Here is a 72,089-nt window from a genome sequence, read left to right on the forward strand (position 1 = left end):
TAACACTTTAACCTACTTTCATGTACTTTCTTAGATATCTCTCCCATTTTTGTTGCACCACTGATTGTCTCATTTCTTATTCTGTCCTTTTTTGTCATTTCACACATTCATCTTAACATTCACATTTCTGCCATGATCCAGCTTCTTCTCCTGTGCCTTTATTTGATTTTATTTTTGTCTCAGTTCCATATGTTATTGCTGGTCTTACAACTGTCTTAAAATCGTTACCTTTAATCTTTGCCTTAATTCTTCAATCACACAAAGTAGACCACGATGGGGTGTACGAGCCACCCTACCTGACACAGACAGGCAGACACAATTACTTTACAGCACACGTTCATTTTCTTTTCTGCCTGGTCAACGCTTTCCCCATGCTCACAGCACAGTCACTACATTACCAATAGCAAAACAAAGTCCTTTCTTCTCTTCCTCTGCCACCTTCATTCCTCTCCCAGCAAGTTTTGTCCACCTCCTCCTGACTCCGGCTCCTCAAATGGTGCTCCCAGATCACCCAGAAGTGCTGCATCCCATAGTTCTAAAACTGCCAAGCCTTCCCATGGCAGTGGCCACATGCCCCAGCAGTGTTGATCTTCTAACCTCCAAAATTGAGGCCCCGCTGGGAGCAAGAGGTGTTGCACTCTCATTTTCTAAGGGAGGTATTGCCCTAAATATGCCCTCTCCCCCAATCTTTCCATCATTGGCGTCCTAGCTGGTAATGGTCCACTGGCCATCCTCCACACCTGATAACTTCTTCCAACTCTTCCATACACTCTGCACTATGTGGGTTACCTCTGCATGTAATTTTCTGTCTTGGTCTACCACTGATCCTACTTATCTACTCTTTTCAATAGCTTTCTCTTCAAGTTAACATCCTTCTCATATATTTATATATCTATAATAATAAATGGCAAAGCCCTCACTGACTGACTCACTGACTCATCACTAATTCTCCAACTTCCCATGTAGATAGAAGGCTGAAATTTGGCAGGCTCATTCCTTACAGCTTACTTACAAAAGTTGGGCAGGTTTCATTTCGAAATTCTACGCGTAACGGTCATAACTGAATCCTACTTACGTACATATATATGGCCATGGTCTGCAGCTCGGTCGCCATGTGAGGCGGAGTTGCATCACCCATCACCACTCCTCCCACGTAGTTGGCTGTCTGCCTATATTGCGTCCCCCTTACCCACGCCTCTCACGTAATTGAGTGCCTGCCCATATAAGGCTGTCCGTCACCAGCAATCCAATAGACACGCTGCCGCTATAAGGCCTTTTGTCATGCCTAAGACGAATACAATTTTCGTGAGATACAAGTTTAGTGAGAATGACGCAAGGTATAAATAAGACTTTTGATCTCTTTGTAACGGAGTTAAAATTGCTGGTGAAGGACTGTGCTTATGCAAACGAAGATGAGATGGTCAGGGATAGAATAGTGTTTGGCACAAACTCAGCAAAAGTGTGAGAGAAACTTTTAAGTGCTGGGTCTGAGCTAACATTAAATAAAGCCGTAGACATCGCACGAGATAGTAAACCTTCGATGCATGTACACAGACAACAAGCAAAAGCTCCAAAGAGCGCTGAACAAAAAACGCATTACACAAATGAGAAGGCAGCAAAAGAATATGAAGCGAGTGACGCATACAAGCATATTCATGAGTGCAGCTGCTGCGGAAACAAAGCACACGGTGGAAAAAGTCAATGTCCAGCTAAAGGAAGACAGTGCAAATGAAGATGAGATGGTCAGGGATAGAATAGTGTTTGGCACAAACTTAGTGAAAGTGTGAGAGAAACTTTTAAGTGCCGGGCCTGAGCTAACATTAAATAAAACAGTGGACATCGCTAGAACGCACGAGATAGCACAAGCACAGCTGAAAACCTTTGATGCATGTACTCCGAGCAGCTCACGTGAACTGACTGTGAACGCAGTACGCACACAAAAAGCAAGAGCTCCTGAGCGCTGAGCAAAAAATGCATTACACAATTGAGAAGGCAGCAAAAGATAATGAAGCGAGTGGCGCATACAAACATATTCAAAAGTGCAGGTATTGCAGAAACAAAGCACACGGTGGAAAAAGTCAATGTCCAGCTAAAGGAAGACAGTGTAAAAATGGTAAATTGAACCACTTTGCTAAAGTTTGCAGGACTGGGAAAGGTAAACCCGTACATGCAGTGTGTGATGTCTCAGATAAATGTGTTTATTGATGCAATAAGAAAGGAACAACCCTCTGAATCTGAACAAGCCTTTGTAGACATATCAATAGGAAAGCAAGGTGTAAATCTTAAGTTTAAATTAAGTTCATAGACACGCTGCCGCTAAATATTCGCAGGCAAATACCGGGAAATCCTTGTTAAACATCTTAGATTCACGAGTACCGATTTGGGTAGTGAACACTTCGATGGATGAATGAAACCTGTTATCTTTACAATGGTTGACAAACACGGAATATAACTTGAACACAACACATCGTCCAAATACGAACCTGATTGAAACAAATAATGATAATCAAATCCTTGATGACAGCAACACTCATAACAGTCACAAAACAATTACATTGACAATCATGTTATTTTTAAAATGTTTCCTTTTCTTTTTCATAACTTCTTTAACACACTAATTCTCCGCTGTGAAGCGAGGGTATTTTGCTAGTATATATATATGTGTGCAAAATGATATACAGGAATGTCTCATCCTGTTCGTCATCAAGTTCAACACACAAAAACCAATGAGCAACCGTACCATTTAAAGCCCCAACACACATTACGCAGGGAATAAATGATACCACAATCCGTATTCTACTTTTCAGGTCATTGATGTCACAAACTCTCCTGCTATACACACGATTCTTGGTCCACCATGACCTATCCATCAACCTGGAAAGGTGTGGTCGAGATAAAAATAATCCATTAGTGTTAACATAATTTTGACTCATCCTGTATATGCTGTTTAAAACTAATAGTAAGGACCCTCTCTGCCAGATCTTTTTAACTGTTCTTTTGCCTTTGTTTTTGGCATTATTTATTTCTCTTCCCTTACCATCATTGTCTTTTTTAGAAGAGGCTTTTTTGTCTATGACCCAATAAAGACTAGTCTATATAAACAAGAATTTGCTGAAATTTTACAGCAGCTAAGACAAGATATATATTTTAATAATATTTTTTCTCTTTTTTCTACCAGCTAATCTTACTTCAAAATAAGTTAGTAACATATTCTTAACACACTGTGCAGAATATTTTGTTTGAGTTTAAGCACATCTTCAAATTAATATAGAATAGTGACCAATATATTTGCAAATATAATGTTCAAAGCTGCACTTTCATATGCAACTGTTGTGATGCACCGGTTGCCCGCAGCTGGCACACTTTGTTGAACCAGAGACTTTGATAGTCAAAGACTCAGGAGAACTAGGGCGAATGAGGACACAAAACAACAAAGAATGGTGGAAATGTGCAAAGTGTTTGTATTAAAATCGAAAACAATCAATGTTCAAGGAAAAGTGCAAGTTAATAAATAACAACAACAACAACATTTATTTATATAGCACATTTTCATACAAACAGTAGCTCAAAGTGCTTTACATAATAAAGAATAGAAAAATAAAAGACACAATAAGAAAACAAAATAAATCAACATTAATTAACATCGAATAAGAGTAAGGATCAATGGCCAGGGGGGGCAGAAAAAACAAAAACACTCCAGACGGCTGGAGAAAAAATAAAATCTGTAGGGATCTCAGACCATGAGACCACCCAGTCCCCTCTGGGCATTCTACCTAACATAAATGAAACAGTCCTCTTTGGATTTAGGGTTCTCACGGAAGAGCTTGATGAAGATGGTCACGTAGAGTTCTGCCTTTTAATCCATCCATCATTGTTGGAGCATCATGAAGCTTTGAGTAGGTGGAGGTGGCACAGGCCACCACCACAAAGAAACTGGAAAAAGAAACAGAAAACAGAGTAGGGGTCAGTATGGATTTTAGAGCCATCATGAATAGTTATTATGATGAATTGAACATATAGAGTATCAGGATTAAGTTAAATTAAGTTAAATTGAAGGCTTTATAAACCATAAGCAGAATTTTAAAGTCAAATAAATAAATAGTCCATTAAAACAAGCGTTCGTGGGAGATAAAACTTAATCAATAAATACATGCAAATAAATAAGTTAATAAATAAGTTAAAATCCAAAATGGTGAGTAGATAAAACCATTTCTTTCTTTCCAGCTAGCTCTTCCTGTCCTTGTCAGTCGATCACATCCCATGGTCTACCATGCTGACCCAAACTGTGACTGCCTACAGCTCCCATTGCACCTTGCCCTTAAACTGATGACACTATACTATGCTCCTCTCATGACAAAGATCACTGCATTCTGATCTGAGTTTTATCACAATGACAGCAGCAATCCCCAGGGCATCCTGCCCATCTACTGGATATGGACACAACTCCCTACTTCAACCAGATCCACTGGCTTCTCTGTATCTCACCTGGTCCACAGCTCGAAGGGCAAGACTGCACGGCTTTCGGAATTTATGTGGCACTTGGTCAAGCTCGAATAAAAAAAACAATGTGCCTCTTCCAAAGTCTCTCACACCAGACCTTTTTGTACTCTTTGTGGGTGCAGGCACACTAAACAATCCATGGAGTGCCAATGAGGGATGGCTGAGCCTATCGGTCTTCCACATGTGAATGTTTAATTAGACTATTCGCTCATTAAGTCTCCAAACCATGCCCACAATGTCTGAGTTCAGCTGTGGTAATCTGCCACGGACCCCCATACACATTTCATGACAATTCTTAATTGGAAACAATATACTCCAAGTTCTTATTGGAGTCATCAGCGCCATATCATAAAAATAAAAGCATTTTTTTTTTATTTAAGCCCACATTTTAGAAATACAAAAATCTCTAAATATGCAGGTAAATAGGAAAAACAATTGGAAACGGATGACATTTTTCAAACAATCTGATTGGGTTTTTGTATGTGCTTCTTCAGGACCAGGATATTAAAGGAGAGTTGTTAATACATGATGAGGAGAGCATTCTTGTTCATATGTTACATGCCATTTCAGTTTATTTAATAACCATGAATGTATACAATAGGGCACATCAAGCTAATTCACTCTGCAGTTGCATCTTTTAATGCCCTCATTCTCATAACTTACACTCATGTTTTTCTGTCAACAATGCAATATCCATTTTCTCATTATGCCACAAAATAAGCATCCCCATGTAGTATACTACAGATAATAGAAAATGATCTAAATGTACAACTTAACATGCATTTATCTATGGAAATACATTTATTAGAGATAAAAACCCACTAACCTAACAAAAGATTTCTAAATTATGTATGAGATGGAATTCTACAATAAAACACATTACCACCGTTTTAGCAATAAATAAACCATATGTCTACAAAAACAGGCATCATGGCAAAACAAAGCATTTTATAAACACTTTAGTATAACAAAATAATGAAATTGTATTTTAACTTGTGCTAACATTGAGGTAAATCCATGAAGGGCAAACATAGAACTGATGATCAAAGTGCTACCCAGAATTGATTCAGCAGTGAGAAGAATGGAGGCAGTGGGTGTTGGTTCTGCCACAGAGGATGTGTAGCACTCACTTCCAGCTGGAGGTTCATGTGACTATAGATGAGACTGTGTAGGAGGTAGAGGCATAGCCAGTGTCATAGTGTATAGAGACCTCATAATGTGTTTAAAGCTGGGTTGAAGCAGCAATTGGGAGATACTGATAATTACTGGAGTTATGACAGAAGGAAATAGGGGAATTATGAGAAGATGCTAAGGGATACAGAACTTCATAAGACTCGTCCAGTGCAGTTTTGACAATATATCCCCCTATTCTTGGATTTACTTGCATGAAGCTGTCCTTGAACTTAATATCTAGGTCTATAGGTATTTATCATGCTTTCAGTGAAACTTCATATTCTGCAGAATTGCTAAACTTCAGTAAAGACAAATGGCTTAAAATTATGGCTAAGTCATTGTCCTTTGGGCTTAATCAAAGTGCTGTTTAATCAGTCCCTCTTTTGGGACAAGGTTATAGTGTTTGACTACTCCATTACATCGACCCTGATGGGAAGAAATAAAAAACATGTCCAATTAATAAAATGCTACTGAGGTCTATTGTATGGTCTGACCTTGATATGAGTATAGAGCTTTAGGGACTCTGAGTTGAATGATATACCAGGTACTACTGAATAGGAATTACCAAAAAAGCTTGAAAGTATAACCAGAAAGAAAAAGCTAAGACTGAAAATCAATCCAAGAGGCAAAGAGATGAATTGTAACAAGAATGTTGAAAAATAAGTGCTCTTGACTAAGATCATTTCAAGGACGGGGCATTGTAGTGAAATTTATAATGTAACTTTTACTTAGTGCCTCTTGGGAGATAAAAAATGCTAAGACTCAAAATCTCCATTGTGACACACTTAAAATAAAATGACAAAAATTTGAGTATCTTCCCGAAGCTTGAAAACAAATTTAAATAAATAAATAAAATTAAATTCCATAAAAATAAAAAAATTTAAATTTATTAAAGACAACAAAAAAATAATTTCAGTCAGAACTTTAGATAAGAATATCTGGAAAGCAGAGAAGGAGATGCAGCTTAGAACTTAGAAACTAAGGCAAGCTTACTGTCCTGATATAAGAAGAATGAAGGCCTAGAACACTGAAACAAGGGTGGTTTCACCTTTGTTAAAGGATGAACCATACTGTCATTTTAAAAGGACTGACATGATGGGATGGATGGCACTGATGGGTGGCATGGCATGGCCTTTTTAAGGCAATGCAAGGCTCTAGAGTGCAGGGACACCTGGTGCAAGAAGTACCACTGAAAATGGGTTTAGCTTGTCTCAAGACCAAAGATTTATGGAGTATAGACTCCTAAGTTGAGTCTGGCTAAGGGTTGTTATCAGCAGATTAGTAGCCTTTTTGGGGCATTTTAAAATTTCCAGTTAAAAAATGTTATTTATAAAATAATTAAAAATAATACTTGTAAATAATATATTTTCTGAACCTGCTTACCCAAATTCACAAGTATGGGAAGATTGGGCTGGTACCATCATATGTACAAATATTGATCCTTTCATTCATTTATCGAACCTATCTCTTTTATTTTATATAGCACTGTTCATTATGAATTCCATATTAAGGGTTTTAGACATAAGGGAGTATTTTAGAGGAAATACTGCTCTGTGTTAAAAGTAATATTCTGCACAGGTTTAGTGTCTTTAGTTGTGTGACTTGCTCAATTTTTACATAGTAATTTTTTGGATGAATGAACCCCGGAGTCATGTTGGTTTTCTAGTACCACACATTTGTAATTAGAGCTCATTGCCATCATAATGTAAATATCGAAATCATTTAAAATCATTCAGTTAATGAATATATGTGAGACATTTTACATTTAACTACAGTAAAAGCTTATTAATAATTTAAAGAAAACAAAGCATTAAGATTGCTTTTTTGCTTCCTGACCTCTAGAGACCAGTTGCAGCACATTGCTAAGATTCAACAATTTTAAGCTATGAGGAAGAAATCTTTGTATCTTTAATTTTAAACTTTGAGGAAGAAATTTTTGTATCTTTCCTTATTACAATGAATATCATCAAAGCAGTAATGAAGAGCACCATTTTAACACCTGTAATTAACCATAAAAGTATTTATTGATAAGCAACCCCAAAGCATCAACAGGTTTTGTGCTTTTTTTCTCATTTGTAGCTGGGATTTTAAATGTTCCCACACCCAGAGAAAGCAGCTTGTGCCTCATTATCTACCCACAGGAAATGAAGAGATAAAAGTAGATGTTTATTTCAAAAGTGTTTTTCAGTTCGCACACCAAGTCTTTCCAGCTTTAAGAACCCCCCTGCCAGCAGCAGCTGTCATAACTGTGATCTTGCATGTCAAGTGGCAAACTGTTATTCAAAACAACCAAAACCCTAAGAAATGGACGGTGCCTATAGCCTAGTGGTTCATGTTTTTCTCTACTGTTTGCAGTAGTAAACAAGTACTTCTCAGAACATTTGTTTTATTTATTTTGCACAAATGCACAAATTTATATAATTTTTTGTTAGGTCTATAAGGCAATAGTGATTGGAGAAACATTGAAATTCAAACTGCTGTAGCTGATAATTAAGTTTGTGACATTTTCTCTGGAGCACCCAGACATTACACTGAAATAAACACGGGGTGATACATGTCATATAAAAGGCATTGCCGTTTGCTAAAAAACAGATATTGAAAATATTATAATTTTCTTTTAATTAAATGGAAAAGGTTTAAGAAACAAGAAGAAAAGTAATAGAAAATACATTTTTATAATAAGAAAGAAAAAACATTGGGAAGAATATAAGTAAATGAATAATGACCAAAAAATAATGTTAACCTTTGGCAGCTTCAAAAATGAAAAGCATAATTTCATAAAGATATTGGAACCCTTATGCCTTTAATACCTTAACCCCAGAAAACCAACTCCCATTAAAACAACAGAAAAAGTAATAAAATGGCATTTAAATAAAATAAAGTAATAGCTCCTCTTAAAGAACAAGGCAAGCGTGCCTTGCTAGTCACAAAAAGATGTCAAGATGGAAACAACTAGTTCCATTAGAAACATGGAGTAAAGAGAAGATGTCTTTGTTGCATCTAAAAATCGTGAATGTCAGATTTGTTAAAACCAACTACTAGATTAATGAGCATTGTCTATTGACTGAGGTCAGCTCAGATTTGATTCTTCCACTTTGAACAGAAGTCCCAGTTGTTGACAAAAATGGAACATAGTGAGGGACTTCTAAATAAATGTTTTCCCTTAGCATTAAGAGTCAAGGTGGAAGTAAAGAATTAAGGTGTAATTATGGATTCCAACCCAATCTTTAAATCACATATTGCATATTACTAGGACAGCGTTTTTAATTTAAGAAACATCGCAAAAGTTAGACCTTTTATAATATTCCAAGTTGCTGAAAAATAAATTCACAGCTTTGTCTTTAGCTACCAAGATAACTTTAATCTGCTCCTAACTGGTCTAAATAAGAAATACATTAATTGATTGCAGTTAGTTCAGATTGTACCAGCAGCAAGAATCCTAAACAGAAAAAAGGGGGCTATCTCACTAGTTTTAGCCTTGTTACATTGGTTACCCGTGTTCTTTAGAAATTATTTTAAAATACTATTAATGGCATATGAAGCTGTAAATAATCTGGCTTCTTCCTATACTTTGGAGTGCCTGTCCTCTTATATTCCCGACTGTAACCTTAGGTCTTCTAATAGTGGTCTGCCTCATATTCCAAGAGCTAAGTATAATAGAAGTGGGGAAGTGTTCTTTTACTGTTATGTACCAAAAATCTGAAACACCAGCATAGATACATCAGGCTAATACACTGAAACATTTAAAAAAATTAAGAAACACCTTTTGTCATTTGCCTTTTTTATAGCTGCATTTTAGCACTACTTCTTATAGATTTATATATATAGAAATACTCTATATTTCTGTGATTTGCAATCAGAGTACGGTCCCAATTTGAGTGGTTCGTTGTGTGGTGGGTGCGGCAATGTGCTATAATCAGTGCATGCTCCCAAACTCTCCTCTTTCCTCTCCTCTCTGCTTTCTTTTCCATTTTTTCTGTATGCGCCACCACCACCACCTGATCAAATTACTGTGCAGCCGCCTGTTGATTTTGGAAGAAAAGTAAATACTCTAACTGTTGATGAGTGCCACTGGATTGAATCCTAAAGGATGAAGCTTAAAAAACAATAAGGAACTATTTCAGTACATTTATGTTATGTAGAATGACCAGTGGGTTTGGTGCTGGGTGGTCTTTTGCTTTGAAACCCCTCCAGCATTGTGCCCCTGGAAGTTTTTTTTTTTGAGTCTCTGTCCTCCCCAGTCATCTAATCTTATTAATCATTAAAAATTACATGTAAGGACTGTATATTTTTTATTACTTGTATATTTATGTTATATAAATGTTTATTGATTCATATTTTCATTTTTGGTATGCAATTAATTCATTCTTATTTTTACCTAATTATAATTTGTTATTAATTTTGGCATTTTGTAAAGCACTTTGAGCAACATTTTTTTGTATGAAAATGTGCAATACAATTACAGTAAATATTCTTCTTGTTATTTACAAATTTATGGATTTACAGTGGGTGGGGCCCATTCTTCTCATGTCACCTTCAGAGTTCTTACTAGTTTTAATTCTTCATCTCCAATCAAAGTGCACCACTTCACTGCATCACTCTTCTTGTTTTACTCCATACTATAAATCCCTTTTGTCTTCTTTACTTCACCACTAGACTCATTGCCATCACACCAATACATTTTTCTGAGCCTATATTTATCAAGCATCTCAGAGTAAGAAAATGGTTCTGATTGGTTGAAAATTCTGAATGGTGCAAACTTGGTCCTGTTCTGATTAGCAGGAGTAGAAATATTTCATCAGTTTTTCTAATTTAGGAAACTACTCCCAACTTCACCAGAGTTTAGGAGAGCTTGTGTGGTGTGCTAACCCACTAAGAGCTGCCAGATGATGATGTTCAGGCAGATACTGGCATGCATATCCTGTGGAAGGCTGAATGCTTTGAAACACTGGACAACAATGAACTTTTAAAAAGCTATTTATCTGAGAGAGATGGAATAATATTCATAAACAATCGTATTTGTTATATGGTCGATCAATCTACAAGGAGAAGACATGTGCTGTCAGTCAAAATGAAAGTGTTGGTAATGTTTTGGCCACAGGGAAAATTCAGGTTTGCAATAGCAATGATTTCTGTATGTGACAACCAACCATTTCTCAAACTTTTAATGTCCTTACAACATGTATGATAATATACAGATTATACGTTTCCCCATGATGCCAAATGAGTTAATATTAAAGCAAGCTGCATTTATTGAAATTGCATGCGCTTAAAGATCATTGTCCAAATTGTGGATGAGAATATCAATGCACAGGTGACTGAGGCAGTTGTGATGATGAGCTGACGCAAAGAGAACTTGTAACCCAAAAGAGTATAGTTTTGTGTTTTGAACAAAAGTCAAACAAAACTGATTCAAATTCCCAAGCTTCAAATTGTACAGTGCTTTAATAAATAAGTCAATATATACAAGTACTCATCCATGACATTAAGAGTCAATCATTAAATACATCCAAGGATAAAAACCAGGCTAAAATCATACAGATAACTGGTCCTTTTTTATTTCACTTCCAGTACTTCTTTCACTTTCTGTCTCCCTATCTCACCCCATCGGGTGTTCTCAGCTGGTGGAGAAGGCAGCAGTGGCAGTCCTACCTTCCAGCTCTCATTCCAAATGCCACTTTTGGCATCTGCTGTGATAAATACCCAGCTATCTGTCTTTCAACACATTCACCTGATGTCTAGGAGGAACTTCCCAATTGGCCCTGCTACTTCCAAACTGATCAATGAAGCACAATCCACCCCTGGAACGCCAATCACTTATCCCTCACTGGGTCACTAATCACTTTCCTGTGTACCATTGCACTCTTATTATGGTTTCTTTTTCCCTCTTTTCCTTTCATGGTTTTCTCTTGCCTCTCCTTACTCAGGTGCAAGTGAGATTTGCCCCAGTCTCCCTATTAAATGTCTCAGAGCCACATGAACACAAACGTTCCCACTGTACCTGAGCCACACCATTGTCATTTAAAACCACACATAGCCACAGACCTAACACATCTTATCACAGTGGTTATGGATGCTGACCCTATTGTAGCATCCAGCATATTACCCTGAAATGCAATGCTGGATAAGTGATGACAACAAAATGCCACACAGATTCTTGTTACAGTGTCATGAGGTGGCAATAATTACGCAGAGCTTAGTGTAATATCCTACATTATTATGTTCTTATTCTTATTCTTCTTCTCCTCTTACTGTTTATCTATCTATCTATCTATCTATCTATCTATCTATCTATCTATCTATCTATCTATCTATCTATCTATCTATCTATCTATCTATCTATCTATCTATCTATCTATCTATCTATCTATCTATCTATCTATCTATCTATCTATCTATCTATCTATCTATCTATCTATCTATCTATCTATTGAAAATACCACCCAAGTGTCAGAATCAAATCAGTCAGCCATAGATTGGAATCTGACATTTTTGGCTGTTAACTATGAGTTCAGCTTATACTGGGCCAGTCAGTGTGCTATTTATACAACATAGAATGTATTAAGATAAATCTGTCACTAGATGATCTTCCTTTAAATTTGAACCTGTCCAAGGGAATGGAAAAACTGTATCAATCATTCTTGTCACAGAATTTTAATCTTTTAGAACAACATCAGCCAGAAACATTGCTTAAAAAATAGAGATTACTGTCAGGAAATAGGTTGCCTTTTCAAAATTGGTTAACAGCTGACAAAGTTTTTGCCTTTCACTGCCTATTGCAAACTATTTTTTCTCATTGAAATGTTTTAATTTAACAAATTCAGTATTTAAAGTCAGAGGTCAATTATGGTTAGTCATTGAAATATAACCAGATGACCAACTGATTATTTATTCAATCATTCATTCATTTTCCAAAGGCCTTTTACTTTATTACATGGTTACTGAGGCTAGAATCTATCCTAAGAGGATCAGAGTACCTGGAGAAATCGCACATACATATGGGATGAATATGCAATGTGCGCATAGACAGTGCCTAACTAGGATTTGAAGAACATTCAAGAATTGTGTGTCTGTCTGTTCCAAGAACTGAATATGAGGCCTTGAACTAACGGGCTTATACGATCGATTGATCGATCGATATAGATAGATAGATAGATAGATAGATAGATAGATAGATAGATAGATAGATAGATACTTTATTAATCCCAAGGGGAAATTCACATAATCCAGCAGCAGCATACTGATACAAAAACAATATTAAATTAAAGAGTAATAAAAATGCATGTAAAAGCAAACAATAACTTTGAATAATGTTAGCATTTACTCCCCCGGGTGGAATTGAAGAGTCGTATAGTGTGGGGGAGGAACGATCTCCTCAGTCTGTCAGTGGAGCAAGATGGTTACAGCAGTCTGTCTTATTGCAGATGTTGAAGGACGCCAACCTTCTAAGGAAGTGTAGTCGGCTCTGACCTTTCTTACACAGAACATCAGTATTGGCAGTCCAGTCCAATTTGTCATCCAGCTGCACTCCCAGGTATTTATAGGTCTGCACATCTGCACACAGTCTCCTCTGATGATCACAGGGTCCATGAGGGGCCTGGGCCTCCTAAAATCCACCACAGCTCCTTGGTCTTGCTGGTGTTCAGGTGTAAGTGGTTTGAGTCACACCATTTAATAAAGTCTTTGATTAGCTTCCTGTACTCCTCCTCTTACCCACTCCTGATGCAGCCCACAATAGCAGTGTCGTCAGCGAATTTTTGCACGTGGCAGGACTCCGAATTGTATTGGAGTTTAGCCTTTTATTATAGTAACTATTATCTCAGTAGTCTTGTAGTCTTTGGAAAAGTTGCCCTGGATTTTGAAAATTACTGCCTTGTGAAGCACATTGTTATTATTCTTAAAGTGCTATATGCCATAAAGATGAATTCATGATCTGCTGTGGGCTGGCGCCCTGCCCAGGGTTTGTTTCCTGCTTTGCGCCCTGTGTTGGCTGGGATTGGCTCCAGCGGACCCCTGTTACCCTGTGGTTGGGATGTGGCGTGTTGGATAATGGATGGATGGATGAATTCATGATTGATTGCTGATTTACTGTTGTTATAATATTTTTAAGGAAAAAATATCCTTTTTCTTGACTATTTTTGAGCCAAATGTCTTTCAAATATGAATCTTGCAGTCTTTTTACTTGTAATATCCTTACATAATCCACACAGTTTCATTCAAACCTTCTTACACTCTTCTGTTAGCTTGAACATTATAAACCAACATTATTTTAACATGTCACATGCAATAAAAATTTGGGAAAATGTTATAGAAAGAAGGTTTAGGTAGGAGACCACCACAGAAAAGGAGCAGTGTGGTTTTATGCCAGAGAGAGGAACAACTGGTGCAGTTTTTGCTTTTAAACAGCCAATGGAGAAGCATTGAGAAACACAGAAAGCTTTGCATATAGTGTTTATTGATTTGGAGAAGGCTTATGATCAAGTGACACTTCAAGAGGTCTGGAGATACATGAGAGAGGCAGGAGTACCAGAGAAGTATGTGAGGATTGTCCAGGATATGTATGATGGAACAAGGTTTAAATCAGTGTTGGGGTAACAGACGGGATCCCAGTTAGAGTAGGACTTCACCAAGGATCTTTTTTAAATCCTTACCTCTTTTATCTGTTTATGGATGTGTTGAGTAATGGGCTAAAAGACCAATCCTCACCTGTATGCTTTTTGCTGATGATACTGTGTTGTATAGCACCAGAAACGTGGAAGTGGAGTGGATGTTGAAAGAATGTAGTGGGGCTTTGGAAGATAGAGGATTGAAGATATATGGGAAAAAGACAGAATAAGTTTAATGATGATCAGCAGTCAGATGTTAGTCTCATTGAAAACAACAGATAAATTTAAATATCTGGGATCAGTGGTAGCCTAAAATACAAAATTAGATACAGAGATAACCCAAAGAGTACAGCTTGGATGGAACAGCTAGAAGAAGGTATCAGGAATACGGTGTGATCAAACAATTAAGTTGAATGTTAAATGTAAGGTTTTTAAGACAGTGATAAGACCAGCTGAGCTGAGACATTGCACGTAAAGGGAGAAGAAGAAGTTAGATGTGACAGATATTAAATGGTAAGATGTATGTGTGGAGTTATAAAAAAGGACAGAACAAGAAATGAGACAATCAGAGGCACAATAGCTAAGAAAGTTCAGGAAAGTAGTCTGAATTGGTATGAACGTGTGATGAGGAGAGACAATAAGTATGTGGGCAAAAGAGTGATGGGAATGAAAGTACAGGTGAAGAGAAAGTGACGGAGGCCAGTTTGGTGGTGGATGGATATAGTGAAGGGCGGCATGGTGGCACAATGGTAACGCTGCTGTCTCACAGTAAGGAGACCTAGGTTCGCTTCCCGTTTCCTCCCTGCAGGGGCGGTCCTAGCCTGTTTGGTGTCCTGGGCGAGCACCCCCCCCAGCGCCCCCCAGCACTCTAATAAACAATGAAAAAAATACAGTGCAATAAAACAAACTATTGGAAATGTAATGTCTAACAGAGACAAAATCTAATTTTACATTTATAAAGCACCAAAATATTTCGTTACAGTGTAAAGAATTTTCACTTTAGTACCATCTCCAGTCATCAGTTCACCAGGTCACTAACAACTACATAAACCTTTTCTCTCAGAGCAGCAGTCAGTTTATTATTTCGGGTTAACTTTCCCCGCCTACCACTCTCCACTATGCGAGTCATTTGCATTAGTAAGTTAGCACGCAAACATGTATATCCATACAAAAAACTCTTACTAACTCAAATCATTTTATCAACATGTTCAAAATCTCATTGACAATATTTTACCGTTTTAAAGCCAGTAATGTGCACTCCAATTATGCTGAATTTACTAACCTGTGATAAAAAATAGAGAGAGCACAGGCATTGACCTGGCGTCAGCTTCAGACAGGAGGATTTATTCTTCCTGTTTGCTGCACTCTGCTGTATGCTACTCGCGCAAGGAGCGCCCATCTCACGATTTCTTCGATTTCGCACAACCCAGGAAAAAATAATTGTGACAAAATGGGCTTGGATTGACAATATTATGAATGAAATGTGCTTTATTTCGAAGCACCCCACCCCCCTCCCCTTTTGACAGGTTGTGTGTGAGCCTTCAGCACAGCAGTATCAGCAAGCAGGCGCACTGAGGGCCCTCGCGCTCAGTTCCCGCATATATGAGTGTGATAGAATTTAGAAAACACATCGGTGCCAATTATAAGTCTATATCATAATGTCTGGTGCTTTTGTGTTTGTTTGTTTTTATTTTGTTTAATTTTGCGAGCTGGTTATTAGATGCCAGCCAGAGAATTCTCCGCCGACCCGCCCCTCTCCTCCTTTTTCTGCAAGCAGCAAGCACACCTCGCAAATGGAGGGTGCCCTTACTCCTCGCAAATGGGCAATAGAAAACCGATCGGTGCCCATGCAATTCCAAAAATGCCCTGGCGTGATGTCAGGGTAGCATGGGCTCACGCAAAAATAAAAAGTAAAATTTTTTTTTTTTTTTGCAGATGCCCAAAATGCCGCCCCCAGCACAATGCCGCCCTGGTCAACGGCCCATGTCGCCCATATCAAAAACCGCCACTGCCTCCCTGCATGTTCTCCCCGTGTCTGTATCGGTTTCCTCCGGGTACTCCAGTTTCCTCCCACCTAACATGAAGGTTAGGTGTATTGGCGATCCTAAATTGTCCCCAGTGAGGGCTTGGTGTGTGGGTGTGTGTGCCCTGTGGTGGGCTGGCGTCCTGCCCGGGGTTTGTTCTTGCCTTGCGCCCTGTGCTGGCTGGTATTGGCTCCAGCAAACCCCAGTGACCCTGTGTTAGGATGTAGCGGGTTGGAAAATGACTTACTGACTGGATAAAGTGAAAGAAGATCTGAAGATAAAACGGATTGACTGAAGAGGAGGTGCAGGATCGAGCTGCATGGAGAAAGTTGATCAAGCACATTGACCCCACAAAGAGGAACAAGAAGATTAGTTTAAAATGATTCGAACTAATCTTTTTTCTATCCTGACAATTCTCATAAAACCTAGCAATAAACTGGTTACTCCTGACATCCAGAAAATGATAAAGTAATTGTATACCAACAAACTTTCATACAGTTTCTGATCCTAGGCCAATAAATAGTTAACTGCCATATAATCATATTTTGTACTGTGGCCAAGACTCCTTTATGTAAGCATCCACACTATTTACTGTTTTATTAAGACAAAATCTGTTTGATACATGTTGTATGTTCATACAGTATATGATATTATATGGAACTGTTAAATATTTTAATTATTTATTTTTATTGAATTTTGCTGTGTTTAGTAATTTGTGTCTGCTGTGCAAAGTACATGTGCGACAAGCAGCAAATGATTTTCATTGTGTTTTAAAAGAGTTAATTGAATGAAATTGAAATGAACATGTCATAATCATAAAAATAGCTGAGTTTTCTATTGTCTCTATTTTGATTTGTTAAAACAAAATGTGAAATTTTTTTCTGAATTTGCCATATTTACCTAGCAAATCGAATTGTTTGGTGTTTAGAATATTTTGTTCACAACAAGATGTCCGCGAGCAGCACAGCAAAATCTGTTACTTCAAATTATTAATGCTACCTGATATTTCCCACAAAGAAGACAGAATAGTCCTCAACATAAACCATCTCTTGAAGAGCATAGGAGCTCCTATCCTTTAGTGTTATTTTCACCAGTTTATAATTTGTTTTCCATTTGTGAGGATAAGCTGACAATTGACATTGTATAAGCCATCTCCTTTCATGTTATATGTGTGTTTTTTCAATAATGTGCAAATTGACACCTGCAACAGGAACATACTGTCAGTAATTAGGGGCCAATTATGTGCATTAGCATACTCAGCTGTGTTTTTGTTAATATACATCTTTGAATGGTATAGGAAGTAAAAAGAAGATATTGGGGGAAAAGGAGCATTGAAAATATAGATCACAGTATGATTATTGTTAGTTCTGCAAAAGGTAAGGTTTATAGCAGGGGTACTGAGGTTCAGGTGTGAAGTGCTGCAGTGGCTGCAGGATTTTGTTGAAATCCATTTTCTTACTCACAAGCCAATTTGTGATTCATCTTAGTTAATTTGCTTTAACTCTTTTTTAATGATTTTAATCATAAACTGCAACATTCATTGTTTTTAACTGCTTTTTGTTTTCTTGACTGGCTGTTAATTAGCTATGAAATGCAAATGATAAAGGAACTAACAGCACCTCATCAAACCTGCCCAGGAAGTACATTTGGAAAGAAATGGAAGAGAAAAGAGTGAGGGGCTGAGATTTACTGTGTGACCGTGTCATGTAACAGACTGATGCTCTGTCCAGGTTTGATTCCTACCTTGCAGCTAATGCTGTGGGGTTAGGCTCTGGCTCCCTGTGACAATGACTTTGATTATCAACATTGACAAATAAATAACTGGAAGAATTTACTTTTCGATTTTAAAAATTCTTTGTGATTTTTATTCTTCAGTAATTGAGACAGTGCTTTTCCTATAGGATATCTATAAGTTAAAACTGAAATTTTTTATGCTGGTAGCATTTGTCTGTTAAATTTTAATATGTATCTATTCTTCAGTTCTCTGTTATTAGTTCACTTTTTCTTCAAAGGCAGGGTTCCTCAATCCCAGTCCTGGAGGGCCGCAGTGGCTGCAGGTTTTTGTTCTAACCCGGTTTCTTAATTAGAAAGTAAATCTTGGCAATAATTTTAATTTCTTGGCTTGTTAGTGCTTTAACTCTGCTATGTCAGGTCATTCTCATAAACTAGATTTTGGCCCCCTTTCTAAGGATATCATCCAGATGATTTGAAGGCTAAAATGGAGGAGTAATATCTTTGTCCTTCACTCTTTTCTCGTCACTTTCCTTCCAAGTATTTAATTAAACTCAACAGTGCATGATAAATACACACAGGTGTAAATGGTAACAAGCTAAATGGAGAAATGCTGCTCTCTTTTGTCATTTGTTATTGCTAATTAGGAGCAATTAAACAACAAGACTACAGTTGTTTAAGACTAAAATAAGTGATAAAGGCTCAAAATCTTAACGAGCGAGGCAACTAAAATGAAGCAGAAGTATTGAGTGATAAGTGCTTCTTATTAAGCAATTGGGTTGGATTAAAAACCTGCAGCCACTCCGGCCTTCCAGGACCATGATTGAGGACCCCTGTTCAAAGGTAACCTACCTCTTCAAGCAGATGGTTGTTTTTTCCCAACACTATTTCATAAAATACATGTAATCTTAATTTGGGCATTTCTTCCAAGAAATTTCTGCTTTTATCTACAAGTAAAGTACAAAAAAGAATGATATTTCACCTTATTTAACAAATAACTGAAATGTGAAAGTCTCTTCCATAGCTAGAACAAGTGATTTTTCTACTTTTAGCGTCTGCTCATTTGAGTTTATTTTTAATTTGTGGTTTGTCTTTATTAATATTGACAGTGTTATGACCATTCTGATCCTTTATTAAAACACATAAATTAGAGAAGAAAATCAAAAAGTTGAGGTTCAAGGGAAAATCAAAGAGAGTAATAAGATGCAAAGGTAAAGAAATTAAAGACCAGTGTTTGCAAAGAAAAAGTTGAACATACTAGACAATGTTTTTTTTTATTTGATCACTTAAGAAAATGAATTTCTCTCATTATTTTTTTTTTTATTATTTGAAATTAAGATCAGATGTTCTGTATCATGGGTGGCGCGGTGGGTAGCGCTGCTGCCTCGCAGTTAGGAGACCCGGGTTCGCTTCCCAGGTCCTCCCTGCGTGGAGTTTGCATGTTCTCCCGTGTCTGCGTGGGTTTCCTCCGGCACTCGGTTTCCTCCCACAATCCAAAGACATGCAGGTTAGGTGGATTGGCGATTCTAAATTGGCCCTAGTGTGTGCTTGGTGTGTGGGTGTGTTTGTGTGTGTCCTGCGGTGGGTTGGCACCCTGCCCAGGATTGGTTCCTGCCTTGTGCCTTGTGTTGGCTGGGATTGGCTCCAGCAGACCCCCGTGACTCTGTATTCGGATTCAGCGGGTTAGAAAATGGATGGATGGAAAATCAAAGAGAGTAATAAGATGCAAAGGTAAAGAAATTAAAGACCAGCGTTTGCAAAGAAAAAGTTGAACATACTAGACAATGTTTTTTTTTATTTGATCACTTAAGAAAATGAATTTCTCTCATTATTTTTTTTTTCATTATTTGAAATTAAGATCAGATGTTCTGTATCATGGGTGGCGCGGTGGGTAGCGCTGCTGCCTCGCAGTTAGGAGACCCGGGTTCGCTTCCCAGGTCCTCCCTGCGTGGAGTTTGCAATTTCTCCCCGTGTCTGTGTGGGTTTCCTCCCACAGTCCAAAGTTAGGTGGATTGGCAATTCAAAATTGACCCTAGCGTGTGCTTGGTGTGTTTGTGTGTGTCCTGCAGTAGCTTGGCACCCTACCCGGGATTGGTTCCTGCCTTGTGCCCTGTGTTTGCTGGGATTGGCTCCAGCAGACCCCCGTGTAGTTAGGATTCAGCGGGTTGTAAAATGGATGGATGAATGTTCTGTATCATGTGGGTGACATTAAGTGAGAATGCCCTAGCAGCATGTCCAGGAATCATGCTGTCACAGATTATCTACTGAATATGAAACAATGAATAAAAATTAGCAATCTAGCTGTGCTCCTTCTTGATCACTCAGATCTGTTGATGCCACCTCTGTGGGTATCAAACCTCAGTCCAGATCCTTCATGTGTAGTCCCTGGATGATGGAAGGAGCTGCACACCTCCATTCAGAATTCTGACACCCTCAATGTGTTCAAGAACTGTTTGAAGGCTCTCGTGTTTGGGAAATTTCTGTCTAAGTGATAACTGTTACGTTGTGTAAATCTGGGAATTGTATCTAGCTTGCTTTGAGCTTTTCACTTGTGGAAATCAATTTTGTACCCTTGTTTTGTTAAACTTGTTCCCAGACAGTCCACAGACTTGATTATATTGACCTTTTTTGTAAATCACTTTTGATAAAAGCCTCTGCTAAGCAAATAAATATAAATGTAATACAGTACATATAAGAATAAGTAGCTTTTGTATTGCTTATACCATTATTATAAGTATAATTCATTGTACAAAATTTACAATCAGAATTAACTCAAATACTGTAAGGAAATTTCAACTTTACTGTGTTTCTGTGTCCCATTTGTTGAAAGTGGACACCATAATGTCATGCATGCACTTGAATGTACATAGTTTGCAACATGCAGACACAATGTCAATCACTATAATAATGTCAGAGTGGTGGTGTTATTATGAAATGTGTGAGATCAAAGAGGATAATTTTCCTAGAAAGAAAGAATTGAAATGTAAGAAAGTGCAATTAGGGACTGAAATTAGGGAAAAAGCAATAGTGTGACTGAAACCCCCAATGGTTTTTATACACAGAATCTGCCCTGTGATTTGTAAGAGAAATACACATGCTCACAAAAATGAATGCAAGACATTAGTCTGTTCATTAAAATTCCAGTACAGGTCAATCAATACCTTACTGAAATCTGTCATTTCATGACAGTTCAATAATAGCTATGCATTTCAGCTTTCTTTTCTTTTACAGTTTTCAAAAATCGTAATAAATTAGCACTGGAACAAGTATAAGTAAACATTGTAATTAACAAGAGCTATGGTTTGGAGTTATGTCAGTTTCTCATTAATGTATATACAAAACACCTTACAAAAAACACAACTGTTTCTTATTACTGATGATTATGAGGGTTTTTCTGGAGGCTATCATTCAGGATCTTAGGTATGTATTTGTGTTACATCTTGATGTACATAACACAGGGCTCTTGACAGTAGTGAGTATAAAGTTTTTTTGTGGGTCTTTAGTTTCTTTTGGAAAGCTTTCTGCTCTACTGAAATATTCATATACTTATATTTACAGTACATGCAACATGAAGCATAGACGGGCAGATGGAGAATAAGTGGGACATTATTCTTACCATAACAATCTTTTACAATCAAAACACATATACTGTAGGGACTGCTCAAGGACTTCAGAGACTCCGTAACATACATTAAATTTAGTTAATCTACTTCATTATCCAAACCTGTCCAAAAAGGTCTAAGAGGTGTTTAACCAAATTAATTCACTGTGATATGATTGTTAGAGCCAGAAGTGGTGGTGAGCAGGGGTATAGCTAAAATAATGTTGATTTATTTTGTTTTATAATTGTGTCTTTCATTTTTCTATTCTTTAATATGTAAAGCACTTTGAGCTACTGTTTGTATGAAAATGTGCTATATAAATACAGTAAATGTTGTTGTTGTTATAGCGGGGTGCACATCATGATAGACTTTGAAGCAGATGAGCTAAAGCATCAGAACATTATTATTATGATTTAATGTAATTTGTTTTTATAATTGTTCTCTACTTTGTTCATGACTTTTTTATAGGGTTGTTAGGTTGCTGATTTCTTTTCTAATATTAACATTTTTGTTTTGGAGCTGTTTTAATATATCTGCAAAGTACTCAAATCTTTTCCGACACCATTTTGTTCTTTTTATAGGCACCAGCATTTGCTAGGTTCTTTGTAAAATGTTGCCACTGAAGGATGACCATAGCATACAATGTGTGATGTCACCAGATTAACAGTATAACAGTCTGTGCCATGCACTTTCTGATTATCCGAGATTGAGGACTGCAATATAGACTTTTTTTTTGTATGTTTCCTTAAGAATTCTTGATTTAGATCCTTTAGCTTTGTCTCCTCTACTACGTTTCAGGCTTCCCAGGTAAAAATAAAATATACTTACTTGTACTAAAAATATACGTTAATATTAGAAAGTACGTTTCTAACACATTATTGTTTTTGTGTGCTAAAAATAAGTGCAAAGAAAATATAATGCAAATGTATTAATTAAAATACATTGAGTACTTCAGTATATGTAATCTAAATATGCTAATTTGCACTAATACTTAAATTGATATTAAGTGTACTCAGACAAAGTGTGCTACTCCTAAAATATATAAAAATGTGTTATTAGTGCATTACTTAATACTGTGCTATGAATGCTTTAAATATAAGTTCAATTTTGGTGTACTTTTAAACACGATTATTAAGTTCATCTTAAGTGTATTTTACTGCAATTTTTGGATATAGTATACAAAAACTATTCTATATTTGAGTTGTAAATACATTTGAAAAATACTGTATCACAAATATGTTTTCAATGTATTATCCTTGCATTTTGATTGAAATATAATTATATTTCCTATATATTCTATATATATGTGAATTCACAAGTCTCTAAAATGTGGATTCAAATATACTTCAATTAGAAACAAAGTTAATTTATGAAAGTAAGGAAATAATAAAAAAAGTGTACTTCAGCATATTTAAGTACATCTTAATGGTGTCTCAAAATAGCACATTCAAGTACACCTAGTTGTATTTAAGTATTTATTTAGTTACACTAATGATATTACATTAGCACACTTAGTACAAAATCAGTGCTTGAAAATAGCACACTTTTAACACAATAAGTGCACTTAAATTAAGTGTATTTTAGTGTACTTTTTTACCTGGGTTTTGACTTTGGCTTGTTTATCGTCTGAACCCAAATCAAATCCTAACTGCCACCTGGTCTCCCTAGGCAGGACAAATATGCCAATTTCCACTCCTGTTTGCTACAAACAGAAAGACAAGGCCATAGTGAACATTCAGTCACCACAGTCTGACCATTGAACAGGGGTGGAAAAATAACACCCAGTGTGACAAAGCTCTTTTTGTGATGTGACATTCACATGTCAAGGTTAGAATCTGGAGTAAAGAAACTCAATATGTGTTAGAGATGGTGATAGTGTTGTTGTCTGGAGATAGTTTCATAGTGTTCTGTCTTCAGGGAACAGAACTAGGTGAAAAAATGCAGTATAAACAAATTTGAAGTTTGTAACTCAAAAGTCAAAATGATCTTTCAAACAAATCCTAAACGCAAACCAAAAATTGTAATCCTAAAACAAAGGCCAAATTTCTTACCAAAAGAAGAAACAAACTAAAAACTCCCATCATCCAAATCTCTGATAAAGGATTTGTGCACCAAACTTTATCACTAGAATTACCAAAGCCTATGAAAAAGCTCATAGTATCAACCCACCTTAACTCTCTTTGCACCTCTCCGTCAGCGTCTTTTGTCTTGTAAATGTGTCGATCAACACAAGCAGCCTGCTATCCCATCCCCTCACCCACCACCGCAGCTCAATTTGCAAAGAAGGTTCTCAGTGTTTACCTTGGAGTGAAGTACTGGAGTTGTAGGGGGTAAATAATATATTGTTATTTGAAATACATACATTTCATGTGTGTTCCGTTCTACAACAATCTATGTAAACACATGTTTTTCATGTTTAAGTAATAAATGACAAAATGTAAACATGAAATGTATAATTTGTGAAGCCTGAAGTCCAAATATCAAATATACATGTTCAAAAAAGGTGCAAGCGTACTACGACAGCTTCCGTGGTGCAGCGATAAAAACTGCTGACTTGTAATAAAGAGGTCGCCAGATCAATCCTGGCTACCTACCAAATTTACCATTTTGAGTAATGAGCTGCTCTTATTTTTAATACTATACAATAAACACATACCGTTGATTTGCGTCTGTAATAGTCGGTGTAAATTTATAGTACTTGTAAAAGTTAGCGTTTTTTATTCTCTCAGTCACAATCACGATACAATCCCCCACCACCACCACTACAGATCTGATACCGTTAATTTTTATTTGAAACTGGGAATAACTGTAGATGTAAGTGGTGTTTTGAGACATTGGAACTGGAAATTCTCTGATCTGGAAGGATAAAAGCTGACACACAAACACTGGTGAATCTGCCTTCTTCATATCTCACCATCACTTGAATTTTTTTATTTAGTTTTATTGAGTGTTCCTGCTCACGCTGAATTAGTATGCACCTTATGGTCCATGAGGTCAAAGCCGCACTGACACTGACTTGCCCAATCTCCACATTTTGATGCATGGAACTATTTCTTTTGTACTCCAGGACATTCAGAGGAAAGAATAGTGCAGATAGGTCAGTTATATACAATCGTCAAATTCAAATGTTAACAGGTCCCACACACCCAAGGACCATCCTTCCTACTTTTACGACATGTGTACCTGTTGCAATGTACACACTTCTCTCTATGCTGTGGTTCCTCTTACACTGAAGGAGCGCATGACACTGACTGAGTTTGCTTTCCAAGGGGAAGTGGTGGTCTTGAAACAGAAGCTTGTTGATGTTGTATCCTCTTTTACTTTTTCCATTGCTTTTTCTTGTAAGAAGCGATGACAAAGTTCCTCTGCAAGGTGAGCCACAACAGTGCCAGCATAAATTTACACATGATCTAATGCTGTTCATTTTTAAATAATATTGCATTAATGTGATGATGTTTTCTGATTGCACATATTAAAATCACTAAGTATAAAGTATAATGAACTCTCATATCACCTTTTCTTCATGCTGTTAGATAACACCTACATTTGGAAATCAGCAACATAGCACAGAGCTCCACAGAACAAACACTTCAGAGCTTTTCTACACACTTCTCTACCAGTGCCATTCAATGTGATAAATGATATCATATTTACAATAAGAAACATTAGACTGAAAAAAACAAGTACATAAAGGTGGCAACAGACCACCAGGCCAACAATGTACATGGCCAAATATGTACAATAATGTGAACACAAAGCTACCACTGCTGCAATACACATAACAGATAGTTCCTTCAGAATGTGCATATACACTATTGCCAATGTAATATTGTCCAAGCAGAACATCAGAAGGTGTAATAATGCAGTCTGTTCCAACTCTGCTTTAAGAGAGACAAAAGTTTTTTTAAGTAATCAACAGAAGTTGAAACATCTGTGCAAATTGTTTGCTTCAATTTGAAAAGCTTAATTTACCTTGATTGCTGCAGAACATCTTTAGGTGGTAACCTATTAGTTGATCCCTGAAGAAGGCCTATTTGTAATAGTCTGATATTTTCATTTTTCAGTGTTTGTGAAGCTAAATTTAAAATGTAAACCTCTGGTAGCTTACAGCTTCTCTTTTCAGCATTTTAGGTCATTGATTTCATTTCAGCTCATTAAATGTGAAGAAAAACTGAGATGCTGTAAAACTTTTGAGTGGTAGTATATATATATATATATATATATATATATATATATATATATATATATATATATATGCATATGCATATGCATATGCATATTTTGACCTAAAATTGGGTTTGGCTGGTAATATATTAGTCTAAATTACTTTGTCCTCAAATTGGGTTTGGCCTGTAACATATATATAGGGTAAAGCCACACAATGAAGGAATTTGACAAAGCTGTCAGGCAGTGTTCAACTAATGAGTTTCCACATTATTATTGAGCCTGAGCAGTGAACTGAATACAAAAACAAGTGATGAAGCTTCTGCGCCTACTTGCTACCCAACGGAGCACCATGGAGGCAACTGAGGAAGTAGAGGAGAAGGCAGAGACACAGAGCAAGAGGAAGATCTTGTTGAAGGAGACAAAGGGTCTCAAATGAGATGCAGGCAACACTAGTTGACCATGTCATCAACCATGGCTTGAACATGAGAGAAGCAGGCCAACATGTGTGGGCCAATGTGTCGCATTTTACCGTGGCTGGCATAATGTAACTATGGCCTCTGCAATACAATACTTATAGTACCTGTAGATTTAGATATGGTACATGTGACAATGTCAGTCCCCTACAGACTCCCTTTTCCCATATGGGAGTCTGTTGAACCAACACCGTCGATAGTTATGACCGAAGTGAGCTGACAAATGAGGACAAATCTCATTGACACCAGGGGATGGTGTAAAATGCTCAGGTGCATTTATTAAAAAAAAAAACAATCCAAAACAAAAGTAAAACCAAAAATGTCCATTGTGCCATGTTTTAAAAAAAAACAAATCCATAAAATCCCTGAAACGTGGAGATAAAATCCATAATAAATAAATCTGTTAAAATAGAGGTTAAAATGCAGTCTCTCTTCACCCGATTGCAGCACACCACCTTCTGCCACCCCAGCTCACACATCACAGGCGTTGCCGGTGGAGCCTCTGCAGCACAAACTCCTTTCTGCCGACCCCACGTCTTGACTTGGTCTGAGGTCAGTGTTGGATAACATGATGTTTGTAATGGTAGCTGCAGGCACACATGCAAAGTGAGTGCATATGTGTTTGCACATTTGTGAGAAGAGTGTGCACTTTCAAGTGTTGTGATTTTGAGACTTATAAAAAATAAAGAGCATTCTAGCAAGTGAGAAATGGTGTACTTTGTAGACGCAACATTTGGCAACGAGAATGGCTGAACTTTCGCTGCCACCACCACCTCCTTTCTTACCTTTACCTAGTGATCCTTTTGTGCCTTGGACTCGCTAGTTTGAATCTTTTCAAACTTATCTGATCGTGCTTGGCTTGGACACCGTACCTGACTCACGCAAGCATGCAATCTTGCTCCTTCTGTCTGGTCACAGAAGGGCAGCATGTTTTTCATACATTGGGGGTAACCGACTTATATGATGCGGCAGTTCAGGCCCTCAAGAAGCACTTTTCTGGAACACAGAGAGTCCTTTTATGGTGGTTTTACTTTCGTCAGCGTAGCCAGTTGGCAGGTGAGTCAATCCAACAATATACAACCATGCTATGGGAGTTAGCAGGTCACTGCAATTTTGGTCAGCTTCAGTACAAGATGATAAGAGAACAGCTGACAGAGAAAACGTATAGTACACCTGTGAGGGAGAGATTATTGATGAAATCTGATGAACTCACACTAGAAAAAGCGATAGAAATTGCATGCCAGGTTGAATCAGCAGTGCAAAGCGTGGCACAGCTGACAGCAGCTCCTACTTTATCAGCGCAGACGTTACAGCCCACTTTCAGTGATACCCATGCGGATACAGCTGCCCCAGTCCTGCAAGCACGGAGAAACCCCAAATATTTCAGGACAATATTGTGGAAATTGTGGATCTAACCATCACCAGCACAGGGACTCAAATTGTCCAGCAAGAGGTCAGAGATGTAGAAAATGCAACAAATTGAACCATTTTGCAAGATGCTGTCATTCGTGCCAAGTGCCAGCATCTGGGCAGCCTTCATCTTCACATTCAGCACCAGCATCCATCCATGCAGTGCAGTCTCATTCTCCTAACTTCAAGGCGTTTCAGTGCAGTATATATATAGGATGTGTGCATACCTTTGCTTTTGGATACGGGCGCTAAAGTGTCTCTTCGTAATTATACTGCATACAAGCAATTTTAGTCCAATTACCTTTGCAGAGGCCATCTACAGCTCTGGCTGGTTATGGGCACACTAACATTGATATTCTGGGAACTTTGCTGTTACATGTTCGATATGGAACAAGATTTGTTTCTGAATTTTACTTTCATGTTACAAAGCAAGGAGCCAGTATTCTGGGTATTGACCTTTTCCTCAGACTCGGATTTACTGTTCTCGATCACAATGGTGCAGAAATCCTGCAAGTCACTTCTCCGTGGGTGGAGAAATGGCCTGCCCTGTTTAATGACCTAGGATGCCTATTGGAGTTTGTGCACAAGCCCAGACAGTCCGTCCATACCTCCTGTCATTCAGCCACTGCACCAAACCCCACTACCACTGAGGGATGATGTTGCTGCACAGTTGAAACAGCTTCTGGATGAAGGGATTATAGAACTAGTTAGTGCATCACCCTGGACTTTCAATCTAGTAATTGCCCACTACCAACACCTGAGGAGATTACATCTCAATTTCATGGTTCCATTGTTTTCACTAAACTGGACTTACAACAAGGCTACCTGCAGATACCACTACATCCTGATAGTAGGGATCTCACTGCATTTGTCACACACCTTGTGGAGTTCCGTTATACCTGTATGCCATTGGGGCTTTGCTCAGCACCCAGTTGTTTAGAGAAAATAATGTCATCACTCTTGGCTGGGATGTCAGGAGTATGTGTGTATCTGGATGACATCGTAGTGCATGGACCAACACTCTCTGTCCATAATGAAAGGCTACAACGTGTGTTACAGCAGCTTACAAAGCACAACCTCACCTTAAATGAGGAGAAGTGCATCTTTGCAGCATCAGAAATTGATTTTATTGGGTTCCATTTATCAGCTGAAGGTATTAAACCCTTGTAGTTCAATGTGAATGCTGTTTGCACTCAGTTCAGCTGCAGAAGTTGCTTCATTTTTAGGCATGACATCCTATTATTTATGTTTTTTGCCACAATATTCAGCTATCACAACCCCACTCCGTGAGCTCATAAAAAAGGATGCACCCTGGGAGTGGACCTCTACATGTACTGAAGCATTCCATCTCCTGAAACAACAACTCACAACTGCACCAATTCTCTCTCATTTTAACCCAGAGAGTATGGCAATTATTATTTGTGATGCCTTTGCCTTGGCCTTGGGAGGTGTTTTGTCACAGATGGAAGAAGGGGTGGAAAAGCCAGTTGCATTTGCCTCCAGAGCACTGAGCCTGACTGAACAAAAATACTCTGCAGGGGAACGTGAAGCTTTAGCATGCATTTGGGCTTGTGAGCGATGGCATATCTAGTTGAATGAAAGACCGTTCATTCTGAGGATAGACTATCAGGCTCTCACTTCTTTGCTGTCAACATCTGGAACAGGACACAAGCCCCTCCAGTTACATAGGTGGTCTGATCATTTACAATAATGTAATTTCCAACTGGAGTTTAAGCCAGGATGGGAAAGTGTAGTACCTGACCTACTGTCATGCTTTACACCAGCACAGGAGCCACTGGGGAATGTTGGATAACATGATGTTTGTAGTGGTGATTGCATGCGCGCATGGAAAGTGAGCGCATATGTGATTGCGCATGTGTGAGAATAGCGCGCTATTTCAATTGTGGTGATTTCGAGACTTAAAAAATAAAGAGCATTCTAGCAAGTGAGAAATGTTGTACTTTGTAGACAAAACAGTTGGCACACCTCCCGTCTTCCTCACGTAGTCGCTCCTCGGATCCACTGGGAGGTCTTACATCTCGCTCGCCCCACTCTACACGCTTAGTCAGTGGGGCGAACCAGCCCCCACAGCGCCTCAGCCTGCGCTCCCTTCCGGAGCCCCAGCTCAAGCTGCCTTCTCCAAATAGGTGGACTGATCATCTCTCTTTCTGACTGCCCTTCACCATCTATTAACCACCATCATCCGTCCCGTTCTTTCCCCTCTCTTTCTTTTACATCTTTTATCTCTCTCTCTCCCCTTGCGCCGGCCCGTATACACTCACCTAAAGGATTATTAGGAACACCTGTTCAATTTCTCATTAATGCAATTATCTAATCAACCAATCACATGACAGTTGCTTCAATGCATTTAGGGGTGTGGTCCTGGTCAAGACAATCTCCTGAACTCCAAACTGAATGTCAGAATGGGAAAGAAAGGTGATTTAAGCAATTTTGAGCGTGGCATGGTTGTTGGTGCCAGACGGGCCGGTCTGAGTATTTCACAATCTGCTCAGTTACTGGGATTTTCACGCACAACCATTTCTAGGTTTACAAATAATGGTGTGAAAATGGAAAAACATCCAGTATGCGGCAGTCCTGTGGGCGAAAATGCCTTATTGATGCTAGAGGTTAGAGGAGAATGGGCCGACTGATTCAAGCTGATAGAAGAGCAACTTTGACTGAAATAACCACTCGTTACAACCGAGGTATGCAGCAAAGCGTTTGTGAAGCCACAACACGCACAACCTTGAGGCGGATGGGCTACAACAGCAGAAGACCCCACCGGGTACCACTCATCTCCACTACAAATAGGAAAAAGAAGCTACAATTTGCACAAGCTCACCAAAATTGGACAGTTGAAGACTGGAAAAATGTTGCCTGGTCTGTTGAGTCTCGATTTCTGTTGAGACATTCAAATGGTACAGTCAGAATTTGGCGTAAACAGAATGAGAACATGGATCCATCATGCCTTGTTACCACTGTGCAGGCTGGTGGTGGTGGTGTAATGGTGTGGGGGATGTTTTCTTGGCACACTTTAGGCCCCTTAGTGCCAATTGGGCATCGTTTAAATGCCACAGGCTACCTGAGCATTGTTTCTGACCATGTCCATCCCTTCATGACCACCATGTACCCATTCTCTGATGGCTACTTCCAGCAGGATAATGCACCATGTCACAAAGCTCGAATCATTTCAAATTGGTTTCTTGAACATGACAATGAGTTCACTGTACTAAAATAACCCCCACAGTCACCATATCTCAACCCAATAGAGCATCTTTGGGATGTGGTGGAACGGGAACTTCGTGCCCTGGATGGGCATCCCACAAATCTCCATCAACTGCAAGATGCTATCCTATCAATATGGGCCAACATTTCTAAAGAATGCTTTCAGCACCTTGTTGAATCAATGCCACGTAGAATTAAGGCAGTTCTGAAGGCAAAAGGGGGTCAAATACCGTATTAGTATGGTGTTCCTAATAATCCTTTAGGTGAGTGTATGTACACCCGTCTCCACAGGCACAGCGGCTTAATCACATGCCCACAGAGACTGACACGGCTTATGGATTTAAAACTTGGCCATATTTTGTTGTAGCTGCGGACCCGCTATACCACAGTACATTTCACAAAAAATACACAAAGATGAGTAAACATGTGTTTTTTCAGAAGCGCAAAAAGACTCTGAAAGAGGGAGAGGCAGCTTGTATTTAATCCATAAGCAGCAGACCACAGAGTTAAACGTGGATACCAACAATTTCACTGGATACTGAAAAGCAAAATGGATTGCATTGTTTTGCATTTTCCTATTAGTCTGTAGTTGATGTTTAGAATTAGCTATTCATGTGATATTTTGATGGAGAGTTTTGATATAGAAATACTATTTTTAGAAGAGTTAGTATGGTTTGAATGAAGTGTGTAATTTACATGAGATATCTGACTTGTTTTGGATTGTGTGTTTACGATCTTCCGTTAGCACTGGCTTTCCTTCTCGCAGTCCAACTTTGATGTGCGAGAAGGCTTAACTCATCAAGTATGGTATTCATAAATGCAGCATTGTCACTGTCGGATAAACTACATTTTGATCATTTTGTATACGTATTTGAAGGGTTTGGCATGTGGGGACCCGGGGTAAGGCAGAGGGCCCACGCACTCCCAGTTGTCTGGGGCCCAAATATTTCTGCCGGCGGGCCTGGTCAGAGTTTGCATACATATATATGTGTGATGGATGAAATAGACGTGCCTTTCAATGTAACTTTTTATGGGGTGGCAGACATTGAGGTTTGGCTTCTGGAACACCCAACCTTCTCTGTTGTTGACATTTCACCATATTCTCCCTTTCTGAACCTCATTGAGAAGCTCTTTTTCCGATGTCAATCAAATACAGTAAGAGGCATTAGACTGAAATAAAAAAAGAACTAACCATCAAGTGTCAGAAGAGGGGATTGAACCAATGACTTCCAGTGTCACAATGTACATGGCCAATCATTTTTAAAATATTTTGACCACTAGGCTACAGGAACTGCTGCTACAGCCCTAACTATCACATTATAGTGTATCTTTGGAGTATACATATACAGTATAAGGGGGAAAGGTTCACAATGGATGAATTAGACATGCTTGTCAGATAGGGTTCAACCAGTAAGTTTCTACAATGTTACTCCACTTGAGCAGTCAACTGAATATAAAAGAAACTGAAGAGGCTTCTTTATATTTAGTTGACTGCTAGACAATGGAGCATGTGTCGGAGAGGAAGGGGAGAAGAGAGAGGCAGAGAGGAAAAGGAAAGGCTATTTTGGTAACAGTGGGATTTTGAAATCCATTCAGTGGTGAGATTCAAATACTTGTTGTGCCCTATATGGAGTTTGCATGTTTTCCTTGTGTCGGTTTTCTCCATTTTCTCTGGTTTCTTCTCGCAGTCCTTAGACATGCAGGTTTGTTGTACTGTTGATTCTAAATTGTTCTGTGATGTTCTTTGTTATCAGGTATTGCCTATTATTCTAGCGTGAGCATCTAAAAGGTGTTTGTTTGGAAAAAAATAGGAATGTAACAAAGACAAAGTAAAATATCGAGGTATATATTAACATTTGGAATGTAATCAAGTTTGGGTGTGATCTTGGGTTATAAAAAAATGGAAATGTGTGAAAAGGAATTTGTCCATTGATGTACAGTGCACTTGTACTGAAATTTACAGTAAGTACAGTAGATTGAGTGATCTGTAGAAATCCTAAAAAATCATTTGGGTTTGCAACACCAACTCAGATGGTGTAGAGGTAAGTGCAACTCTCAGTAAATCAAATAATCTCATTGTACAGGTTCAAATCCAGGAGGAGGACATTCCTGAAATGGTCTATCCTGTGCGTAAAAAACATGGATTACACCCTGGTTCCTTTAGTAATGTCCATCCTATTTCTAACTTATTATTCCTCTTTAAAGTTCTTGATAAGGTTTTTTTTTTTATCAGCTTTTATCTTTCCATGGTCATAATGATGTTCTGGAATCAGAATTTTTCATAACATTGAGTCTGTTTTTTTGAAAGTTACAAACTTACTTGTTACTGTTGATTCTGGCAATTGTGCCATTTTGACTTTACTGGACTTGACTACTGCCTTTGACATGTTCGCCCTAAAAATTAGGTTGTCATCTAGGGAACAGCACTGGACTGGTTTTTCTCCTACCTTAATCACAGAACCTTTTTTCGCCAATACTGGAAATCAGTTCTCCTTACCTATTGTTGTTTAATACGGAGTACCTCAGTGCTTTATTTTAAAGCCTGCTTTCTTTTCAATTTATATGCTACCTTTAGGGTAGACCATTAAGACAGACAATGTTTCCTTTAATTTCTATGCTTATGATATTCAACTTTAGTTTTATGTGACACCTAACAATTCCTGCTGTCTGACTGCTTGGAGGATATTAAATGGTGGTTGGCAAAAAATTTTCTCTAGTTGAATGAAATCAAATCAGATGCAATCTTGTTTTGTCCCTCTAAATGTATTGCAAGACTCTGTAAAAGCCCAGAGTACTTGCCAGTAGAGGTCAAACTGCATGTTACAAATCTGGGAGCGATTTTTGATTTTGGCATCAAATTAATTGTTTTTAATCTTGGTCATCAAGGATAGCTTTTTTCATCTTAGAATGTCATTTACTGATTTACAGAAAGTGATCCTTGTATTTATATCTTCCCATTTAGTTTATTGTAATTCTTTGAATATAGGAATTAGTGTGTCCTCCTTGTTACATCTTTTTCTAGTACTGAATGAAATCTTATTGACTGGAACGAAGAAAAGAATTCACATTACTTTGGTTTTAGCTTCCCTTCACTGGCTCCCAGTTCATTTTGTAGCAGACTAAAACTCAGCTAAGATTTGTCGATAAGACAGATACGACAATAATTTTATAAATAAAATGTATTTATTTTTAAGTGGGGATCCCAGGAACGCACCCAGCTTTGGCCCCTCATACACACTCCTTCACAGAGGGAAAAAAAAACAAATAGTAGTAAAACAGAAATAAAAGACTGTATTAAACAATAATAAACTAAATATAACTATACAAACTACAATGATCCCAGCTCCAGTTCCCTTTAGATTATACAACACAAATTAAGCAACCACAAATTACTGACAAAAATCACACACTATGAAATGCATGAAAACGGCAAATGACGAAATGAAGTGATGGAAGTAGATAGTCCGGAGATCAGCACACTGTATATGAATGGAGAGGTCAGTCCTACCGGTATTTCCTAATGAGATGGTGTTGTGTGAATGGGATCAGGAGCTTTTCTTTCTTTGCAGGGTGACAACAAATCCTCAAACAGTCCTCATGCAGCAGGAAGACACCAGACAGTGCATGCACCCAAAACAGGAGACGATCTAGGACAAAAGAAGAATCCACAGGAAGCAAAATGGTAAGGCAAGCAAACAGGCAACTCCAGACATGAAACACAAAAGACTTCTCTCCCTCTATAGAACTGGCCTCCTTGTCCCCAGCAAGCTGGGAGTTGATGTTTCATTCCCCAGTAGCACCGCTACAATTTTAGGATTATTTTTTTTTTTTAATTTTATTGATTTTATTGAAATCACACAACATTCCATACAAATAGATCAATTTTACAAGAATAGAATTGAAAACAAATCAACCCCCACCCCTGAGAAAGAGAGCATGGGCAGCAAAATAAAACTTAAACCTAGTAAAAATAAGTAAATAGATAAATTAATAATGAATATAGATGAATGGAGAAGAAAAAGAAAGAATAGGGAGAGAATCTGCTTACTCAGTGCTTTAAAAGCTTATTCTAAAATGTTATTGATTAGATCTTGTCAGGTTTTGAAAAAGTTCTGCACAGATCCTCTAAGTAAGAATTTGATTTTTTCCAATTTCAAATAGTATTTAACATTAGTTACCCACTGACTTAAAAGGGGAGATTTAGGATTCTTCCAGTTGAGCAAGATAAGTCTGTGTGCCAATAGTGAAGTAAAGGCAATCACGGTTTGTTTGTCCTTCTCCACTTTAAGCCCATCTGAAAGAACACTAAACACAACTGTTAATGGGTTGGGAGGGATTGTGACACCAAGGATGTCTGAAAGGCATTTAGAAATGTTGGTCCAGAATTATGTTAATTTGGTGCAGGCCCAAAACATGTGACCCAGTAAGGCTGGAACTTGATTGCAGTGTTCGCAGGTTGGATCTTGCCCTGGAAACATTTTGGACAATTTTATGCGAGACAGATGTGCTCGATATATAATTTTGAGTTAAATAATTGTATGCTTTGTGTATATGGAGTTTGAGTGAATTCTCTGCATTGCTACCTTCCACTCCTTTTCTGAGATGTTGAGTGAGAGATCCTTTTCCCATTGACCTCTTGGATCTTTGAAAGGGAGGGACTGTAAAATGGTTTTATAAATTGCAAAGATGCTGCCTAAGTCCTTGAAGTTGATCAATATATTTTCCAGCATAGAGGGAGGTGGGAGGTGAGAAAAATTGGGCAGGTTCTGTTTAACAAAGTTTCTAATTTGAAGATAGTGAAAGAAATGTGTTGCTGGAAAGTGAAATTTAGAATGTAATTGTTCGTAGGATGAAAAGACGTTGTCTATGTACAGATCTCTAAGTGATCACTTAAATTATTTTAGGATTAATTTTATACTTTTACTTACTGTTTCTAGATATTTTAATGGCTTTGCCCCACCTTATATTGTGGCCCTGCTCTGCACTCACTCAACCATCAGCTGATCTTACCAACTCAATCCTGGTTTAAACATAATGGGGATTGTGCCAATCAAGTAGCAGCCTACCCCTCAATGTTAAAGCTGCACCTTCTGTTATAGTGTTTAAATATAGAATCAAAACACACTTTTTTATATAAGAACTTTGGATAAAAAAATGTTGCTTTTAAAGATACTTTATAAATAAAATTTGCTTGCTTGCAAACATCATGGAAATCATCAAGAGGCTAGTGCTGGACTATTGTCCTCTTGTAAAAGACCACTTTGTTTCCGCTGCAGTTTTCATATCACTCAAATATCGGAGGCTTATTTCTGTTGTCAGACTGTGACATAGACATGGCAAAAGGAGTGTACGGCCTCCAAAAACAGTGACAAAAACAGGCCAGGACCTTCACTGGCCATCCCAAAAAAGGCCGAGCCCAATCCAGCTAATCACTCAACTGCTATGTGTAGGCTTTGGCCTAAGTAGGCCCCGAAAAATGAGGAAGCTGGCTTAAATAGTTGAAAAATACAAACTTTCCTCAAAATATAAGTATATCAAAATGTCTCTTAAGGGAGAGAGAGTGTTGAAACTCTAGCTTGTAAAAATGAGAATCTTTGTAAATGAAGCTTTATTAACAAAAATAGGAAAATAAAGCAAAATGAACAAAAAGACCAAATAAAAATTACATGAAATGCAATCCAAAGTGACCAAGTTCCAATACACAGTCCAATATCAAAAATTCAAAGACAGAACACAAAATGTCAGAAAAAAAGCAGATATCAAAAATGAAACAATACTTTTTTACAATACAGAAATTACTCCTGATAAATTCAGTGCACCACTAATGACATTATCTTCTCTGATTCATTACATAGCCATAGTAAGGTCTCACTAGTGGTATTATTTCCTTAGGTACCATCAACAAAACACAAGAAATGGAATTACCATTTAATATAATAAAATATTTAAGGGATGTAATTTACCCTTATGTCAGCCCACGGTACAGGAGTCAGGTGGAGAATTTTGTTTCTTGGTACAAAGAGAATTGCCTTCAATTCAGAATCAGCAAAGACCAAGGAACTGGTTATTGATTATCACTGCATGAAAGGGTCTCTACTCCCCACCACTATTCAAGGAGTCAATTTTGCATTGCTATAAGAACTTTGGGGACAACATCAGTATCAGGCTGGGCTGGTCTAGTGACACTATATAAGTAAGGTCAGAGCAGGTCTTTTTTCTTGAGATTGGACTCCTTTTATTCGGATAGTGAGCTTTGTCATAGACGCCCAGGGACATGTCCGTGCCGGGATGCTGGAAGAAGCAGGGGACCGGAAATGGGACAATATTTTTCCTAGAGTGGAGGAGGGTGGCCTCTCTGGAATGCATGGGGGTCATGGAGCTGTGCAGCTCAACCCTGTACAAAGACGGAGTCATCATCAGGGGTCGCCCGGACGTGGTTGTAACTCTGGATGGCAGCACTTCCGCCACACCAGGAAGTGCTGCCGGAAGAAATCCCAGGGGCACCCGGAGTGCTTCTGGGTGCTCTCCTGACACTTCTGCATCACCAGGAAGTGACATCAGACGGAGCACCTGGAGCCCATCCAGGTCATTATAAAAGGGGCCGCCTCCCTTCAGAAGCTGAGCCGGAGTTGGGAGGAAGGAGACGAAGCTTGTGAGGAGGGGAGTGACGGTCATAGAGAAGTGAAAGAGACTGAGACTGCTGGCATTGTGGTATTGTGAAGTGAATAAAACGTGCATTTTGAACATTCTGATGTCTGTCTGTCTGTGTCCGGGGGCATGTTTTCACACCTTCTTTGCATGTTGTGTAGCCCTGTAATAAACAAAGCAATTTTCTATGCTGTAATGTACTGGCCAATAACATCACTCAAAAGTGGCCCACTGAATGAACAAGCTAAATAAAAATGTGTCGTGGCGAAAAATTGATCATCAGCAGGCTTTTTACCTAAAAATAAAGGCTATTAGGACGCGAGATAGACTGACAGAGTTTTAAGGCTTTATTGCAATAAATCAACAACACGGACTCAACCCAATTTGGCCGAATGAGATTGAGCCCTGAACATTACAGCAATTGAAGTTTTTATAACAATTTCTTATCATTTTGACCTCGTTTGATTAGCTCATTCTGCACCTGGTTTTACTGTCCATTATTCCTCTTGGTGTCTGTTCGGCTTATTTTGATTGGTCTAAGACTGGGTGGATGGCTTCCTCTTACCATCTTTGGGCTTTTCTTATGTCATTTCCTATCTTTTCTGACCTTGCTCGAATGAGCTCTTTTGCCCATCTTCTCTGACTCCCTTCTATCCTGTCCGGCCGAACCTTGAGTTCCGATGGGAACCCTTATTATCTCCTTACTTTCCTATCACTGGCCCCCTCATGGTATTTTTATTTTTCTATGCTGTTCCCATTTTCTCTAACTGGCCAAGGCTTCAATTCCATATATGGGTTTCCTCTCATCATTTCCTTTCTTAAACCTTCCAAACTTTTCTATAACAGTGACCTGAAGCTTAAGCTTTAATTAAAAATAAATATAGTATGTGCTTTCATTTAATCATTGCTTGGCATGCTTGATTTGTCTTAATTTCTACACTAAAGTTAATTTCTAATATATTCTTCTAATATTTTTGCTAATGCCTGAATTTACTAAGATTTTCTCTTCATGCATTATGTCAGTGTGACCTTGCTTACAGCAAAAGCCTTTTGTTCCTTTTCTGCTGATTCACCAATCCATCTGGTCTCTCTACGTGTCTTCCAGAGCCATCTTCTCTGTGTTATCGCTTCCTAGCTTCCTAGCCTTGAATCACAGGTGTTCTCAAACTCTTATCTTGTCCGAAGCTGGTTTCGATGTGTCAATTTCTATTCTTTCCCAGACTAGATATTTTGCTGTAAGCTTAAAAAATAATGCAATATAACTGATTTTTAGTTAACTATTTGCTTGACCTATCATATTTGCTTAACATTCTAATTTATGCTTAATCTTAATATTTTAGAAGCTTTTAGTTACTTTTTATGGCTCTTTATGTTAATTTGCTATTCTCTATGCTAATATAAACATTTTCCTTCTACAAATGCAGGTTCAGGTATAAAGACACACACTTGACCTAGAGGCAGAGAAGAGAATGAAGAGAAAACTGATAGCTATTATGACAGTGCTACACAACCTCTTTCTGACACACTATTTTGTACTTTTAGCCAATGAATTATTGTTGTTGTTGTCTGTTATACTATTTCTTGAGCTTCTGTAAAAGCTTAATTTTCCCCTGGGGAAAAAAAAGGTACCTTCTAATGTGTTATATGTACAATATAATACACCATTATTATTTCCTCTTTAATTGTTCACAGCATTTAATTAAATTGTAAAGCTGATGTGTATTTTTTAAATTTAATAATGAAATACATACATATTTTTAATAATTTGGGTGGAACTTTCTGATACATGGCCAAGGTTCACATGTGAAGCCATATGAGTAGGAATTCACCTTATAAAATGGTTATTTCTTGTCCTCATGTTAAAATTATTATAGGAAGAAAAAGTGACATTTCCTTTCTGAGAAAATTGCTGCCTTTCACAACTAGGGAAGTTTCAATACTTTACAGTCCATTAGTACATCCTTTAGGAACTCTATAAGACATTACTGGCAGTTTACTGGGTTCTATCTTACATTATAATTGCTGCATTATAGCAGTACTTTCAGTAACATTGTACATCCTGTAGAATGCTTTTCATGTATTGTACATTTGACGCAGTACAATACGCTCTATGAATACTAGCAAGTTCAAGCATTGTCATTCTCTTTGTAGTTCACCCAAAAATCTCTTTGTAGTTATTTTTAGATATTCCTGCTGATACATGACTTGAACAAATCCCAAAGCACTTTCCCTCTTCTAAGTTATGACTGTAATCCAATAATCAGACATGGTGTTTCTGATGCACAGTCGAGCAGGGTATAGAATGAAAAATATCCAGTTTGTTCCCTAGGTATAAGATGTGTCAGAGAATATTATTGTCAGGAAAATTAGCCTTGAATATAAGAATAACACAACAGGCAACTGTTTCTGTTTTTCAGCTATTGCTCCTTTCCCCCGTGACCCTAACCTGGATTAAGCAAGTCTCATAATACAATTATTTATGCGAGAGGTATATACAATACTGCGTAAAGGTGTCACTATCAGAATAATCATCAGAATGTGAAACAGATTTAAAGACACATATTGCTTTTCAGTACTTAAAATGTGCACACACAAATTTAGGCCTTAACTCGTGGTTTGTTATTCTTTATAATGCTGTTCTTATTTATTCATTTTGAATCATCATTAGAAATCAGTTTGTGCGCCATTTACAAAAAAAAATTACATACATAATCACTTTGCTTTTAGGACTGCTGCTGTTGTGAAACACCAACACAAAACAGTAAATATGCAGTAATATGCAAGAATGCCCCCAAAAGAGAAGAAACAATAAAAAAAGCCTGGCTTGACAGACAAGGCCATGAAGAATGCTATGCTTCAGCCAGGACTCCTCCTGTGGCTTGTGTTCAAATTCCTCTTATTTAACTTCTCATGTAGGAAGTATAGGGAAAACACTGTAATCGTCCAAAAATTCAATGTCAAGATTTTATTGAATCTCAATATTTTAGAACTTACCCGAAAATACCATTTTTGGAATTATGTCTATGTGTGTGAGTGTGTGTGTGTATGTAAACATGATGACTTGAGTACACTTTCACTTAGGTCAACCAAATTTTGCATACAAGTATTTGATTGTTGATGGTTCTTTAATGTACATAATATAAAAACATAATCATTGTCTCCTAATCATAATAATCATTACTCCTCAAATATCCATCCCCATATCTGAGTATATGAGAAAGTCTAGGGGAGACCACTGCCGATTTTTTCTTTCTTAGATAGATAGATAGATAGATAGATACTTTATTAAACCCAAAGGGAAATTCACATATCCAGCAGCAGCATACTGATAAAAAAACAATATTAAATTAAAGAGTGATAAAAATGCAGGTAAAACAGACAATAACTTTGTATAATGTTAATGTTTACCCCCCCGGGTGGAATTGAAGAATCGCATAGTGTGGGGGAGGAACGATCTCTTCAGTCTGTCAGTGGAGCAGACTTTTTCATTGTTTATTCGTTTGATTCATTTGCTTATGTTAATGTTGTTATTTATGTTTATTATTTGTAATATGTGATTTTGCTAGTTTGTGCATTATTTAGTTTTTATGTATCTTTTCTTGTTCTACCATGTTACTTGTATTTTATGGGTGGTTGCCCATGAGGCAGGGCCACCTATCCATCTCTGTATATGGTAGAGTGTTATGGATCCATGGCAGTACAGAGTTTTTAAAGTGAAAACTGTGCATCTAAATGCTCATTGAGTGCGTCAGCTGGTAGTTCAGTGGGGAAGTGAGCTGATTTCTTGTTAATGTTCAGACATGATCAGCTCAGCTGTTCCCCACTGATTTTCCATGGGTTATTAAGCAAAGTGTCTACATCCACTTGTATAAAAGAGCCTGAGCTAGACAGTAAGGGAGCAAAAAAAAAAAAACCAAGGGAGAAATTTCAATGAAATGAAAGACAGAGAACAGAATTGAGTTGGGGGCCAGACAGAAAAGAAGACAGTAAAGTAGACAGAAAAGCTCCAGGAAGGAGCTGAGTGACAGGGACTCCAGAAGTAGACTGGGTCTCTCCTGAAGAATAGCAGATAGCAGGAGCAATCAAATATTCCAGGGTCCTGTAGATACCAAGGGATTGTAGTAGGACAGGAGAGGCAGCGCATCCCATGGAAAGTGGCCTTGGTGGGAGTCATAACAGGATTGCATTTGTTTTGCCCTACTGAGCATATGAGTGAGGTGGGTGAGAAAGGTAAGAGAAGATGGAGAGAAAGAGTAACAATGGGGCTTGTGACAAAGGCAGATTCTGCTTCTAGTTTTATCCTTGGTTTTAACTCAGCATTTCTCAACCTTTAAGTATTTGCGACCTGAGTTTTCATAACAGTTTTAATCGCACCCCCCTAACATTTTTTTGAAATGTAGATGCATATTTTATTATACCTACTTAACTTTTATCGACATTTATCTAACTCTATATTTATTGTTCTAGTATCAGAATGTAGTTTGTTAATTTGTTTTGATTTCAACAGATGTTTTTTTCATATTTTTGATTCTTGTTTTCTTTTTTTCACATCTTTTTGTTACTTCGCACCCCACTAGTGGTCCCACCCCACAGGTTGAGAACCACTGTTTTAACTGATTATTTATTATATTTATTGGATTTTAACTTTCTCATGAATACTATTTTCATGGAATATTTATTTATTGAAGAATTTTGACTAATTCCATACTGTTGAAAGTCTGCCCTCAACCCTATAAAAGGCACAAATTGAGTTATCAGATTATTGATTTGCTTTTGCTCATCTAGTGTGTTTTGACCTCTTTTGCTGTTTTTGACCTCTCTTGGGATTTGTGAATTTGGAATTTTTGGCACTGGATTGCCTATTGTTGAAGGCAGCTCCTTTAGTGCCATTTTGTGCTCCTCACAGCCTCGAGGATTTGAGCCTTGAGTATTTTTGTGAAATAAATCTTTTATTAATTTTGAAGATTCTCTGTTTGCCGTTTTTATTATAGAAGCTGAAGGTTGATGGTGAGTCTTTATCTTGTGGGGCTTTTTGCAACAGTTTTTAAAACATTAAACTACATCTGCCAGTTACCCATTTTGAGGACTGGCTCATCAGCTGCTTTGGAGGCGTCATTTTAGAATTTTTTTGTAGAAACTCCTCAGATCACGACACTTTATAAATAAAGAATTTAATAAAAAAATTACTCAAAAATTTAAGAAAGACAAAGACAATGCAAAAATAAGAAAAACAGTAAAACTGAATAAATGGATGCAAAATTCATTAACCCAAAAACATCCTAAGTACACAATACTCACAAGAAGATCTCTGCTCCACAAACTCCAATGACACACTACTGAGACCATCACTTCAACATTAATATAATGGCTGAGGGTGGTCCCAGAGAAGTGTTCCAACTGCAGAACACAAGGACTAGAGTCGTACTTAAATATACAATACATAAATCTTCATGTATAATACGCTACCATGGCTGGTCATTTATCTGTCCAGGATTTTAAGTCACCTGTAGCTCGCAAACCGTTTGACCTATTGACCTGCAATTTGATACACATATACTATGTGACGTCTTCTATCTGCTTTTGGGATGATGATTGACCTTCAAGGTAATTCCTCTTTTTATTTTATTTTATTGTAGAATCAACTCTTAGTAGCAGCCAGCAGGGCGGCCATGCGGCACATCTGTACAGGCGCCATTCTCATCCCTACCACCTTCGCCATCACTTTCCCTACCTCTTCGTATCTTAAATCATTCTTGAGGCAGATTGAAGACTTAAGTGCCAGTTTAAGTGAAAAATTAAAGAAAACGTACTAAGTAATTACAACACAACCACTGACTTGATCAGTTTTAACGTGAAAAGATGCTGACAAAAGAAGAGAAGAAGAGGGCCGCCAGGTTGGAGAAAAGAACCTGCATAAACCTCTGAGCAAATGAATGCTAAACATACAGAGAAAGAGTATGAAAACTAGATATGATCAAGTCAAGTGTATTCACTTCACCTTATTGTGCAGTGCACCGTTACTGGTACTAAATAATAAACAAAACTTTTGCTTCATTTACTCTGAATTTTTGTTTTAATTCATCATTCACCTAAATCCAGAGCCAAATTCTTCTAATTTGTAAAGCATTGTATTAATTCACTATTTTTAATATATTCTACATTTTTTTAGTTTTTTTGCTTTACACTCCCACATGTCTAAACATCTGTACTAATCAATACCTTTTACTATTTTCATGATTCTAGATCTTCTTTATTTTTTTCTCTTTTTGTTTTGATTTTTCTATGTGCAGAAAAACAAGACAATTAAAAATGTAAGTTTCACATTGTAAATTGTTGAAAGTGAGTGTAAAGATTTGGTCCTCCTAGAGCTAAATTGATGAAAGCAAGGGTTATAAATCATCATTTAACTTCTCATGAAAAGTGTTGATTGCAATAAAAATCTACAGAAACTTCCACCTTTTCGAGGTATTCCAGGTGACAACCTATACCTGTATCTCGAGTTCCTTGTATGCATTTTGTAGTAAAGTCCACAAATCACTTTTACAATACATTAATTTATATTTATGGCATGAAGATTCGTGTATAACACTATTTTGTATGCTTTTTCTGACTGAAGCTAAAGTTATCAGAGGTTGGAGTCATGGTCTAAGATGAATTACAGCTGTATCATGTCCAATATGAATCTTAATATTTAGTTGTTTGGAAAACAATCAGGCCTGATGATGACAGCTATAGTTTAGATCTTAATTTTTGATACAAGTAAAGCACAAAAGACACCAGTCTGAAGTCAATTTTAAGTAGGAGTATTTTAGTAGGCTTACATAATATCCAAAAATTTTAAGGCTTACATGTCATGTACATCTCAAGAAAATAAGCTGATATAAATTGTAATGGATGTTGAACCTATCAACAAGCTAAAGTCCTCAAGATGCAATTTGTCAGGAGCTAACCAGATGGAACTGGGTCAAAGGACTTGAATTACTGTCACTTAAGGCATTTCCTACTGAAAGCTACTATTACAGGGCTGCCTGAATAAGCAAGGGCAAAAGTACCAATAAAAACAATATGCAGAAGAAAGCACTAAATATTATTATACACATTTATTTTTCACTCTTTATAGATTGTGTCTTGACATAACTTGTTCTTTGCAGGGTTGCGATTAATTAAAACTATTTATGAATGTCTGACCGTGTACTTTAGGAGCTAAGGCAGTGGACTGGAAACCACAAGATTCCTGACTGAATCCTTGTTTTGGACTTTCAGTGTAAATCTTTGCAAGTCATCTAACCTGCTTGGACATCAAATATATGTAAATAAATGTACTACACTTATAAAAAGTGGCTTAAGAGGATACTGTCTACAGAAAGATAATGTTTAAAAATAAATGTGGCAATATGAACACAACAATTATATTAAAAATAAATATTAAAATAATTTTTCACAATAGTTTCATAATTCATGAACTTGTTGCAGTCACTATTGAAATTTCTTTGTTAAACTGGTTAGAATGTTTATCTTGATGTGTTTTGCCATTGCTTGTTGATATAACTCAAATAAAATCTTTCTTTTAGACTGCAGTGGCTTGGCACATCCCAGGATATTAAACTCAATTAAACTAAAATGTCACCAACCATTTCATAAAAAGCCAAAGGTTGTTAGTTTTGCTGTGCTGTTTCTGTATATAAATTACAAACTTGAAACACCTACTGTATGTATAGCTACACCGACAATGGAATTTATGAAAACTTTATTGAAAGATATCAGGAATGTGTCATTTATAAAAAAAAAAATATGGAGTTACTTTTGTGCTCAGGGTCATTACAGAAAGCAAATGGACAAAAAACATTGCTGCTTCCAGTTAGCATCAGCTTACACCACCCTTCTGATCTGTAGATTTTTACACTATAGTTTTTTAATAATAATAAAAATAATACATTTTATTTAAATAGCATATTTCCCATGGATCTTCACAGAATCTAAGAAAGAACAGCAGGGTATATATAACTTGGAATACAAATAATATCTGAATAGAACAATAAGAACTAATAAATACAGGATATGTAAAGCATTAAATAGAATAAAAGACAATAAACCAGAGTAAAATACTAACTACAATAGTATAAGTAAAACCTGAACAAATAACATAGTTTGTTATATAACACATGCAAATTATCTTTAGCATCTGGATAGAGAGGTAAACTGAATAAACAGTCAGAAGGTTAAGGTCAATTAAAAGCCATCCTGAGCAGAAGAGTTTTAAGTTGTTTTTTTAAAAGAATGAATTCAGTTGCCTGATCTAATTAATTTAGGGGGGGGGGTCTTTCCAAAGTCTGGGCACTTTAAAGGTGAGGGCCCTGTCACCCATAGAGTGTGTGTTAGTGTAGGGTACAACAAGATTGCCAGAATCAGAAGACCTTAGTGGGTGAACAGCAGCATAGTGATGGGGGAGAGCAATAATGTAGTCCGATGCAAGGCAATTTAAGGCTGTATAGGTTAGTAACAGAATTTTGTACTTTATCCTATAAGGCACATAGAGCCAGTGAAGGTGAAAGCAAGATGGATGTTATGGGCTTGCTATTGTACGTCTGTGTAAGGACTCTTGCATCAGAGCTTTGAATCATCTGGAGCTGTGGTAGATGATTAGAAGGGGCACCTGCCCTCAGTGCAGGATATGACAAAAGCATTGACAAGTTTCTCAGGATTAGAAAAGGAGAGGAATGAGCGAACATGAAATATGTCATGGAGGTAGAAGTAAGAAAGCGTGTTAATGTGGTTTATGTGGGTGAAATAACAAAAGGAGGAATCAAAAATGACACCAAGATTCCTTGCAGTAGAATATCTGATGAGATCATTAGAAAGAGTGAATGAAAAGCAGCTCATTTGTTTAAGCTTAGCATAAGTGCCTCTTCGCAAAAGTTCAGTGTTGTTGCGATTTAATATTAATGAGTTTTGCTCCATTCCGATTTTAGTTTCACCGAAGTAAGTTGTGAGCTGATGAAGTTTCACTTTTAACACTGAAATACAATTGACTATCATCTGTAAAAAAAATGATAACCAAGTCCAAATCTACAAATAATATGGCTGAAGGAAACAATGAAGATAAAGAAGAGCAGAGGACCAAGGACAGAGCCCTAAGGAACTTCTTGTGTGACTATAGCAATGAAATGGACCTGCTGTTGCCAAGACTAACAAACTCTTGCCTATCAGTCAGATAAGATTAAAACCACTCAAGGGTACTGTGGACGAGAAGTAAAAAGAAGCTGCGTGTTTCTAACAGAATATACAAAATGTCTACGACATGTGAAAGTGGGTGGCAACAATTCAGACAAAGGTGTGGCAAGAAATTAAAATCTCCCAAAAATAAAAATCCATTCCAGAAATGACACCAAGCATAGCCTACTAAACAGCAAACATTTTTACACTAGTGTTATTAAGATACAAAGGTGCATTTTTGTTTTGTTTTAATGTAAAGTCTTTTATTTTTTATATTTCTGTACTTTGGACAATTGGTGGAAGATGCTTTTATAAAGAGAAGACACAGAATACCACCTGCTAGATGTTACATTGTCTCATTTTATTGCCACAGCCCGATCATTTGCATACAGAGTTGTGTATTTTTAAAGTGGTGTGCATGTTTAAATTAAATTGATGAAAATTTTCTAGACCATGGTCACTGCACTTGATGTCAATATAGTACTGAAACGATGAACTAGTAACTACTATACTTCTGGTCACGGCAAATTTTATGTCTATAATATTTCAGTTTTGTGCAAATCTGTGTAACATACGGAGGCTTTATTCATAGTAGTTTTAGGCCTGTGACAGAAATATAAATGGTGTGATTCCCAATGATTAATATTATATTATTACTCCATATTGCCTATTTATATGTGTTTAATATTTTAACAATTGATTTTAAGGTAGCCCATTTAAGAGTACCAGATTAAAAGTGTTCAGGTTTTTAAACAAAATTCATAGTACACTGTGCACTTTACATCAACTTTATATAATGTGACAGATTAGGGTTGTATCGCTCCCTTGAACCCCTGCCCAAGACTCCAGACACCAGATAAAAGTCCAAAATATGACTTTTTTAATTCGCCACAGTGCACAAAGCACCCTCTCCTCCACTATACTCATAAATAACCAAACACTAATCACAAATACAATCCTCCAACTCCCAGACGCGTTGCCCCCCTACCACCCAGCTCAGCTCACCATCTGGGAGCTCCCATAGTCCTTTTATTCTCACTGACCCAGAAGTGTTCCCAATCCCCAGTCCACATGACTTTTTATCACTTCCGGGTCAGGTACAAGTCCTTTTCTTTTCACGCCGGAAGCACGTCGCTCTTCCTCTGATGCACTTCCGGGTTATAGGGCACAAATTAGTCTTCGGTCCTCCCTGCAGCTCCCTCTTGCGGCCCCTGTGGTATCCAGCAGGGTCTTGTATAAAAACTACATAGTTCATGACTCCCTGCTGGTCTTCGGGGCACCTCCATACTGCAGGGAGAGCTTGATCTGGCGGCCTTGGGGTTTCGGCCGGGATGACAAGCCAGCCAAAGACCACGATAAACATGTGCACTACTTTAACAATATACATAACAACTGACTCCAATGATTGGGTAGTTGCAATAGAACTTGACGTTGTAACATTACTACTTGTGTCAGGTACGATCTTTCTTGTTAGGAAAAGTGTTAAATTACTAAAATCGACACTCTGAAAAACTGTGTTAAAATGTAACAAATACGAAGAACATTGAAAAAGGTTCTGCACTTTTTAAAACTCTGTTTAGTAAGAATTTCAAAAACAAATGACATCACTTTTCTACAAGATCACCTTCCTTTGTGATGCAATTTTCCCAGTCACATGACACTCTCAGACAACCAATTACTACTCTTCCTGCCATCAACATTTCCAAACAAAATCTAAATGTACAGAAACTTTTTGAACGTCCCTCTTACATCCTTGTTCCTTATTAACACTACAGTAGTGTAACAGCGTGTCTTCTTGCTGTAGAGTTAATTAGAGATACAGTTTTGTTTGCAATCTACAGTAAATGTTCAGGGAAATCAAAAGAAGAGAATGAAAATTTATTTACTACAATATATAATTATTTTAAAGTATAGTAATATCAAAGTTATAATGAACATATTTTTGTAAAAATGAAAAACCACATAATAATGAAAAAAAGTTTATTAAGATCTTTATTTATTTTTTTATTCCATCTTTTTGTCTTGCAGGTGGAATTTCACCAGAAAAAAAAATGCTGTATATATAGTGATCCACATAATGCAATATTTAATGGCTTTGATTAACATTCACAAATTTCTCAAGAAGCCATTCATAAGCTCACCCAGGCTCTGTCCGCTGTTTAATATTGTATGTGTGATGTAATTTCTAGCATGAATGTTTATTTCCAGTAGACATGTTCTGAAAAATGTTGTGCTGTCTTCTAAATGCTGCTCAGCTAATCCGCTCCATCCCCCTTTTTAAAAGATCTCACCCCTTTGAATTTTAAGCACACCCCTTGTCTTCTCTTAGTTTGCCACACCTCTGTCTTTGACTTGTTGCCACCCACTTCCATATGTTCTTAAGTAGCGTGAACGTTCTGTTCTAAGCACATAGCCTCTTTGGTAATTCTTGGCCACCGTAGGAAGAGCAGTGCCAGAGATACCCAGAATATTCTCCATTCGGTAGAATGTCATGTTTATTGACTGAGGTCTAACAGAATTAATATGCTTTTTTGCCCAGAGTCTGCTACCATAAGGAAATCATTGGTTTCCCAAAGCAGAGCAGTTTCACAGCTGTGCAGTGCTCTGAAAACAAGACTAAAAAGGTTCCATCAATTTATTAGAAGTTAAGTCATTTAAGTAAAGTAATTTTCATTTTTGATCACATATTTATTCCACTAACATTTGTGCCAGCATTCCAACTTCAGTTAGAAGGTATTTCCACAGAAATTAAGTTCATCAGTTACAAGAAGCCTTTGCTGTCATCCTATACATTAGTCACATATGTTTCGAAACAGCCACTGAGCTCTGCCTTTAAAATTGCAATATGAGGAAACTGCATTGATTATTGTGTACAAAAGGGAAAAGAAACTGTAAATGTATTTTCATGATTTTGAATGAAATACTTCTCCTAATTATAATATTTTTATTATGGGAAGCTGTGCAAAATGATCAAAAGCCAGACAGCAAAGCATAGGGAGAAAGTCTTTCTAAGTTGGCCCTGAAATGTATTACTGTGTAAATAAAACAAACTTTTTCATAAGAGTTCAACAATAAAACACATTATGATATCCAAACTCAGTAATGTTTAAAGTTCAAGTTTTTTCATTTATAAAGTGTTTCTTTGATATCCTTGAACTCTAACTGAAAACAGGGAGTGCATCTTCTTGTTTTAGTTTCTGAACTCCATCCTTCCTACAGTATTTCCAAACCTGCTTAAATTAAATAAAAATTGACCGTGTCATTTTTACTAAGTCTAAGTATTTTGACAAAAATCCAAAAACCTTTTTACAACACTCAAAAACATATATCATTGTTTTTTTCAAGATATTGCATAAAAACAGCTTTCCTTTTTGCACAGCCATGCAGATGGTAGCTTATTCATTTCTGGAAGGCCTGTTTGTTATGCACAGATTACTGGATTTTCAAATTTAATGCAAACAAGATTAGTATTAAAGTAACAGGTGAGAATCTTTCAAAAAGTATGTTGCTTTAATAAATTTTGCAGACTTTAGGAAAGAAACAGGAATATAAGAAATCAATTTAACCAAAGGGTGGATGGGTTACGAAACAAGAAAGGTTTTGCTTAAGTGTACACTGCAATTGAGAGGCCTTATGCAGAATATTGGAATATCTTCAAATAGAAGATTTGTGAGCTTGGCCATGAATAAGGGGTATGGTGCAAGAGATCTGCAAATTGTAATGATATTATTTCAAAAATTTGAGAAAATGCTGGAGAAATCTCAAAGTTTTTAAAGGGCTAATCAAAAAAATAAAGGCAGTCAAAGGTCATTATAAAAAGAGCTGGCTACAAAACTCATAAACTGCAATTCCATGTGAAAATCAGAAGTGTTCATTCTTTTCTGCTCTAATCCATATTACATTCTTTATTTTGGAAAGTGACTTAAATAAATACAAGTTTTGATAAATTAGGTTAAATTTGAGTAGCAGAGTAAATACACCTTTGGCAGTTTTAAAAGTGTTGGTGTGAGGGTATCACATATAGCAAATCGAGTGACTGTTGTTAAAAATGTGTTGGCCCTTAGAACTACACCAAAGAAAAATGCAGCACAGAGAAGCCTCAAATTTAACTTCAGAAGTAACAAATTTAACAAAAAACAATACTCATAATTCAAAAATATTATATAATCTGAAAACTACCTAAAGAGTCACTTGCACAAATTAGAAAAATATTAATTGTTCCTCTTATGTTAACTCCTCAAAAGATGTAAAACTACCTTTTGCAGATCATTAAAAAAAATAATTCATCATTAACGGTCACTTTAAGCCCCATTCATCAATCTGTTAATGGCTGTTATGTAATTTTGGCAAGAAATGTGTGGCAGGAGATTTAGTAAAATCTCAAAAACAATCAAACCTGTCCGGATCAGCAACATTTTGTTTACCAATTTCAGGAGACCTGCAATTTATGGTCAATAATTTTGATGAGTGTATCCTAAAAAAGTTCATTAAATTAATGAATATTAATCAAAGATTATCTCATACTTTGGAGCTGGTGGTAGTTTGTGTGATACAGAATATTGAAATGCTGGTAACGTTTACTTTGCTATCTATAAAGGAAGATGGCAGTAAACAAAAATTTAATCAGATGACTTTTAAGATTAAAAAAGCAATAATAGATTAAGCAGCATTGTATTTATTACTTATAAGTTAACGCCATTGCCAGCTGTGTTTTATTTTTGCCTAGTCTTTATTATGTGCAGCAAATTGTTTTGTTTTGCATATCTTGTGAAAATAATGATTTCCAGCATGCCGAAGTTTTGAAAGCAGATGTATTTACAGAGTGCACTGTTAATCACTGTATATACAAGAAACATCTGCTTTTGGGGCTGATTAAGGCTTTTCATACGTTTATAACAATAGCTGCTTAGTTATGATCTTGGGAAATCTTAATGTCCTTTGACCCCACGTGCCCCTCCAATTGCATAGTACTTAATTTGCATAAGAATGCCACACAACAGAACATATTATGCTTGTGTAAATTTGCCCTCAGTTTGTGTGAGAAAACTATATCTCATAGTATTTAAACTTTAAAGTGGAGGGCCACACAAGTTCTTGGTTAAAGTAACAGCAAGCAAATTATTAAATAAGACTAAATCATGACAAAGAAGTTTTAATGTCAGTAAATGAGTCTTTAATTGAGACATATGAACATTATAATGAGCCCCATCAAGTATACCTCATAATTAAAGAATGTTACAAAGATTGTGGCTTCCATTGTATTTAGAATTTAAAATTCAAAATTTTCATTATGGATTATTGATGTATTTACTGTTTCAAATTATTGTTATTTGATTCTTCAGTGCTGTGGTTATGTTCCCAGGATACATTTATTAAAACAATGCCTTTTTCAGCTACAACTGTGACTGAAAATCAAAGGTAAGTAAAATGTGGCTGGAAAAAATGTTTACCTGAATATGAGGTACCCGAAGGCTGCATTTTGTATTTTTATGCTTGACCTCTTTCCATGCACCAGAAAACCCTTCATCTTCACAGTTTGCAACATAATATTGCTAAAATAGATATATAGACAATCTGGCTTCAGGGCCAACAGTACAACCATTAAGCCTTCCCAAAATAACAGGCAACATCAAACATCATCATAATCAATTTTCTTAGACTATGTCTTTATTTTTGACAGAAGTCTCTGTGGAGACATTTGTAAAGACAACATATTTCTGTCTAACTTCAGAATACTGACTAATGAGATGTTATACCGTTAAACTTGACTGGCCTCACTGTGCACATCCAGGCTTTCTCTGACCACCAAAGAGCTTACAGAGAAGCACTAACTGCTGCTAAGAACACCCACTATGGCAGAATAATAGAAAGTGGCCACGATAACCCAAGGGTTTTGTTTTCTGTAGTTAATAAACTACTCGAACCTGCATCTGGCCCAACTACCTCTTCTACTGAAGTCTGTGAGGATTTCCTCCACTTTTTCCGTAACAAAATTAAAGATCTAAATAATTCAACTAACGTAAATACATCATCTGTTTATATCTCTCCCTGTTTTCCCACTCCATCCAGCTCCTTCTCTAAGTTCTCACCAGTCACATCTGCGTTTGTTAATGACCTGCTTTGTAAGATGAGGCCAACTACTTGTATACTGGACCCCATCCCAGCACACTACTTAAATCCTGCCTTCATGCCATAATCCCGACTGTTACAACAATAATAAACTCATCCCTTGACACTGGCTCTGTGCCGCTCACTTTTAAAATCGCTTCTGTAACCCCAATGTTAAAAAAGTCTGGTCTTGATGCTGACAATCTTAACAATTTCCGCCTATTTCCCACTTACCTTTCCTGTCAAAAGCTCTTGAGCGTGTTGTAGCTTCCCAGCTCACCAATTACTTAACGTCTAATAATTTGATGGAACCCTTTCAGTCTGGTTTCAGGGTGCAGCACAGCTGTGAAACTGCTCTGCTACGGGTAACCAATGATTTGCTTATGGCAGCAGACTCTGGACAAACCAGCATATTAATTCTGTTAGACCTCAGTGCAGCATTTGACACTGTCAGACATGACATTCTACTGTCCAGAATGGAGAACATGCTGGGTATCTCTGGCACTGCCCTCCAGTGGTTCAAGTCCTATCTGACTGATAGGCAAGAGTTTGTTAGTCTTGGCAACAGCAGATCCAGCTCGGCCAGTCACACAAGGAGTTCCTCAGGGCTCTGTCCTGGCCCTCTTCTCTTCTGTATTTATATGCTTCCCTTGGCCATATTATTCGTAGCTATGGACTGGGCTATCATTTTATGCAGATGATACTCAACTCTACTTCAATGTTAAAAGTGGAACTTCATCAGAGCTTTCTCAGCTCACAACCTGCCTTAGTGAAATTAAAACCTGGATGGAGCAGAACTCTTTAAAATTAAAGTGCAACAAAACTGAACTCCTGCAAATTGGGACTAAAATGCAACTTAATAAAATGAGCTCCTTCCCAGTCCATCTTGGTGGTGATCTCATCAGACCTGCCTCTACTGCAAAGAATCTTGGTGTCATTTTGATTCCTCCCTTTCTTACTCCACCACATAAATCACATTAAGAAACTTTCTTACTTTCACCTCCGTAACATATCCGTGTTCGCTCCTTCCTCTCCTTTTCTAATGCTGAGAAACTTGTCCATGCTTTTATCACATCCGCATAGATTATTGTAACTCGCTGCTGGCAGGTGCCCTTCTAATCTTATATCACAGCTCCAGCTTATTCAAAACTCAGCTGCAAGAGTCCTTACTCGAACCAGCAGCAGCGAGCACATCACACCCATCCTGCTCCGTCTTCACTGGCTCCCTGTGTCTTACAGAATCGAATATAAAATCCTACTAATAACCTACAAAGCCTTAAATAACCTCGCGCCAAACTACATCAGTGACCTTCTCCATCACTATGTGCCTGCCCGTCCACTAAGGTCCTCTGATTCTGGCAATCTTGTTGTGCCCCACACTAATCTTCACTCCATGGGTGACAGGGCCTTCAGCTGTATAGCGCCCAGACTCTGGAATGACCTACCGAAATTAATCAGGTCAGCTGACTCCATGAATTCTTTTAAAAAACAACTTAAAACTCATCTGTTCAGGAAGGCTTTTAGCTCTATTTGACTTCATTCCCCTTCTCTCAGTTTACCTCTCTGTCAAGATGCTCATGTAACCTGTGTGTGTGTGTGTGCGAGACCATCAATTCTGTTGTCTGTTAGGCTTTCTCTGAATTTACTGTCTTAATCTTCTTTATTTATTTATTTGCTTTGTACTATGCTATATACTGTATACCCTGCCGTTCTTTCTTATGTTCTGTAAGTGCCTTGAGCATGGGAAAGGCGCTATATAAATAAAATGTATTATTATTATTATTAAACTTGAAGGCACAAATAATGTATCTGCAATTGTTAAGCAAAACATTTGTGAAATGTTTGTACTATTGACAGTTTCCTGATTCAAAGTCAGAACTATATGGTTTTAGCTCACTTGTTGAATGGAAAATCAGTGATTTTATTTGCTGACGTAAAGCAGTAATTCCTGCATCTCTCAGCCTAGCATTTTACACAACATCATTGTTAAATCTCATGGAGAAAGCAGTAAAGAGTTTGAACCTCTACATACTTTCTAATTTCGTTTATGGACAGCATTAAACTGTTCACTTTTATGAGAAGTATTTAACATTGTAATAAAAAGCAATATTAGGTGAATATTTGCTTAAGATAAGATTAAGATGGTCTGCTGTTTTAAGTAAAACATTTATCTGTTTATACTTAAATGAGGCCGAATTTGTTTTCCACTCATAGTATAGTGAATATACTGGATACAATAAAGAAAAATTCACAAAATAATTAAACAATATATATTTCTGACGCTTCAAACATTCTTCTATGTCTGTGTTGAAAGAGCATTTTTTGTTTGCAGAATCAAAGAGTTTTGATGAGCTCTAGTGACTAAAATATACATAATTTTCCCAAATCTGCTTAATCCAATGCAGGGTTGCAGAGTACCACACCCTATCCTACTTTTATATGATAATATATTGTGGTATTTGCCTGATGTACCAAACCCGCTTTTTGAATATATGCACATGCTATCTTGGACAAAGCAAGATTTGAAAGCTGACTGTCTAGTCTGTAATTATAGATAATCATTACTATGAATGATATTCATCGATCTTAATATTAAGAAGCATTTTGTCAGACCGTTCACACTATACCACTATTAAAGCAAGCAGATTAAGCTGTGAATATTCTTAAGAATGTTGAACCTATTTCTAATTTACTTTTCCTTAACAAGCTTTTAGATAATATTATCATCCTGTAACTCATATGCCATTTTCCCTGGCATTGGCCAGAATCACAAACAAAAAACTATCTTGACTTTTGTTAAATTGTATTCTTCTTGATGTGCTAGGAAATATATTATTTTCAGTTCTAAAATATTTTAATGTTTCATCTAATCTCAAACTGCATGGCTTGAACTTTTGTAGCTGTTATTTGGTATTTTTGTTCAATTTATGGTGTTAAAGTCAAATACCTAAATATACCATGGTAAGCTGTTGCTACAGTATGTTTAAGATCAATAGTAATAATTTAACACAAATAATCCACCTGGTGTTTTCATTTTTCCTACTCCGAACTAGGACTCTGTAATGGATTGATGCTCCACCTACAATCTTAAAATAAGGTGTCAGAGTGATGTCACTGACAAATCATTTTGAAGGTCCCAGAAAGAAACTTTACTTACTGTACTTACTGTAGATCAGTAGCAGGTTCAATAAACACATGATAACTGATTTGTGAAATACCAATGGATTTATGTTTTGAAAAGGACTTTTGCTGCATACAGTAACACTGGCTAAGTTAAATTTTTCTTGATGTTCATATCCTGCTAGGTAGTCTAGTATATATTAAAGATGTCTATTTTGTCTACTAGGCATGAAACAAAATTTTGTTGTATTAAATTTTGTGATGCAAAATGCTGCCAACATGAAATTAGTCCTTTTATCATGTATCTTGTGTATGACATTACCACATGATAGTACAAACAAAAACAAAAATGTCATTCATTAAAAAGAGGGTATTTAAAAATCTGATTTAAAAACTTGAACTAAGTTATAATATGTCAAACTGAATGAATTTTCACAAAAACATTATTCAAAGTCTTTATAATGATATAAAGGTGAAAGTTGTTGGCACAAACCACGGATAGTCCTATACATGAATGAGGCTGTGGCTGCAGGTTAAGTGTTTAACACAGCAGATGTGAGAATTAACGTTCTATACACCTTTCATCAATACTGATTCAGAAGTGGGGAAGATAATTAAAGAATGGAACTGCACACAGTGGATGTTGAATTGCTCTCAGTAGAAGCCCTTTTGCATGGTGAGGAGGAGAAAGCAGCCAAATTCCCAATGCTTGCTTTTCTGGTCAAATCATACATTTTTGTCCACAATTTATGCATCCAGTAAGCAACTGCAAGGTGTATCATCACAGAAGAGAATTCTCAACATCACACCCAGTGTTGATACTGCCATTTTCTTAAAAGGTAATATTATATTATACAGTGCATCTGGAAAGTATTCACAACGCATCACTTTTTCCACATTTTGTTATGTTACAGCCTTATTCCAAAATGGATTAAATTCATTTTTTTCTTTAGAATTCTACACACAACACCCCATAATGACAACGTGAAAAAAGTTTCCCTAAGGTTTTTGTAAATTTATTAAAAATAAAAAAATTGAGAAAGCACATGTACATAAGTATTCACAACCTTTGCCATGAAGCTCAAAATTGAGCTCAGGTGCATCCTGTTTCCCCTGATCACCCTTGAGATGTTTCTGCAGCTTAATTGGAGTCCACCTGTGGTAAATTCAGTTGATTGGACATGATTTGGAAAGGCACACACCTGTCTATATAAGGTCCCACAGTTGACAGTTCATGTCAGAGCACAAACTAAGCATGAAGTCAAAGGAATTGTCTGTAGACCTCCGAGACAGGATTGTCTTGAGGCACAAATCTGGGGAAGGTTACAGAAAAATTTCTGCTGCTTTGAAGGTCTCAATGAGCACAAAGGCCTACATGATCCGTAAGTGGAAGAAGTTCGAAACCATCAGGACTCTTCCTAGTGCTGGCCAGCCTTCTAAACTGAGCGGTCAGGGGGGGAGAAGGGCCTTAGTCAGGGAGGTAACCAAGAACCCGATGGTCACTCTGTCAGAGCTCCAGAGGTCCTCTGTGGAGAGAGGAGAACCTTCCAGAAGGACAACCATCTCTGCAGCAATCCATCAATCAGGCCTGTATGGTAGAGTGGCCAGACGGAAGCCACTCCTTAGTAAAACGTAAATGGCAGCCTGTCTGGAGTTTGCCAAAAGGCACCTGAAGGACTCTCAGGCCATGAGAAACAAAATTCTCTGGTCTGATGAGACAAAGACTGAACTCTTTGGTGTGAATGCCAGGCGTCATGAGGAAACCAGGCACCTCATGTATAAACGGTGCGTACGCACAGAAATGTTGCGTAAGAACTTTTCCATGTTCAAATCGCAATGTATAAAACTTACACTTGGCGTAAAGCCACACACTTTCCCACGGTACCTCATACCTTGTCGTACACAAGTTCTCTGCTCGGTTTTGCAGACTGGCAGCACACAGCGTCAAAGCAGTGCTACTGTTCCTGTGTGGTTACTCTTTTATTTTCCTCATGCGGCTTTATAAATACACTGAAACTAACCGCATATTGTTTATTAGTGTAATGCATCTAATTGTAATTAACTTGAAACAATACAATGGTCTAGGGAATAGCCATAGTATTCCAAATACCATAACTGCTTTAGCGTTGTTACTCTAACTGCACCTTCTTCTTCTTCTTCTTCTTTCAGCTGCTCCCGTTAGGAGTTGCACCACTCGGAGTATTTATATCATTGTATCTGAGTTTGGAATCACAGCAGCAGCTGATTGGAAAGAGGATTATCAGTATACAGTATCAAGCACACGGTGTTTCAGCCACAGCAAAACATTTCAAAGCCTTTCCTGTACGGACCTTGCGGTTCAGAAACAGTTTCATCCCAAGAACTTTAAGCGCACTTAATCAATTGCTCCTTGTAGAACTATATGTACTTATAAGTACAATCACCCCACTGTAAACTTGCACTACAGTTATATTTTACTATGTACATACAATCTGTAAACTTGCCACAGTTATATTTTACACAACCTGAGCCACTTTATAAAGCGCGTATTTACATATGATGACAATATTATTTTTAAGGTGAAATGCAGCAAAATATGTTTATTATATTATACAGATAAAACTTTAACTTCATTGAAATAATCTATATTCTTCACTGGGACTGGTGTGAAGGATAGAATAATTAAACATGTATTATGAAGATATTTCAATGTTCCTTAAAAGTTTTGAAGAATCGGTGCTCTAAGCATACAGATGGCTTAACATCTATTACAGAGCTGATTGTGTGGCGATCGGTTACTTGGAAAAATAAAAGCAAGGACTGCAGGGGTGGCCACGCCAATATATACTGAATATAAAACAGAAAGAGAAAATAACGACACAGCTACGGACGTGGCCATCCACCGTGCATAAGATACCATATTGACATTGGCGGGCGAAGGGGCCAATGATTCTTTCTCTGTCTAAAGCCACCCATGAGTACTGCTGCAATAAATAATTTCATCGAAGGTCGCACACAATCACTTCGCCGTGAAACCCATGTTTAATAACATGCTTTAACTCCTATCATCATGAAAATGATATCATGTATACATCTCAGTATTTAAGTTATTCAGAGAGCTGTAATATCACGAATGTAATGGATTCTGTGTCCAGTCGGAGGAAGAGAGCTGGTTTAAAAAGCAAGTAGTGATTCACACACATAGAGCACATAGATGATCACATACAAAACAAAGCATTAACCGTGCTACTTTAATTACGATGTGATTTGAGAAACTAGTTAATTAAACGATTTTAAGATGACTTTTATGATGTTCTACTTTAATGACAAAATAAACTATGTGATTAAAGTGGAAATTTCGAAATTGAAGTTGACATTTCATGCTTTTTTCCCACTGAGTGCCTATTTTTTTTTGTCTGTACCCTAATAAGCTTTCATATGACACTCAGACGGTGAGCTATGACTCGTTTTTCACAGCGACTTTGATATCTGAGCTTTCAAGTTTGTCCAACATGCTATGTCACTCACTCAACTTCCTTTTGTTGATTATACCATGGTTTAATTAAACAAATAGTATGTTTTTCCTTTGCCTCCACTTGATATTCGCTGAAATTCTTATATTTTCCCCCGTGTTTTTCCCATTGTCTTTTTACAGAAGGCTGATCTTAAGGACAATTTATATTGATTTGCATATTCAAAGAGGCATAATTCTGGGAGGAGTTGGGGCGGGACATAAGGCGCGTGCACGAGCGTTAGTTTTCACGCTGACCGGGATTTATGTAGCGAAATAACGTGGAAGTTGGAGTACGCACAGATTCCTGCATCTGGATTTTTCTGTGTGTAAGCATATTTTGGCTTTTGTGCCTACGCCATGTTATAGTGCGAATTCTACGCACGGTGTTATACATGAGGCCCCTGGAGACCTCATCCATCAAGCTGCCTCCCCCATTTGGCCATTCCATGGCTGAAACAGTGCTGAGCCGGTCAATCTGATGAAAGGACCCCTCTTTCCCATGATTCCTGCGATCATCCATCAGGGATGACTTTACCATAGGCAGGCAAACAACTTGGCAGGTGGACCGTGGCACCAATTGCCACATTTGAGTACCGAGAACAGAAACAGAATAGGTGAGGGTTAGTATTCAATTATAACTGTCATGTTACTTATGTTTTAGTGCTAATGACTAATAACAGAGATGCAGTATGTACAGTTAATCAGCAGCTCTAGTCAGGATATGCTAAACTGAAGTAGTGAGATTTCAGCCAAGATTTAAAGGCTGAGACCGAAGGGGTATCTCTTATAGAAGCAGGCAGACCATTCCACAGTTTAGGGGCCCTGTAACTAAAAGCTCGACCTCCCGCTGTTATTTTATTAATCCTTGGAATCATAAGCAGACTGGCATCTTGAGATCTTAATGTGCGCTCAGGTTTGTAAGTCATGATAAGTTCAGACAAGTAAGCCGGATCTTGGCCATTTAATGCTTTATACAGTATGTTAAAAGGAGGATTTTGAAATCAGTCCTAAACTTAACCTGGAGCCAGTATAAGGATTTAAGAACTGGAGTTATGTGTTCATATTTTCTTGTTCTTGTAATAATTCTTGCAGCTGAATTTTGGATTAACTGGAGGCTGTATAGAGAACAGCTTGAACAGCCAGTGAACACTGCATTGCTATAGTCAATCCTACTAGAGATAAATGCATGAATTAATTTCTCAAAATCCTGTTTATTTAGAAAGTGCCTTAATTTCCTAACATGTTTAAGATGGAAGAAACATGTTTTGGACAACTTTGTAATATGCGCTTTAAATGACATGCTAGAGTCCAAGATAACTCCTAGATTGCGGGCTGATTCAGTAAAATTAATTGGGATTCCAACTGAGTTAAATGATAACAAAATATTGTTGTGATCAGCGTCATTCCCTCCAACAATTAACATCTTTGTTTTATCTGTATTTAAAGACAAGTAGTTCTCATTCATCCACTCCTTTAATTCACTAACACAACTAATTAAAGACAACATCTGAGAAACTTCATTTGATTTAAATGAAAGGTATAACTGGGTGTCATCTGCATACGAGTGAAAATTAACATTATGTTTCCTAATGAGAGATCTCAGTGGAAGCATGTAAAGTGAAAACAGTAAAGGTCCCAGTACTGTACCCTGCGGGACACCATATTGAACTTCTGTGTATAATGATGGAGTATTGTCAGCACATTTCTGTACATATTGGAATTGATTTGATAAATAAAAACTAAACCAAGCGAGCATGGGGCCTGTAAGCCCAACATCATTTTCAAGCCTGTGCAGTAAAATAGAATGGTCAATGGTGTCAAATTCTGCACATAAGTCTAACAACATAATTACAGTGGACTGTAGTACTGATAAACTTAACAAGCTGAGAGCTGAACTTGAATTTGTATCTGTTCACTGCCAGCCAATTATGAACACGTTGACTTCTTTTGAGGCACAGTCATTCATGGATGTCGATGTCTACAACAAAGTGTCTGACTTACTACTGTCTTGCCTGAAATCGTCCGGATTTCCAATTGCAACCAGCAGCTGTGAAGATGCAAAGCACAAAGCTGCTGCTAAACTTGAAGAATATTTTGTGGGAACCAAACAGCCAAGAATAGACCTATTCAGATCTGTGAGAATATTTGATCCATGACAGCTACCACTCTTATCAAAGAATTTTGCTGATCATGCACAATCAGTGCCAACAATGATCGCTGCAGCAGATGAATGGCAAGCTTATCTGAACATAGCATCTCGTGAAGTAATTCCAGCTGATATCACTGCTTTTTGGCGTGCCTTAGAGGACAGACTGCCTCGCTTGGCAGCTCTTGCTAAAGATTACATTGCGTTGCCGATCTCTTCTGTTGATGTGGAACGTTAGTTCTCAAAATATGGATCAGTGTTGTCACCACTGCGATATTCTCTGTCACAAGAACAACTACGAGCTTACAGTGCCATTTTCTTCAACAATAAATAAACAAAACTTTAGTAACATTACTCGATGGTTTGTTGAGAATAATATTATGCCTACATATGTTTCAGCATTGTTTGCCTAAAGCAAATCTGTGGATTAAAATGTGCGGATGTGAACGCTATGTGATACCTATTTGATTAGTATTACGAATTATGATTGATTATTTTAAGGATTTAGAATAAGAAAAAATGCATTTATTTTGGTTGGGTTACGAATTAGTCTTATGGAGTTCTGGTACTGCATTTACTGAATTTAAAAAAACATGCCGCAGAATTTATGATTTCTTGCCGCGGTAAATCGTGGGCACTAGTAATTTGATCTTTCAATGCTGTGAATATTTAGATTTCTTTAAGTCCTGACAGATTCATTTAAAATAGATTTAATGTTAAACCTTTTGCACTAAACAAACCTACTGCTTCTAAGCTAAATATCCATGTGCCCCATTCAGACAATTATTTTAAGCTTTTGCTCCTTTCCATTGCTTTTGACCTAAGCATCCCAAGATTGATATGACATCCTAAATATAAAAGTAAAGTAATAAGAAAACTTATTGAGAACATAATTTATGATAATCCTCTTAAAGTTAGCACCATCGGTTGGTTAGGGAAGCTGTCTTATTCCTTGCAACTAACTGCACAGGATGTGGCAATTAGAATGATAAAGCTGTTCTTTTATATTACCTTTAGATAAATCTTCATAATAAAGGATCTCTCCTACACCGGTTTTAGAATGCTAAGCCAAATGCTTTCAGTTGATAGAATTCTTGGCAGTAAACTCAAAAATAAAGCATTTATTATGCGCCCACACTGGAATTTCTCTGTCTCACCTGACATTAGCCGAATTGTATTGAGAAAACAAATGTTGCACCACTGCTCTAAAATAATGGATACATTCCAAAAATAAAATATCTCTTACACCCACACTAGCATACACTACCCCAATTGTATTAGAATATAAATTGAATTTTAAGCCAGAACTTCCACACTAAAGACAACACTTTGGCTGAACTCCAAAAATATGTTACTGGTTGTTTGTAAAATGCCTGAAAATGTATACCCCACAGACAAGGTGTTTAGAGTGTTTTATTTAGAAAAAAATACAAAGAAACCAACTGTTTTAATTTTCTACTTGCTGCATTAGGTACATACCCCCACTTTATAATGATTGCACAGATATGAAAATATTTATTTCATTAATTATATACTAAATACTGGATAGGGTATGTATTAAGAAACACCCCAACATTCATTATAATAATTCAGAGCTGCTAGCTAAGTTACTCAGCACTTCTCTGAATTATTGGAGGAAAACTTTCATGCCCAAAAAAACATGCAGACAAAGGGACAATTTGCTTATTTCACACAGACAGTCCAGGTCCTGGATTCCCTGATTTCTCTTACTCTTCTCACACGCCTGCTTCCTCTACCAAGCAGCCAATCATTTAACTGTAACTCAATCTATAGTATGCCCACATGCTTAAGAGGTTTAGCTGTTGGTTGCACAAACATTAGAATGTGCAAGATGCATCAGATGCATGCTCTACAGTAAGTGACTTTGACAGTGCTATTTTTGCTGGTGTCAGATGTGCTGGTTTCAGCATCTCAGAAACACCTGCTCTACTGGGAATTTCACACACTACAGACTCTAATGTTTATTGGGCATTGTGTGAACAGTAAGTGGCAGCTCTATGGGAAAAGATTCCTTCTTAATAAGAGAGGTCAGAGGAGAGTGGCCAGCAGTCACAAACACCGTGCCAAATGATAGCTCTTTACAACACACCTGTGCATGAAGGTATTTCTAAATACGCAATGCATTGGACTGCTTAGGCTAAAGCATCAGGCAGTGTGGTAACAGTGAGCATCTGATCAGGAAAACTGGGTGACTTAAGATTGAAAAAATATTGCTTGCTCTGAACTATCTTAATTTGTACTGCTAATTGCAGATGGTAGGTTTGAAATCTCTGGATCCATTCTTCTTTATTTCCATTGTAAATGCTGGAGGATTTAGTGTAATTACGTGGGGAATGTTTTTTTGACAGACATGAAGCCTCTTAATACAAGCTAATTTGAATGCCACAGCCTAACTAAGTGTTGTTGCCAACCTTTTACATGGACAGTGTACCCTTTTTCAAATGGACAATATGCCATGCTACATGGCACACGTCATCTCTAACCCCTTCCAGAAATGAGACATGATCTTAAGTTCACTCCCTGGATCTCAATCACACATTTCAATTTTGTAATGAAGTGCATTATAAGATTTGCAGTGGCCATCAGGGGACATATCAGAACCCCGAAAAACCAGTTACAACTGCGCTAGACACAGTCCCAGGTTAAAATAAAGTCATTTTGTTTTGCAAAAGTACCTTAACAGGCTTCTTTAGTCAGTCCAGCAATGGTTTTTCCCACCTCCTTTAACTCCTAGGCGAGTGTTATCCTCTTCATCATGATTCTGACTCACCGAGTAAGGGGGAACAACTCCTTTTATCCTGCACCCAGGAGTACTTCTACTGCCATGACACTGTATGACAGAAACACTTCTGGGTCATACTGAAGCCCTGCAAAATAGGAAGATCTTCTCCTGGCAGTTCTCCCTGGCTTCACCCAATGACCTCAACCGGGCTATCCTTAAGGACTACAAGTCCTTTGAAACACTGCTAGTGTCCTAGATGAGACCAGGCCAGAGGAGCCACTGGCACCTATCATACTGAAGAAAGAACAGTTGTTTATACACAGTTTCTCTCCATCAATTAATTTTTCCTTTGCCGCTACTAGGATAAGACTTGAAAACCATCTTGGCCGGGTTGCACCTCTTTCTACGCTGACTTTCCATTATGGACTTCCAGAAAGGTAAAGAATCCTACACCATCCTAGTTGGGATGCTTGTTCATTCAACAAGACATTCAAAACAGTTTGAAAAATCTGCAAGAACTGTATGATGCTGTTAAATCAAGGAATGTTACCATCACCTTGTTGAATATATGCCTTGTAGATTTCAGACAATTCTAGTTGATAAACGGGTGTTATCCAATAGTATGGTAGACAGGTGAGCATAAGTACGTATATGAAATATTTGTTCCTTTGACTTGGAAAAATACCAATTTTTTTTTTCTTCAGACATGGTATAATTTATTTTGTAGTGTCTCCAGATACTAGATCATTGGTGCGTTGCACCATGCAAATAATAAACTAGAAATGTTTAAATGTGTAAAAATAATGCATCATAAAGCAGGTCTTTCTTGAGTTACTTTGAAGTCATAAAAGACAACTAGTCCATATACAAGCCTGAAGAAATAGTATATATTTTTATAATTTAAGTTTGAATATTAGTTAATGTGAATGTGAAATTGAGTTGTAGTTTTGAATCTTAAGTGTCAACCAAGGGAGGTCTTAGCGGTTTAAGACTGATTAAAAAAACAAGAAAGTTAGCCTCAGACCAGTGAGTTTTGTCACAAGGTAAACTGCAGAGACTTCTAGCAATAAATAATCAATGAAAATAAATTTAAACATCTTTGTCCACTTAGAAAGAAGCAGAAGTAGTTAAGGGGACTATTTTTGCTTATCCTCAAATAACTTAAATGTCAATAAATAAGTAAGTAAGTAAGTAAATAAATAAATAAATAAATAAATGTATTCATAGCACTGTAATATAACAACTTTGTTTCCTGATCATATTCCACAAGAGTGCTCTAACAGACTATAGTACTTAGAAAGGATTTGTCTTTAACTTTCATTATACTGTACATAAGGAAAAAACTAGAGTGTGTATGGATTCTACTTGTCTGAATCTGATATTTTTGTTGGTCTGGTGTTTTGCATATTTTTTACATTTGTACATAGTTTGATTTAGGATATTGTGTGACTAGGGATTTGCAGATGTTTACAGTAGGCCTAGGTTCTAGGGGACTTGGCTGTTTTGTTCATCCGGTGGGGTTGTGAATTTGTTGTTTATATGTTACAAAATTATTACATGGTTAGTTTTCCTGTTGGACAAGTGCTTAGACAGATCATTTTATTTGATCTATTTGATCAGACCTATTTGTGTTTGTTTTTATTGCATTTTTTCAGGGTGTGTTCTCTCTGGGGTTACAGTATATTGACCATAAATACAAATAATTTTCATTCCTGGATAGCATACATTTCTTTTTCTGATAATGATTTCCAAAGAAAATGTGCATTGTGTCAAAAGGGAATATGAAAGTTTGAAATATTTTCCAGGAAAACATTAAATAGACCCACATGGAGATAAAACCCAGCAAATCCTGTAGCATCTCCATTGCCTAATGCCACTTCACCAATGAGGGGTTGTGAATAAATGATAAGCCAATACCGGCAATCTTGGAGAAGCCCATCAAAAGCCTTGGACATTGATACTCTATAGACTTCAAAGACCTTGAATAGGTGGAGCAACTCAGACAGGACAAAATTAGTGGCCATGAGAAATTTAACAATACTGCTTTCCCTGGAAAACTGAAGCTGTGGTTCTTCCAATTTGGTTTATCCTCGTCATACCATGTATGAGGTGACATTATCCCATACCAAATGCCTGGAAGGACTGGTGAGCACAAAAGTGAGGAAGTGGTTTAGACTACCAAGATGCCTCAGCTGCATCAGACCTGTATGGGAACGGAGCCCTCTCTCTGCTTATATCAAGCCTTGTGGAGGAGTATAAATACGTCAGAGCAAGACTGGATATGACACTCAAAGAGTCCAGCAATCCCTTCATAAGAGATGCTTCGCCAATTCTAGCGACAGGAAGGAAATGGGATGCAGTTTCAGCAGTGGCAGAAGCAAAGATCACTCTCAGATATCGGGACATTGTGGGGCAAGTCCAGCATGGCAGAAGGCGACTTGGTTTGGGACCAACAACATCCATATGGCAAATGGCTACACCAAATGAATGCCAGCATCTAGTGGTGGAGGAGGTGCGCCAACAGGAGGCAGCAGCCATATGTGTCAGAGCAGTCTCCCAAGCCCAGAAAGGCTGCAGGATGAAGTGGGCTGTCATAGAGCAGCAAAAAATCACATGGAGTGAGCTGTATAACATGGAAATGAACAGGTTAAGTTTCATTGTAAAAGCCACCTAGGTTTTTGGAGTGGAGCGGATCCAGCCTATCGCCAGTGTGATACTCTGACAGCCCTAATACTTATCGTGATGGGTTCCAAGAACAGCTTAATGCAAGGAAGATAAACATGCCGTCATAACCAAGTATTGAGGTGCTTGGCCTAAATACTAGAGGACAAGAGAGTGTCAACCAACACCAAGCCCTAAATGCCCAGACTACCTTCCATTAACTAACATCCTTTATCCAGGAAGAGGAGAAACAGCAGACCAAGCCCTCACACCCTGACTCAGACCTGCTGAATACAGCCAATGACTGGGAAATACGTGTCAACTAAATCAGAGGCTCATCTTCTCATCTGAAATTGCATTCACCAATCTGTGCCCAGATTTGGTCCTGTGGTCTAACTCCTGCCATTGTGTCATCATCATTGAGCTGACAGTTCCTTGGGAGGATGCCATCAATGAGGCAAATGAAAGAAAAACACTGCGGTACTCCAATATAGCAGCTGAGGCACAGGAGCGAGGCTGGAAGGTGAAGGTGTGTCTATTGGAGGCAGGTTGCAGGGGCATTGTAGCCAGTCCCACTATAAGGCTGCTGAAGGAATTGAGCATTAGAGGGTAGGCCTAGTTGAAGGCAATTAAGGAACTTGCCACTGTCATCAAAAGAAGCAGTCACTGGTTATGGCTGAAATGAAAGGAGACAGTATGGGCTGCCAAATGACAACTAAGTATCCATGCAACACACACCCAGGTCTGATCAGCCTGTGGAGGGCCTGTCTCAGCTGAGGATGTCTTGTGGTAAAAAGCTGAAACACTTTGTGAGGCCGGGGTACACAACTGATGATGTGTTGCACTGGTGGAAACAACACTAAATGGTCATCATCAATGTCATTTCAACAAAGAAGACATTTCCAACCCCACTCAAGGCAAGTGCTGTTCTACATCATTAGGGATTGCAACACCTAGTCTTATTAAACAAATATATCTGTCTGCTGGGTATTATGTCACAAGAAAGTAAATTATTTAAAAGGACAAAAATTAAATTTAAAAAATGCATCCAACACTCTGATGAGCCAAACCTTTAGTTGGTGGGATAACTTAGAAAATGAAGTGGTTGCTGCTGAAGAGAATTTTTGTTTGTCAAGGAGATTGCTATTGTCTTTGAGTGAGCTGCTTCATCTGCACATGGAAGGAAAGACAACTGTAATGAGATCGCCTGTCAGTGTTGTCAAAAATGTTGCCTGCACACTCAACTATTTAGCTGACAAGCGGAGATTACACAAAATGATAAATGCCTTTGGGTTGTCAAGACATGTGGTTTCTAAAATAGTAAGGCAAGTGTGTAAAACAATTACAGTCCACTTGGGCTTTGTGTATATACAATTACCTGAGTCCAAAGTTGAGGAAATTGCAGCAGGGTTTCACCGGGGCTCACAAAGAAATTAAGCAACCATCCAGAAATTTCATGGATTATTTGAACAGAAAGGGGAGGTTTTCTCTTGACATGCAAGCTACCAGTGATTACAAGCGTTCATTTATTGAAGTTGTAATAAATGGCCAGGTAGCGTTCTTGACGCTCGTTTTTTTTAACAATCAGTGGTGTGTTGATGGGATTTTTTTTTTAGTGAAGGAGGAAAACTCCTGTTTTTTATAAATACCTGGGTACATATAGATGAGGCCTTAAACTTTAAAATTTTGAAGCTGGCACTGTTTATCAGACACTGCATGATGAATCCCTAGACCATATTGCTCTCTCACTCCTGTCTATTTCTCTATTTTCCTCTCTTTAATCTTTCTTTCTTTCTTTCTTTCTTCTTATTCCCTTCATTTCTCTTTTCCAGTTCTCGTGCCAAGTCCCTTATAAGCCACCGTGGCAACAGCATCTCAATCACGCACCGCAGTAAGCCAGTGAAGCAATTGAGACAAACTGCACCCCACCCTCACATGCAGGGGCGTCTCTCTCCAATTACCTCATCAACCTACCGCTGCTGCTTGAGCATACTGTACACTAGACCAGTGTTTCTCAGCTTATATGATCTTTGGATCCAGTTTTACCATTTTAAGTGTAATATCTACACATATGCAACTGAAAAGAGTGCATTTACAAGAGTGGGGGTGGAGGAGGTCCCCCTTTGTGAAATAACCACAGTTAGGAACCGGGAAAAAGTTCTTCAGCTTCAGCAGTCAGCAGTAGCTGAAATGACCACTTGTCATCCAGCAAAGGCCAACAATTGCATCGGAGTATTTGGTATTCTTGGAGATCTTGGTAAGGGGGTGCTGGAAGGTGTGCAGCAATGGTGAAACCTGGTAGGGTTTGATTAGGAGGAACCTGAGTGTTGCTTTGTTATTGGACTCTGTTCCAGTTAGTGTTTGTTCATGAAGAACACCAACTTCAAGCATGAGGGTGCTCATAAGTGCACAAGGCACCAGAGAGCCCTAGGCCATCAGTTAATGATTGTTTTCATAGTCGTGTCATCAGATCTACAACAGAATGTCTTGCCAACTGATCACTATCTGGTTATGAGCTGAATCAATGACAGGGGAAGGTGCCTTACAGACCAAGCAGACTCAGATGTATAATGAATGTGTGCTGGGAATGTTTGGCAGACACACCTGTCCAGAAAATTTTTAACTCCCACCTCATGATGAATTTATCTTGCATTCTGAGGGAGGATGGGGACATTAAAACTAAATAGTCCATGTTCTTTAACTTCATTCCAAAATAAAAGTAGTTTATATTGTAGAAAGTGATGAATATAAATCCTGGGAGATTATGCTTAGACAGTATAATGCACTAGTGAGATCACATCTGGACTATTGCATGCAATTCTGCACACCATGCTACTAGAAAGACATAGCAGCCTTTAAAGCTGTGCAGAGGAGAGCAACCAAATGCATCCTGGGGCTTAAACACATGTCCTACTCCAACAGGTAACTTGCATACCGAAAGCTGCAAAGTCAAGTATCATGCTATTATTGATTTTCTAACACTAGAGAATGATATGACTTCAGAGATATATTCTCATGTAGCCAACCTGCAACAGGACCAGTCCCTTTCATATGCCACAGGTAATAAAATAAGCTGCAAAATTTCCATCTTGGGTTGGAACGGTGGTGCAGTGGTACCACCGCTGCCTCACAGTAGGGAGACCTGGGTTCGCTTCCGGGGTCCTCCCTGCGTGGAGTTTGCATTTTCTTCCCATGTCTGCATGGGCTTCCTCCGTGTGCTCCGATTTCCTCCCACAGTCCAAAGACATACAGGTTAGGTGCATTGGCGATCCTAAATTGTCCCTAGTGTGTGCTTGGTGTGTGGGTTTATTCCTGCCTTGTGCCCTGTGCTGGCTGGGATTGGCTCCAGCAGACCCCCGTGACCCTGCGTTAGGATACAGCGGGTTGTACGATGATTGACTGACTGAACTATCATCTTAGAAGAATGTCTCTTGAAAACATCCCAAGGTCTGGCCAATGAATAACAGTGGAGAATTCAAGAATGATGGGACACCATACAACAGAAACTGATGGAATTAGATATCTATATATATTATACTCATCTATAAATTTAATTGGGTCCATGAACAATGGATGCACATAATTTTGATTCCTGAAATGAACACAACTGGTGTTCCTAGGGGACACTCAAGCTAATGAATGAGAACAACCAATAATTGAAACAATAGAAATATGGTGATTCTCCAACACTAGTAAAAATTTAGGGCACAAGCCAGTGCCTGCAAGTCAATGTGAACAATTTTTCAGATGCTGAAGGAGTAGTACAAATTAAATGCATGCATATGTCTAAAGGCCAATAAAAACAGTCAATATTTTACTGGTTGTACTATTGACATTAATGAGAGAAAAGGTGCAAGGATGTTGACCATCTATCTTCTGCTCCATGACATTGCTTTGCATCAGAATGGATTTGTTGTAAAAACAAAGAGATGCCATAGTGTATGTATTATCATGATATCTCCCACCAGTTACCCTTTATCTAGGGATAAGTGTACGCTTCAGGTTTGTTATCAGGTTGGTTTACTGTCACACCTTAAGATTATCACACACATACATAGATAGACGGATACACACAGACCCTAACCACAACAGTGCCCCATGAATGACACACACACAGCTGGTTAACCTCTGGCACTTTAAACTACTCAAGTGCCTTAGGAATAACACAGTCTGTCATTCTCTTAGCAATTCAAAAGACTTACTTATTATCAGCACAAACAACATACAATGTTTTAAACATATCTCAGAAATATATATTACTTTTAATTTCCAAGAATGTATTCAAACATACAAAGGCTCAGCATCCTTGACTACTGGCCATTTATCAGCCAAAAATAGCTTACTTTACGTACTGTTCCCTACTATTGGGTGGAGCTCACACCCGCAGCCTTAATAAACCTTGCAGCACAGAGGTAATGGCAAACCTCCAGCTGAACCAGGTGCTCATAGAAATCTACCTTATTACTTTAATCACTCTAGACATGAAGAAAAGCATAGAAAATTAAAAGCTGGTGGTATTTATTACAGGAATAATAATACCAGTTGAGAAAAGCATAAAAGAAAATGTGGATAGCAAAGTGTGAATATATATAGTCTTTAGAAAAAGCTTAGGAAAATTTTAAAGATGACAAGGATGAATGTCCTAGGTGGCTTGTGATCAAGCACTCGTACTTGTTCATTAGATGCTTTTGTACCCCACAACAGTGTAACAGAGTAAAACTGTGTGAAAATTGAAATAAGTATACTGGTGTTTCTAATAATAGGATAGTTTCAAAACATTTTGAATGTTCCTTGTGTAGCCCCTAACACTTGACTCTGACTGTAGAATCAACTTCTTTTGTTCTCGTTGAACCACAAATCTATGTTTTTAAGGATTTCATGAAGTTTATTTTCAATGCCTGTGGCAGGCTAGTGCCTGCCCGTGGTTTATTTCCTGCCTTGCACCCTGTGTTGGCTGGGATTGGCTCCAGCAGACCCCCATGACCCTGTAGTTAGGATATAGTGGGTTGGATAATGGATGGATGGACATTCTCAATGCTGCATTTA

At 37.7% G+C, this 72,089-nt stretch overlaps 1 long non-coding RNA gene across 1 annotated transcript; it reads left to right on the plus strand.

The window, feature by feature from the left end:
- Nucleotides 1–18,844: 18,844 nt before the first annotated feature.
- On the plus strand, nt 18,845–39,075 carry LOC120528648. The gene is made up of 3 exons (XR_005633582.1): nt 18,845–18,877; nt 34,481–34,593; nt 38,984–39,075. It is a non-coding gene; the product is annotated as an uncharacterized LOC120528648 (long non-coding RNA).
- Nucleotides 39,076–72,089: the final 33,014 nt, after the last annotated feature.

The sequence above is a fragment of the Polypterus senegalus genome, chromosome 4, assembly GCF_016835505.1.
Source record: "Polypterus senegalus isolate Bchr_013 chromosome 4, ASM1683550v1, whole genome shotgun sequence".
In the NCBI taxonomy this organism is placed as follows: Eukaryota; Metazoa; Chordata; class Cladistia; order Polypteriformes; family Polypteridae; genus Polypterus; species Polypterus senegalus.